This window comes from Hyperoodon ampullatus, assembly GCF_949752795.1.
Source record: "Hyperoodon ampullatus genome assembly, chromosome: 12".
NCBI lineage: Eukaryota > Metazoa > Chordata > Mammalia > Artiodactyla > Ziphiidae > Hyperoodon > Hyperoodon ampullatus.
The window spans coordinates 27,938,020-28,010,108 of NC_136925.1; the positions used below are offsets into that span (position 1 = coordinate 27,938,020).

Below are 72,089 nucleotides of genomic sequence, written 5' to 3' on the forward strand. Positions count from 1 at the left end.
ATATAACCCACATGCTTAGTGTATTTGGTTTGGTAGACATATGTAGAATTCAGTAACCACTAGCTGCAGAATACATATTCCTTTCTGGTGCATATGGGATACTTAACAAAATTGTTCATAGGTTGAGCCTTAAAGCGAGTCTCAACATATTTCAAAGGAGTGAGGGAAATAAAAAATTCCAGGTAAATGTGGGAATGGAATAAACCCCAACTGATCTCGGAAAAAAATTAAAGGCCATGTTAAAACTTCACAAAAACAACAGAAGAATGATTGCTAGAGTTGTGAAGCTAGAAAAATTATCATGATTGAACATTCATTTCAAACATTAAGGAAAATTTATTTCATGTAATATTTAGCAACAAAAAAAAAGAATTTCAGTCAAATTCCATGCAAAGTCATTATGGGCAAAAAAGTTAAACTTGTAAATACTTGAAGCATGCCAGAGAACCATGTTCATAAATATATAACAACTGTAACCTAATATTTAAATAGAAGTAAACAAAGTAATTATGTGAGATATGAATGAACAAGTAAATTACATTTATGAAAACTCAGAAATGAGAGAATATTAAGATAATTAAAATCGACAAAATTCATATTCCTATCTGAAGACTAGAAGACAAACATAACAGATAATGCCATATGAGAAATAGAGGGTAACAAGACACTTAAAAATCAAAATTAAATGAAGAAAGAGGTGAAAAAGAGAAGGTGCAGTTGTAAAAATTCAGCAAAGATTCAATAAAAGTAATAGCACTTCTTGAAGAAGGAAAGCAAAGCAGTGAAACAATACTAAAGTTAAAATTGGAAATATTTGCTGACATAAAACAGTAGATGTTACTACGTTAATTTCTTAATAGGAAGATAAAGGATTTCTTATGTGATTGATTCTGTTTTCTCTACAAAGTATAAGACATGACTATCTGAAGATAATAAAGGAAATTGGTGATATAGTAGCACGTTTGATGAAAAATGAGAAGGAGTGAAATAATTCTTTTGAGGTTAGAAAAGTGAAGGTACTGGGGTATAGTAATAGGCTTGTTAAGCCATCTTGAATATCCGAAATTTATGGTCATAAATTCAGAGTGAAAAGTCAGCATGGTGTGTGTTTTTCTCCAATATCATTATGTAATTCTGGATCAAGGTCAAGCCAGGCATCATTTATTTGAGGTTCTACCAGATAAGTATTAAGGAAGGAGAGAAGTAAAGGAAGTTAAGGGTACAGTTGTCCTTTAGTATCCGTGAGGGCTGGGATTGGTTCCAGGACCCACGTGTATACCAAAATCTGTGGATGCTCAAATTCCTTATGTAAAGTGGCATAGTACAGTTTGCCCTCTGTATCTGTGGCTTCCTCATCTGTGGATTCAAACAACCTGTGGATATGGAGGGCCTACTGTTTGGCAAATGAGGAATTTCAGTGCTGGACTATGGCCTAAAAACGGCTTCACTAGAGACAAAACGTGAAGAAAAAAAAGTGATACTGGGCTTCCCTGGTGGCGCAGTGGTTGAGAGTCCGCCTGCCGATGCAGGGGACACGGGTTCTTGCCCCGGTCCGGGCGGATCCCACATGCCGCGGAGTGGCTGGGCCCGTGAGCCATGGCCGCTGGGCCTGCGCGTCCGGAGCCTGTGCTCCGCAACGGGAGAGGCCACAGCAGTGAGAGGCTGGCGTACCACAAAAAAAAAAAAAAAAAGTGATAGTGAAAAAGTGGTAGAATCCGTGGATTAGACATCTCAAAAAGGTAAAGGAATTGACTGAGTGGGAGTACTAAAGTAGAGAGGCTCAAACATGGAAGGTTATGTGTGGAAAATGGAAAAAAATGAAATAACTATTTTGATTGAAAATGACAAGATCAAGATTATGAGTATGACACCTGAGTTGGTGAAATGCGGTGGAAGAACAGGTCATTAGAAGTGAGGTAGTCAAAGAATAAGTTTTTGAAATTCCATTTAATGACTAGGTCTTTAATATACTCATAAATATTTCCTTTTTAACTATGAACTTTTTTTGTTTGTTTGTTTTTGTTTTTGTTTTTGTTTTTGTTTTTTGCGGTACGCGGGCCTCCCACTGTTGTGGCCTCTCCCATTGCAGAGCACAGGCTCCAGACCCGCAGGCTCAGCGGCCATGGCTCACGGGCTCAGCCGCTCCGCGGCATGTGGGATCTTCCCGGACCGGGACACGAACCCGTGTCCCCTGCATCGGCAGGCGGACTCTCAACCACTGTGCCACCAGGGAAGCCCTGAACTTTTCATTTTATATTTATATTTAGAAAATTTTAGTCTCTCTATATAGAGTGTTTCCTTTCTATAGCCAGTATATGTAAAATCTGTCCAAATGATGAAGAATATATTCATTTTCTTAAATTCTTAAAATCTTTGTCTGACAAAAATGTAATTGTGATATTTCCAAAGACATACTGCTGTTCGGTCTAGCCATATGTAGATTCTTTTGTATATATTAATATTTGATTATATAGTTAATGTCATAATGCACTTTAAAATTTTGCAGTGTAACACTTTATGGATTTTAGTTTTCCTTTTGAATATATTGGAAAATATTGTTAATACCACTTATTAATTACCGGTTTTCAATAAATTACAGCTAAACATTTACCATTTTGGAATTTAAAGTATGACATCATGGCAAAGTTTCGAAGAAGGACTTGCATCACTTTGTCACTTTTTATTCTATTTATTTTCTCTCTGATGATGGGTTTAAAAATGCTGAGACCACATAAAGCTGCTTTTGGAGATCCTTTTGGACTTGACCTTCTTCCAGAAATTCGGCAACAAGCTCCTCATTTGGTAAAAACTTTTGATTCCCAAAAGAGTGACAAAATCGACAGTGAAACAAACGTCAAGAATTTAAAAAGTGTTGAAATCACTGTGAAAACTTCCAAAGCCTCTGAACCTTACCCGGAAGAACTGCCACCTCGGAATTATTATTTACATGTATTTTATTACAGCTGGTATGGAAATCCACAATTTGATGGTAAATATATACATTGGAACCATCCAATCCTCTCGCATTGGGACCTTAGAATAGCCAAGAAATATCCACAAGGGAAACACAACCCCCCAGATGACATTGGCTCCAGCTTTTACCCTGAGTTGGGAAGTTACAGCTCTCGGGATCCTTCTGTCATTGAAACTCACATGAAACAAATGTACTCAGCTTCAATTGGTAATTATTTTACATGTGTGTTTAGATATGTGTGTGTATGTATGTAAGTGTGTATGTATATGTATGAGAGTTTGTGTGTATAAATAATTTTTTGTAGAACATTAATTACTAATTAGTCTTCACATTGTTGTTAATTATAATTTTAACCTTACATACCGTAAATTAAACTGTTGTTAAGCATCTTTTAACACGTTAACACTAACATTTCTGGATATAATATTTTTATTCATTTCTAATTTAATACTCCTTCTGAATTTTATTAAATTATGATTGACATAAGCTGCAATGAATTCTCTCACTTTGATGTACATCTGTTTAACTATCACCCCAATCGTGAAGTAAAGTATTCTGTAGCTTCCCTTATTCAGCCCTCCCTACATTCCAGGAAACTATGTATCTTGTTTTTATCACTGTAGAGTAGTAGTTGTAAATGTTCTATTATTATATAAAAATAGAATCATCCAGGGCTTCCCTGGTGGCACAGTGGTTGAGAGTCTGCCTGCCGATGCAGGGGACACGGGTTCATGCCCCGGTCCAGGAGGATCCCACGTGTCGTGGAGCAGCTGGGCCCGTGAACCATGGCCACTGATCCTGCGCATCCGGAGCCTGTGCTCCGCAGTGGGAGAGGCCAGAACAGTGAGAGGCCCATGTACCGCAAAAAAAAAAATTCATGAAATCCAATTTCCATTTGACTCTTCTTAGAGATATCAGTTCTCTGCTAAAATTTTCCATCTTCTTTTTTAACTCCTTGAATTTTTTAATCCCATTTATTTAAAGTCCACCTCTAATAACCTGAATCCTAAGATTTTGTATTATTGTAGGTCTTTTCCTTTTCTTGTGTTTCCTGCCTAGAGAAGTTCCTTTAGCATTTGTTGTAAAGCTGGTTTGGTGGTGCTGAATTCTCTTAGCTTTTGCTTGTCTGTAAAGGTTTTAATATCTCTGTCAAATCTGAATGAGATCCTTGCTGGGTAGAGTAATCTTGGTTGTAGGTTTTTCCCTGTCATCACTTTAAATATGTCCTGCCACTCCCTTCTGGCTTGCAGAGTTTCTGCTGAAAGATCAGCTGTTAAGCTTATGGGGTTTCCCTTGTATGTTATTTGTTGTTTTTCCCTTGCTGCTTTTAATATTTTTTCTTTGTATTTAATTTTTGATAGTTTGATTAATATGTGTCTTGGCATGTTTCTCCTTGAATTTATCCTGTATGGGACCCTCTGTGCTTCCTGGACTTGATTGACTATTTCCTTTTCCATATTAGGGAAGTTTTCAACTATAATCTCTTCAAATATTTTCTCAATCCCTTTCTTTTTCTTTTCTTCTGGGACCCCTAAAATTCGAATGTTGGTGCATTTAATGTTGTCCCAGAGATCTCTAAGACTGCCTTCAATTCTTTTCATTCTTTTTTTCTTTATTCTGCTCTGCAGTAGTTATTTCCACTATTTTATCTTCCAGGTCACTTATCCGTTCTTCTGCCTTAGTTATTCTGCTATTGATTCCTTCTAGAGAATTTTTAATTTTATTTATTGTGTTGTTCATCATTGTTTGTTTGCTCTTTAGTTCTTTTAGGTCCTTGTTAAATGATTCTTGTATTTTCTCCATTCTATTTCCAAGGTTTTGGATCATCTTTACTATCATTATTCTGAATTCTTTTTCAGGTAGACTGCCTATTTCCTCTTCATTTGTTAGGTGTGGTGGGTTTTTATCTTGCTCCTTCATCTGCTGCATGTTTCTCTGTCTTCTCATTTTGCTTCACTTACAGTGTTTGGGGTGTCCTTTTCACAGGCTGCAGGTTCGTAGTTCCTGTTTTTTGTGTCTGCCCCCAGTGGCTAAGGCTGATTCCGTGGGTTGTGTAGGCTTCCTGGTGCAGGGGACTAGTGCCTGTGTTCTGGTGGATGAGGCTGGATTTTGTCTTTCTGGTGGGCAGGTCCACATCTGGTAGTGTGTTTTGGGGTGTCTGTGACCTTATTATGATTTTAGTCAGCCTCTCTGCTAATGGATGTGGTTGTGTTCCTGTCTTGCTAGTTGTTTGGCATAGGGTGTCCAGCACTGTAGTTTGCTGGTCGTTAAGTGGAGCTGGGTCTTATCGTTGAGATGGAGATCTCTGGGAGAGCTTTCACCTTTTGATTTTACGTGTAGGTGGGAGGTCTCCTGTGGACCAATGTCCTGAACTTGGCTCTCCCATCTCAGAGGCACAGGCCTGACACCCAGCTGGAGCACCAAGACCCTGTCAGCCACAATGCTGCTAGTGTTGGAGGGTCTCCTGCAGAGGTGGGGGATGGCTGTGGCTCACCGTGGGGACAGGGACATTGGCAGCAGAAGTTCTGGGAAGCACTCCTTGCCGTGAGCCCTCCCAGAGTCTCCTCACTGTGGTTTTGATTTGTATTTTCCAGGTGATTCGTAATTTTTTCATGTATCTGTTGGCCATTTGCATGTCTTCCTTGGAAAAATGCCTCTTCGGTTCCTCTGCCCATTTTAAAAATGGATTGTTTGCTTGTTTGTTTGGTTTTTGTTACTGAGTTATATGAATTTTTTGTAAATGATGGATATTAATCCCTTATTCATTACATGGTTTGCAAATAATTTCTCCCATTCTGTCAGTGCCTTTTAATTGTGCTATTGTTGCTTTTGCTTTGTAGAAGCTTTTAAGATTGATATAGTTCCACTTGCTGATTTTTTCTTTTGCTATTTGTGCTTTTGGTGTCTTATGTAAAATATCAGTGCCAAGACCAATATCAAAGATCTTCCATCCTATGTTTACATCAGGGTGTTTTATATCAGGTCTTATGTTTACTCTTTGATCCTTTTCAAGGTGATTTTTGTGAGTAGTGTAGGATAGGCCCAACTTTCTTTTCTACGTATGGCTATCTAGTTTTCCCGGCATCACTTGTTGAAGAGACTGTCCTTTCCCCATAGGCTGTTCTTGGTTCTCTTGTCATGTATTGATTCCTCAAGGTGTAAAGTTACATTGTTTCTTTGCAATTTTTCCCATTTCTTAGTGTCTGCATTTATCACTGTAAACTTTCCTCTCAGATCTGCTTTTGCAGCATCCCATAGGTTTACATATGATGTGTTTTTATTTTCATTTGTTTTAAGATAATCTTTGATTACCATTTTGATTTCTTCGTTCACCCATTGGTTGTTCATGAGTTTGTTGTTTAGTTTCCATACATTTGTAGATTTTCCAGCTATTTTGATTGCTATAAGTATAGCTGTCCCAGCTTCCTTTTGGTTTCCACTTGCATGGAATATCTTTTCATCCTTTCACTTTGAGTTTATGTGCATCCTTAAAGTTTTCTTGTTGGCACCATACAGTTGGGTCTTGTTTTTCATCCATCCAGCCGCTTACGTGCCTTTTGATTGGTGAATTCAATCCATTTACATTTAGAGTAATTATTAATATGTGAGGACTTATTAATGCCACTTTATTAATTGCATTTTGGTTTTGTATTTCCATTATTTTTCTCTTTCTGCCTGCATTTGTATATTGGTTATTTTCCATGGTGGTATGCTCTTTTTCCCCCTTTTTTGTCTTTTGTGGATCTCCTCCAGATTTTTGTTTTATTGTTACCAAGGGGGTTATGTGTAAAACATCTTACACATAAAAAAGTCCAATTCAGGCTGAAAGCAACTTATTTTTACTCCCTAATGTGTCTACCATTTTGCTCCTCCCTTTGTATTATTGATGTCACAATTAACCTCTTTTTTGTTGTATATTTATTAACAACTTATAGCAGCTATAGTTACTTTTCCTACTCTTTCATTTCGCCTTTATACTATAGTTGAATAGTTAACACACCATACTACTACAGAGTTATAGTTTTCTAAGTCTGACTGTATATTTCTCAGTTTGGTCAGTGTATTGTGTAATTTTGTATGTTTTCATTTGGCTGATTAGCCTGTTTTCATTTCAACTTGAAGAAATCCTTTAAGCATTTCTTGCAAGGCAGATGTAGTCGTGGTGAACTCCCTTAAATTTTGTTTGTCTGGGAAAGCCTTTACTTTACTTCTCCTTCATATGTGAAGGATAATTTTGCTAGATAAAGCATTCTTGGCTGACCATTTTTATCTTTCAGCTCTTCAAATATGTCATTCTGCTGTCCCCTGGCCTGAAGAGTTTCTGCAAAGAAATCTGCTGATAGCCTAATGGCAGTCCATTGTAGATTTAATTCTTTTTTTATTTTTTCCCTGCCTGCCTTTAAAGTCTCAGAGAATGTCTTTTTCCATTGAGATAATAGGATTGTCTATTAGCTTTGTAGACTTGTATATCCAAGTATTTCCTCAGATTTTGGAAGTTCTCAGTTATTATTTCTTTAAATTAACTCCCTCCCCTCCCCCTTCTCTGTCTGGAACCCTGATTATTCTGAGATTTGCCTTTTTGATGGATATTCATAGATCACGTAGGCTTTCTTTGCTCTTTTTTTAATCTAAATTCCCTCTTCTGTCATTTCAAAATTCCTATCCTCCAAGTTACATTTTTTTTTCTTCCGTATAGTCAGGCCTGCTGCAGATTTTCTGTATTGCATAATACTTCAGGTCATTTATTGAATTTTCAGTTTCAGAATTTTGTTTGGTTCTTTATAATAATTTTAATAATTTCCTTCTCTTTAATAAAGAAAAGGAAATAAAGAAGTCATTTTATTCCTGATTTCATTGAATTGTCTTTCTGAGTTTTCTTGTAACTTGTTGAGTTCCTTCAGAACAGCTAATTTGAATTCTTTATTAGTTAGATCGTATATTCTTCACCTTGTAGCTTGGTTGCTGGAAAATACTATTTTCTTTTTGTGATGCTGTATTTCCTTGGTTTTATTTATAGTTTTTGTGGATACGGTTTGATGCTGTCACATTTGAAGTAGTAGATACCTCCTTAACTCTGCTCGTGCCCTCTGCATATGACATACTATCTTTATAGTGTTGATATTTGAGTTTTTTCCCCTGTGAAGCTGTATCTTCTCCAGTATGCTTCTTATCCCCTGTGGGCAGACTTCTAAGCTTTTATGTCTACTTGGCTTTTAACATTTCACCAGGTTGGCTGTTGGAAACCTCTTTTGTTTCTCAGAATGTGGCCACTGTAGCTCAAATTTGTGGTTTCTCCCTTGCTGTGAGAAACCGCTGACTGTGGTAGCTTGTTTTCTTAGTGGGCTCCCTGTTTACCAGCACACACTTCCGGAGGTTCCCTCTGGAGTGAGCACAAGAAGCCGGCAGCAAAGTGGGAGGAGGTGTGGGTGACAGCACTGAGGTGTACTGAGAGTGCCCACAGACCTAGTTGAGCAATCTCAGTGGGTGGTGTTCCAACAGGCTCATGGCTGGAGTGCTGCCGCTTTAATACTGTTCGAAATTCTTTTCTCCTCTTTGCCATCCTCCTCCCTTCCCTCAGTTGTAAAGCTCCCACCTTAGTACTCCAGGTGCTGGTGAAGAGAAATGGGTTTCTCCAGCCATATCCTGCCCAGCTGGGGTAGCCTGTTACCCACTGCTTTCTTTTTCCCATGAACTTCACTGGATAAATCAGCCTTGTTCAGTGTTTCCTTGGGGGAGGGGCAGCACCAGTAAAGTTTCTCATAATTCCTTCTCTGTGACCAAATTCAAGTCCTTTTGTGAAGGCTGGACTTCTGCAAGTTTTCTTTCATGCATGAGTGCCTGCCAGGGATAGCACTCACTCAATTTTTGCCTGATAGCAGCCAGTGGGGGTCTAGGCAGATTTGCTGGCCCTGCTGGTTTGGCAGCCCTTAGAGAGGTTTGTCTGTTTCTTGCTACGCTGTTGGGGGAGATTCCTCACAGGTCCCTTGGAGTGAGGTGCTAGGTCCCAAAATACCCACAGAAGTGATTCATTTATGTAAGGATATCTAATTAAAAAGGGGGATATAAAGGAGGACCACCTTATGCCACCATGTTGCTGATGTCACTTCCTATTATACTTACCATTATTAGGCAAAGAATAATTTAACTATAAAAATAGTGAACACAAAACACTTTTTTGGTCCATGGAACTATCATGCTGACCCTGGCATTTTTTTAATTGAAGAAGACAGTCAATGAAGGCTATTTAAATTGCTATATGGTTGGATGTGCTTTGACTTCATTAACATTCATATTTTTTCTTTGATATAAATGGCCTCATTTTAATTTTTATTGAATTGCTCTGTGAGGTAATGATACTTTTGTATCTCACAGTACAAGCTGGTTAATTATTTGCTTTACAATTAAAGTGTTATGTGTATAAATATTAGCAGTTTAAACTTCTTTTTTCCTAGAAAAGAATGATGGAATTAAAATGAAGTATTAATGTTATATTTAAATTCCAACCATTATGTTATAATAATGTGTCAGTTAGCAGATAGAAGCCACTGATAGATATGTACCCTTTTTAAGTCTTTAAAGTATCACAGATGAGTACCTTTCTTTTTTTTTTTTATAAAATTTTCAAAAAACATAGTGGGGTATTCAGAATAATGGCCCCAAAGATGTACACATTCTAATGCCCAGAATCTCTGAATATATTGTCTTACAAAGCAAAAGGAATTAAGGATACAGATGCATAATTAAGGTTGCTAATCAGTTCACCTTGAGGTGGGACTAATCTAATCATTGGAGTCCCTAAAAGTAGAAGAGGGAAAAGAGAGAATCAGAGATAAGTGATCTTAAAAGGACTCAGCTTGCTCTGCCTGCTTTTGAAATGGGGTTAGAAAAGTCATGAGCCGAACAATGTGGTGTCTTCCACAAGCTCAGAACAGCAAGGAAACAGCTTCTTCCTTGGAGCCTCTAGAAAGGAATGTAGTTCAGTGCAACCCCTTGATATTAGCCTAGTGAGACCCATGTCAAATTCTGACCTATAAAACTGTAAGATGATAAATTTTCATTGTGTTAAGCCATTAAATTTGTGTTAATTCATTGTGGTAGTAATAGAAAACTAATACACTTAGCAAAGCATAATTCATTCTATGTCTTTAAAATTATCTTCCCTTTCCTTCAGTTTAGCACTAAATACTTACTGAGTTTCTACCATGTCCCAACCTTATGTTAGATTCTAGGGACAAGAAGAAGAATAAGTCATGGGCTTCCCTTTGTTTCCTTTATTGGTACTTCAAAAGCACTAGATGGAAACTAATATTAGAATATTTTCTGAAGGTGGAAATTATCAGTTTTTACAAGGCCACAATTATCTCTGTATCTCCTGCCTTTAAAATTTGTACATTAAAGTAGAAGAAATAGAACTTACAGTAAGATGAATTAGATATTTGATGTTTAAATTAACATCTAACACAAAGTCATAAATTTTCCTTTTAGAGTAATTGTATTAAGTTTAAAATGCATATTTATAAATGCAGATTGGTGATAGTTTCATATTGCTATAGATAACTGAGTTTAGTTCTACTGATTGCTTTATCTCTTGGGAGTGTGCTGGGTTTTTCTTGTTTTTACATATGCCTTGTAATTTTTTTCTTGAAAGCACGTTGTCTTTTGTAGTTCCATAGAGACTGTAGTATGTAGCTTTCATCTCTGGAAAATGGACATGCCTCTCTTTCTGCTAAGAATGTAATATGGGCATTTCTCACTTCATTTGTTAAGAAGACTGTACTATCGCCATTGACATGTTCTTCTACTTTTATCAAAAATCCAATGACTATGTATATTTGTTTGGGTTTATTTCAGGACTCTATTCTGATCTGTTGATTTAGTATGTCTATCCTTTCATCAGTACCACCCTGTCTTGATTGCTTTAGCTTCCTGAAGTCAGGTAGTATGATTCCTCTTTGTTCTCTTTCAAAATTGCATTGGCTATTTAATTCCTTTGCCTATCCATATCAACTAGTCCATATCTTTAAAATATCCTGGTGGAATTTAGAGTGGGATTGCCTTGAATGTATAGATCAATTTGAGGAAAGTTGACATTTTTAAAATAATAAGTTACCACTGTTGAACAATAACAAGTTAAATATTCCATTCCATAAATGTGATGTATGTTTCCATTTATACAGAACTTTAAATTTTTTTAACTTTCTTTAGATTTTTATAATTTTCAGTGTACAGATTCTGTACATATATTTTTACATTTATTTTAAGTATTTTTTGGAGGGTGCTATTATAAATGATACTGTTTCTTAAATTTTTATTTTTTTGCCCATCAAAAGTGTATAGAAATACTATATATCTATATCTATATCTTGTATCTTGTGATTTTGATAAACTCAGCTTATTAACTCTAGGAGCATTTTTGTGGATTCTTTGTGTTTATAGACAATAGAATGCAAATAAAGACATGTTTGTATCTTCCTTTCTAATCTGTATACCTTTGTTTCTTTTTCTTGCCTTATTGCACTGGTTTGGACTTCGGATGTTATGTGGATATAAGTGGTGAGAGAAGAGGATATACTTGATTTTGATCTTAGGGGAAAAGAAGTCTTTCTTCATGAAGTATTATATGAGTTCCAGGGTTCTTTTAAATGTCATTTATCAAGTCAAAGAAGTTCACTTCTATTACTAGTGCTGAGAGTTTTACCATGCTGAGTTTTATCAAATGCTTTCTTTCTGTACCCATTGATAAGATCTTAATTTTTTTTTTCAAATTCTTTTTATTCTGGTAAAATACACATAACATAAAATTTACCATTTTAACCATATTTAAGTGTACAGTTCAGTGATATTAAATACATACATAGCACTGTAATTCATCACCCCCATCCATCTTCATAACTCATGTTCATAACTGAAACTTTACCTATTAAATGATAACTCCTTATTTCCTTCACCCCACCTTTGGCAACAATCATTATACTTCCTGTCTCTATTATTTTGTATCTAAGCACCTCATATAAGTAGAATCATATAGTGTTTATCTTTGTGACTGTTTTAGTTCACTTAGCATCATATGGGTTCATCCATGTTGTAGCATATTGCAGAATTTCATTCTTTTTAAAGATTGAATAATATTCCATTGTATGTAGATAACACATTTTGCTTATATATTCATCTGTTGATGGACACTTGAGTTGCTCCCACATTTTAGGCATGTGAATAATGCTACTATGAACATGTGTACAAATATAAATGTCTCTTTAATAACCAGACTTCAACTTCAATTTTTTTAGTTATATACTTAGATAGGAATTACTAGATTATTTGGTAATCCTGTTTTTAATTTTTTGAGGAACTGCTCTACTGTGTTCCACAGCAACTGTACCTTTTTACATACTTAGCAGCAGTGCACAAGGATTTCAATCTTTCCATATCCTTGCCAACAATTGTTTTCTGTTTTTTTTGTTTTTTTTTAATAGGAGCGAGCCTTATGGGTTTGAGGTGGTATCTCATTATAATTTTGATTTGCATCTCCCTAATGATTAGTGATGTTGAACATCTTTTCATGTGCTCATTGGTCCTTGAATATTTTCTTTGGAGAAATTTCTATTTAAGTCCTTTGCTCATTTTTAGTCTGGTGGTTTATTTTTTTTATTGTTGAGTTTTAAGAGTTCTCTTATACTCTGGATGTATTAATCCTTTGTCAGATAAATGATTTGCAGATATTTTCTCCCATCCTTTAGGTTGCATTTTCACTCTGTTGATAGTGTCTTTTGATGCACAAAAATTTTAAATCTTCATTAAGTCCAGTTTATTTATTCTTTATTTGGTTACCTGTGCTTTTGGTGTCATATCCAAATAATCATTACCAAATCTGATGTCAGGAAGCTTTTCCCCTATGTTTTCTTCTAAGAGTCTTATAGTTTTAGGTCTTAGGTTACGATCTGTGGTCCATTTTGAGTTAATTTTTGTGTATGGTGTTAAATAAGGGTCCAACTTAATTCTTTTGCATCTGAACATCCAGTTTTCCCAGCACCGTTTGTTAAAAAGACTGTCCTTGCCCCATTGAGTGGTCTTGGCATCTCTGTTAAAAAAGATTTGAACATATATGCAAGGGTATATTTCTGGTCTTTATTCTATTCCATTAGTCTATATGTTTGTCTTTATACCAGTACCACACTATGTTGATTACTGTTGCTTTGTAATAAGTTTTGAAATCAAGAGGTATGAATCCTCCAATTTTGTCCTTTTTCAAGATTATTTTGGCTCTTCAGGATCACATGAAATTCCATATGAATTTCAGGATGGGTTTTTCTATTTATGCAAAAAATGTCATTGAGATTTTGATAGGGATCACATTGAATCTGTAGACCACTTTGAATAGTCGTGACATTTTAACAAAATTAATTCTTTCAATCCATGAACATGGGACATGCTTGCATTTTTCGTGTTGTCTTTAATTTCTTTTAGCAATGTTTTGTAGTTTTCATTGTACAAGTCTTTCGCCTCCCTAAGTTACTTCATAAGTATATTTTCCTTTTTGATGCTATTGTGTTTGAATTGTTTTTGAAATTTTCTTTTCAGATTGTTTGTTGTTATTGTATAGAAATGAAACTAATTTCTGTGTGTTAATTTTGTATTCTGCAATTATGATTAATTCACTTATTCTAATTATTCTGTGTATGTGGAGCCTTTAGAGTTTTCTACATATAAGATCATGTCATCTGCAAACAGAGAAAATTTTACTTCTTTCTTTCCAATTTGGATGCCTTTTATTTCTTTTTTTTTCCTAATTGCTGTCTAGAACTTCCAGTACTGTGTTAAATGGAAGTGGTGAAAGTAGACATCCTTGCCTTGTTCTTGATCTTAGAGGAAAAGCTTTTAGTCTTTCACTGTTGAGTATGCTGTTCACTGTAGCTGTTTCATCTAAAGCTTTTGTTATGTTGTGGTATTTTTTTTTTCTATTCCTAGTTCTTGGGTGCTTTTAGGAAAGAGTGTTGAATTTTGTCAGATGCTTTTTCTGCATCAATTGAGATGACCATTTATTTTTCCCTTCATTCTTTTAATGTGGTATATTACATTGATCAATTTCCATTTGTTGTATCATCCTAACATTCCAGGAATAAACCCTACCTAGTCATGATGTGTAACCCTTTTAGTATGCTGCTAAATTCAATTTGCTAATATTTTGTTGAGGAGTTTTGCATCAGTATTCATAAGGGATAGTAGTTTGTAGTTTTCTTGTGGCTTTGTCTGGCTTTGGTATTAAAGTAATGCTGACCTTATAGAATGAGTTGGGAAATATTCTCTCCTCTTTGGTTTTTGGAACAGTTTGAAAAGGATTGCTTCAGTTCTTCTTTAAATATTTGGTAGAATTCACCCATGAAGCCATCTGGTCTAGGGCTTTTTTTTTTTTTGTGGTACGTGGGCCTCTCACTGTTGTGGCCTCTCCCGTTGTGGAGCACAGGCTCTGGACGCACAGGCTCAGCGGCCATGGCTCACGGGCCTAGCCGCTCCGCGGCATGTGGGATCTTCCCGGATTAGGGCATGAACCCGTATCCCCTGCATCGGCAGGTGGACGCTCAACCACTGCGCCACCAGGGAAGCCCTAGGGCTTTTTTTATGATCAGGAGATGTTTATTGATTCAATTTCCTTAATAGTGATAAGTCTATTCAAATTGTTTATTTCTTCATAATTCAGTCTGGGTATGTTTTGGGCTTCTAGGAATTTGTCCATTTCATCTAGGCTATCAAGTTTGCTGGTAAAATTGTTCCTAGTACTCTTTAGTTATCATTTTGCTTCTGTAGAATCAGTAGTAATATCCTCACTTTCATCGTTGATTTTAGTAATTTGTATATTCTCTCTTTTCCTCTTAGTTCATCCAGCTAAAGGTTTGTTGATTTTGTGATCTCTTCCAAAAAACAAATTTTGGTTTCATTGATATTCTCTATTGTTTTTCTGTTTTGTGTTTCATTTATATCTGAGCTAATCTTTTATTATCTCCTTCCTCTGCTAGCTTTAGAATTAGTTTGTTCTTTTTCTAGTTCCTTAAGTTGTAAAGTTGTTTATTTGAGATTTTCCTTGTTTGTAGCATTTACAGCTGTTTGTTTACCCTTTAGCATCACTTTGGCCACATCCCATAAGTTTTGGTATGTCATGTTTTTGTTTTATTCATCTCTTAAGTGTTTTCCAATTTCCCTTGTGATTTTTTCTTTGATCCACTGACTGTTTAATCTTTAGTGTTTAATATAGTTACTTATATGGATTGATTTTCAAATGTTGCATCTCATTTTTTATTCCTAGAATAAACCCCATTTGGTGATGATTTATTATCCTGCTTCTATATTGCTAAATCCTGTTTGCTCATCTTTTTTAAAGGATTTTGTGTCCTTTTTCATATGAGATGTTTGTGGTTTTTCGTTTCTTGATGTCTTTGTCTTTTGTCATTAGAGTAGGTTATGACGTCATAAAATTAGTCAACAAGTCTTCCCTCTTTCATTTTCTGGAGGAGATTAAGTAGAGTTGGTATTTTTTTTTTCTTAACTATTTGATAGAATTCACCTGCGAAATCCTCTTGGGCTGGTGATTTCATTATTTTTATTTTAATTTTTTTGGGGGGGTACGCAGGCCTCTCACTGCTGTGGCCTCTCCCACTGCGGAGCACAGGCTCCGGACGTGCAGGCTCAGCAGCCATGGCTCACGGGCCCAGCTGCATCGTGGAATGTGGGATCCTCCCGGACATGGGCATGAACCCGTGTCCCCTGCATCGGCAGGTAGACTCTCAACCACTGCGCCACCAGGGAAGCCCTCATTATTTTTTTTTAACTACAATATTTCATTAATAGACGTAGGACTATTCATGTTATCTATTTATTCTAGAGTGACTTTGGGTACTTTTATGTTTGAAAGAACTGGTCCATTTCATCTAATTTGTTAGTTTTTTGGGCAAAGAGCTGTGTGTATTATTTTTCTTATGCTTTTAAAGTATATGGTATCTACATAGATGTTGCCAAAAGATTTCTGCTTCTTTTCTCCTTTTTTTCCTGTCAATATTTATAGAGTTTGATTATTATTGTTGACTCTTTCAGTGAACCAACTTTTGGTTTCATTGATTCTCTGGAAAAAGAATGTGTGTTCTGCTGCTGTTGAATGGGCTATCTTGTAAATGTCAGTTAGTTCAAGTTCTTGATAGTGTTGTTCAGATCTTCTTTATCCTTTCTGATTTTCTGCTTGTTTTATCAGTTACTGATAAAGCAGTTTTGAAGTCTCCAAGTAGAATTGTGGATTCATCTATTTCTCCTTTCAGGTTTGTCAGTTTTTGCTTCATATATTTTGAAGGTCTTTTTTTAAGTACATAAACATTTAGAACTATTATATCTTTGGGGATAACTGAGTCCTTTATTATGAAATAATCCCTCTTTATTGCTGGTAATATTCTTTGTTTTGAAGTCTGCCTTGTCTCACATTGCCATAACAACTCCAGCTCTCTTTGCCTCGTATATCCTTTTTCATTCTTTTACCTTTAACTTATTTTTGTCTTTATACTTAAAGTGGTTTTCTTGGACAAAACATATGGTTAGGTCTTGCTTTTTTAAAATCCAATCTGAAAATTCTGTCTTTAAATCAGTATGATTAGACTGTTTGCACCTAATATGATTTATTTATATACTTGGATTGATTGAAATCTACTATCTTTTCAGTCTCTTCCTATTTCTTTTTTTTTGATGAATGTTCATAATAATACAATTGACAAGGAAATTTAGTTATTTCTGAGATACACATTTTAAAATAATAACTAGAATTATGACTTATAACATTATACCAGAACATATAAGATTTTTAGGAATTTTGTACTTTTTATGATTACGTTTAATGTCTACTATTTGCTTAGTATTTAATTTTTTTTCTTAGTTGATAACCTAAGGTTTATAAAATATACCTTTATATGTAATGAGTCTACTTGCAAATAATACATGCTTCATATGTAGTATAAGGACCTCACCACAGTATATTCCCAGTTTTTCCTTCCCATACTTTTTGCTAATGTTGTCGTAATTCTTCTATTAGAAAAGGCACTATACACTACTCCTATTATAGACCAGAGCTTGGCAAACATTTCCAATGTTTCTCATTTCTTAGAGTAAATCCAAGTGGATGTTTGGTATCACATTCATTCTCCCTCAAAAATTTCCTTTACCATTTCTTGTTGTACTGGTCTGCTTGCAATGAAGTTTTTTACATTTTGTTTGTATCTTTTATCTGAGTGATACTTCATCTGCTACAGAATTCTCAATGGACAGATTTGGGGGTATTTTATTTGTTTTCTTTTGGAACTTTAAAAATATTATGTGATTGTCTTCTTTCATGGCTTCTGATGAGAAGTATGCTGTAATTTTTAAACATCTTTTTATATCTTAATTTTCCTGTATGTATCTGTCTTTTTTCTCTGACTTTTTAATGCAATGTTTTTTCTTGGTTTTTGATTTTTAGCAGTTTTAATATATCTTTAGTTGTTTTTTGGTATTTAGCCTTTTCCATGTTCTCTGAGCTTCTTGAATTTCTTGCTTTGTGTCATTAACTTTGCAAAATTCTTAGCTGTTATTTCTCTCTATATACCTTTTACTTCTGAGCTTTCAATTACATGTATGTTAGAACTTTGATATTTATCCCAGAGGTATTGGATGCATTGTTTATTCTTTTTTGCCCCCAATCATTTTTTCTAATTACATTTCTGTTATGATAATTTCTTGTGACATGCTTAATTCCCTGACTCTTTCCTCAGCTCTGCTGTGTCTGTTCATGAGTCTGTTGAAGGCATTCTTCATCTCTTTTAATGTTTTTTTCATTTCCAGCATTTCTATTCGATTCTTTTAGTTTTCATCTCTCTGCTAATATTTTCCACCTGACCTTACATGTTGACTATCTTTCCCATTAGATCTTTTAACATTTAATCATAATAGTAATTTTAAATTCCTTGTTTAGTGATTTTAACATCTATTTCAGATCTGAGTCTGGCTCTATTGATTGCTTTGAATGTGCATTATTTTTCTTTCTTTTTTATGTCTTATAATTTTTTTTGAAATTGTCATCCTGCGTAATTGTGTTTATGCCTGGAAATGGGCTTTCTTTCTTTCTATTAAATCTTTAGTTTGAAAGAATGTTTGAGATGTTTGAAAGAAGCACTAAGTTCCCTATATGTAAAAGAAGCTATCACAATCTCTCTTGAGGTAACAAATTTACATACTGTTTTACTGTCTTCTTGTTATTAAATGTTTTTTTTTAATCACTCTTTGGGGGAGGTCTTACTCTTCATAGTTCATTCTCTCATGTATACTTTTTAAAACAGCCTTTTAGGTTATGAACTGAATTTATTCCCATTTTACAAATGTGAAAACTTAAGTAGACCAACTTACCTAAAGTTAAACATCTATCAAATGGCAGAATTGGGACTGGATTCTCCAGGTCTGTCTGATTTCCTACCTGTGTTTTTAACTATTACCCTGTTTAGAAGCATTTAGCTTAACAAAAATATTGTTGGGTATCAGTTATATTGAGGATCCTGTGGTAAGTGCTGTGGAGGGAGGATGTGATCATTATGAAGTGGTCTGCATTTAATATGCTAATATTCTAAGAATGGACTTTAAAGAGTATCCCTTTTCCCTTAGCAATTGGAGTGGTAGAAATACACAGTAAAATATTTTATTTATAAATGATACTTGGTTGACATATTTTAGAGAAACCTTTTGGGTTACCGTGAAGGATTCATTAACATTTAAATGGGCCAGTTCTCCTCAGGAGTAGGACCATCATTGGCTTGGTTCCCAGGCCATTACTTATTCAAAGCTCATGAGTGACACAGCCCAGAAGACACTGTACAAAGATAAATTGGATTGTAGAGCACAATATGGGGGTATAATTCAACATGTGGAAGTGATAATTGACTGAAACACAATAAGAGAATAAGGAAGAACAAGGAACATTCTCCCCAAGCCTTACAGAGTACACCTTCAGCAAGGATAGGGAGGAAGAAAAAATCATTGGATAAGAACCAGTTGATAAGGTGTTTAGAAAATCAGAATACTGGCAATGCTGTACAATAGAACTTTCTGTGATAATGAAAATATTCTATATCTGTGCTTGTAAATATAGAAAATATTCTATATCTGTGCTGTACAGTAGAAAATATTACCCACCTTAAATTCCCTTTCAAGCTAGAGGACTTCCCAAGTATTGTCCACCTGGGATTTAATCCACTGATTTTGAGGGCTGGTTTACTTCTCCTAATTATGCTTAGGGCAGACTGACTTCCTTTCTCAGTTACTTCTCTGACTTCACATTTTCACTTTATTTTAGACAGGTAATTCTTTACTCTCTTCAGCTCTTTGGCTTTTGGAAGTTTTTTGTTACCATATCTTATTTAATAATTTGTTTTTGTTGGGAATGTTGGTCTAAGTAACCTAAACTACTATTAGAAACAGGAATCTTGTTTTTAATTTCATCGAAGCATGCCATGTTCATAATTTTCCTGAGCTCTATGGCATAATCTTTCTTTTGTATGTTTCTCCTTTATAATGTTTTCCCATGTTCTTTTTCACCATTTTTTTTGCAGGATTTTTTCATAGGTCCCATGTTGAGAAAATCTTTATTGTCACTTTTCATTGGTGATGTTCTTCTTATAAGCTGGAGAAGTAGGCAGCTTGATCAGTTGTCTTCAGACACTTTTCTCATCAACATTGTTTTTCCATATGACTGCTTTCTTAGGTAGCCAAAATCTCCCCTGAAGCCCCATATATTATAGATTCTTTTTTCTATCTCTTTGTGTTCTTGTTGCTTTTTTTATTTTCAGATTGTATAGGGGACAGATATTTGTTCTTTTTTTCTTCCGGTAACTTAACATAGAAGTTCTGTTTTGTCTTTAGATGGACTGCTGTTTGTACATGACATAGTTAACACAAATTTAAGTCTTAAAATATAATTCTCTGCCAGTTTCTAACCTTGCCTTTTCTGTATTTCTACATGCTTGTCTTTTGATAACAGTGCATTTTCCTCCTTGTCTGAAAGAGTCTGTTAAATGATTTAGAAATTAGTACCATACTTTTAATGGCCTCTTGCTTCTTTATATATGTAATGAGGCTTTGGATTAGTTGATTTCAAAGATTTCCCTCTCCAGTTTGTAATTTCTTTTCAGGCTTACTGTTTCTAAAACTTTCTTTGTGTAGTTTATCAGTTCAAAAGTAAGTAGGTACTACAGGGATACACTGTAATTTAAACAATTTCTTGAATCTTCTGTTAAGTGATATTGATCCACACAAATATCTGCACATAAATGTTTATAGCAGCTTTATTTATTATTGCCAAAAATTGTAAGAAACCACGATGTCTTCAGTAGGTAAGTGGACAAACTGTTGCACACTGATACAATGGAACATTATTCAGCAATAAAAAGAATGAGTTGTCAAGTCTTAAAAAGACATGAAACTTAAATGCATATTTCAGAGTATAAGAAATGTCTGAAAATGTTACTTTATGATTCCACCTACATAACATTCTGGAAAAGGCAAAGTATATAGAGATAGTAAAAGGATCAGTTATTTTATGGGGGATTCAGGAAGGAGATGGAAGAGGGATTAATAAGTGGAGTACAAAGGGTTTTGAGGGCTATAAAACTATCCTGTGTGTTACTGTAATAGTTGGTTCATGACACTATACATTTGTCAAAAGCCATAGAACTGTACAATACAAAGAGGGAACCCTAATGTAAACTCTGGACTTTAGTTAATGATATACCTACATTGGTTCATCAGTTGTAACAAATTTACCACACTAATGTAAGATGTTAATACTAACAGAAACTGTGTGGCATGGGGGGATGGTGAGTAGGAGAGGAGAAGATAGAAACTCTACTTTCTGTACAATTTTTCTGTAAATCTAAAACTTATTCTAGAAAGTAAAATCTACTAATTAATTAAAAGATATCAATGCCTGATAAAAAGTTTAAAGTATTGAGCATACAAAGTAATCAAATAAACATAAGTGGTATCTAAGTAAAGTAACAGAACAACATTATTTGAGAATATGTTTCTTTTGTTAACAATTTGGTCGTTATTCTGCCATTTTTTTTTTAACAATACCTGTATTTTTTACCAATACCTCTATTTTTTTAACAATACCTCATTTCTGTTCCTGTGTTTATTTTTCTTTTCTTTTTGGTTGTTTCTACTAGGTGTACTAGCCCTATCTTGGTACCCACCTGACTCAAATGATGAGAATGGAGAACCTACTGATAACTTGGTACCAACTATTTTGGATAAAGCTCATAAATATAATCTGAAGGTATTTAATTTAATTTATTTTATTGAGATGTAATTGACATATAATATTAGATTAGTTTGTGTTCAACATAATGATTTGATATATGTATATATTGTGAAATGATTATCACAGTCTAGTTAACTTCCATCACCACACGTAGTTACAATTTTTTTTCCTATGATGAGAATTTTTAAGTTCTATTCTTTTAGCATCTTTTAAATATACGATACAGTATTATTAACTGTAGTTATCAAGCTGTACTTTACATCCTGGAGGCTTACTTATTTTATAACTGGAAGTTTCTGCCTTTTAACTATCTTCACCCACTTCACCCACCCCCTGTCTCAGGCAACTACAGATCTGTTCTCTGTATCTATGAATTGGTTGTTTTATGTTTTCTTTTTGTGGGGTTTTTTGGTGTTGCTTTGTTTTGTTTTTCATTCCATATATAAGTGAGATCATACAGTATTTGTCTTTCTCTGACAGACTTATTTCACTTAGCATAATGCCTTCAAGGTCTGTTCATGTTGTCACGAGTAGCAACATTTCCTGTTTTGTTTTGTTTTTCGTTTGTTGGCTGAGTAATATTCTTGTGTGTGTGTGTGTGTATCCACCATTTTTTATTCATTCATCGTTATGGATACTTATGTTGTTTCCATTTCCTGGGTATCGTAAATAATGATGCAGTGAACATCAGTCATCTTTTCAAGTTAGTGTTTTTGCTTCCTTTGGATAAGTACCCAGAGGGGGAATTGCAGGAAAATATAATTCTAAGAAACTCCATACTATTTTCATAATGGCTGCATCAATTTATATTTCCAGCAAAAGTGCACAAGGGTTTCCTTTTCTCCACATGCTAACACTTCTTATTTCTTGTCTTTCTGTTAATAGCCATTCAAACAGGTATGAGGTAATATCTCATTGTGGATTTGATTGGCATTTCCCTGATGATTAGTGATGTTGAGCACCTTTTCAAGTACCTGTTGGCCATCTGTATGTGTTCCTAGGAAAAATGTCTATTCAGAATTTATGCCCATCTTTCAATCAGATTGGTTTTTTGCTAATATGTTGTAGGAGTCCTTTATATACTTTGCATATTAATCCCTTGTCAGATACATGATTTGCAGATATTTTCTCCCATCTATTACGTTACCTTTTCATTTGTTAGTGGTTTCCTTTGCTGTACAGAAGCTTTTTTGATGTAGTGCCACTTGTTTATTTTTGCTTTTGTTGTTTTAGTTTTGGTGTCAAATCCAAAACATCATTACCAACACTAATTTCAAGGAGCTTACTACCTTTATTTTCTTCTAAGAGTTTTATGGTTTCAGGTCTTATGCTTAAGAATTTAATCCATTTTTAGGTAATTTTTGTGTATGGTGTAAGATGGTGGTTTAGTTTCATTCTTTTGCATGTGGCTGCTCAGTTTTTCCAACACCATTTATTAAAAAGACTGTCCTTTCCCCATTGTATATTCTTAGCTCCTTTGTTATTAATTGACCATAGGTGCCTGGGCTTATTTCTGGGCTTTCTATTCTGTTCCAGTGATCTGTGTCTGTTTTTATGTTCTGATTACTATAGCTTTGTAATATAGTTTGAAATCAGGGAGTGTGATGCCTCCAACATTGTTCTTTTTTCTCAGTATTGCTTTGGCTTTAGGGTCTTTTGTGGTTCCATACTAATCTTAGGATTGTTTGTTTTATTTCTGTGAAAAATGACTTTGAGATTGCATTGAATCTATAGATTGCTTTTGGTAGTATGGACATTTTAACAAAATTAATTCTTCCAATCCATGAGTGTGGGCTATCTTAACATTTATTTCTGTTTCTTTAATGTCATTTATTAACATCTTATAATTTTCAGTGTACAGATCTTTCATGTTCTTGGTTAAGCTTATTTCTAGGTATCTTATTCTTTTTGATGCAGTTGTACAATAAATAGGATTGTTCCTTAATTTATCTTTCTGAGTTCATTATTAGTGAATAGAAATGCAAGTGATTTGTGTATATTGATTTTGTATCCTGAAAGCTTATTGAATTTGTTTATTTTAACAGTTTTTTGATAAAATCTTTAGAGTTTTCTGTATGTCACACAATGTCATCTGCAAATAGAGACGGTTCTACTCCTCCTTTTCTGAATTGGATGCCTTTCATTTGTTATTGTTGTTGTTGCATTATTGCTCTGGCTGGGAGTTCCAATACTTTATTGAATAAAAGTGGTGAGAGTGGGTATCCTTGAGTTGTTGCTGATCATGGAGGAAAAATAGTCGACTCTTCTCCCTTGAGTATGATTTTAGCTGGAGGCTTGTGATATATGGCCATTATTTTGTTGAAGTACTTTTTCTCTATACTCACTTTGTTGAGAGTTTGTATCATGAATGGGTGTTAAATTTTGTTGAATGCTTTTTTCTGCTTTTTTGAGATGATCACATGACTTTTATCCTTTATTTTGTGAATGTTGTGTATCACATTGATTGATTTGAGGGAGTTAAACCATCCTTGCACCCCTGGAATAAATTCCACTTGATCAGAGTGTATGATACTTTTGTTGTATTGTTGAATTCAGCTTATTAATATTTTGTTGAGGAGTTTTGCATTTCTGTTCATCAGGGATATTGGCCTGTAATTTTCTTTACTGTGGTGTCTTGACTGGTTTTGGTGTCAGGGTAATGCTTGTCCCATAAAATGAGATTGGACGTGTTCCCTTCTCTTCTAATTTTTGGAAGAATTTGAAAAGATTGGTATTAATTCTTCTTTGAATATTTGGTAGAATTCAACAGTGAAGCTGTCTGATTCTGGATTTTGTTTGTTGGAGGTTTTTGATTACTGATTATCTCCTTTCTAGTAATCAGTCTGTTCAGATTTTGTTTCTTCATGATTCAACCTTGGAAGGTTGTATGTTTCTAAGAATATATTCATTTGTGATGTCAGTGGAGTATTAAAGTCCCTTATTGTTATTGTATGTCTGTTTTACCCTTTAGGTCTGTTAATATTTGGATGCTCCTATGTTGGGTGCATAAGTATTTACAAATGTCATATCCTCTTATTGTATTGATCCCTTTATCATTATGTAATGACCTACTTTGTTCTTTGTCTCTTATTACAGTCTTTGTTTTATGTTCTTCTTTGTCTTATGTAAATATTGCCACCCCAGCTTTCTTTTGGTTTCCAAGAGCATGGGATATATTTTTCCATCCCTTCGTTTTCAGACTGTGTGTGTTTGTACATCTAAGTGAGACTCTTGTGGGTAAGATATAGATGACTTTTTAAAAATCTGTTTAGCTACTCTCTGGGTTTTTTGCTTGCTTGTTTGTTTGTTTTCCCAGAATTTGTCCATGTACACTCAATTATTGATAGGTATGGAGTTATTGCCATTTTGTTTACTGTTTTATAGCCGTTTTGTAATTTCTTTTTTCCTCTCTGCTTCTCTTGATCTCCTACTTTGTGATTTGATGATTTTCTGTAGTGGCAGTCTTAGATTCCATTCTCTTTATCTTTTGTGTACTTAATCTAGGTTTTTGCTCAGTAGTTACCATAATGCTTTCATAAAACAATTTATAATAGTCTGTTTTAAGTCAATAACAAATTTGGTAACAGTCTAAAGCTCTATATTTTTACTTACCCCCATTTTATATTTTTGAAGTCACCATTTACATCATCTTATCTTGCATATTCACTATCAAATTATTGCAGTTATAGTTATTTTTTACTGTTTGTCTTTTAACCTTCATACTAGTGCTTTGTATAAGTGATTAATCTATCATGTTTACAACATTAGGTTTTTCTAAATTTTACTGTATGTTAATTTTTACCAGTGAGATTTATATATTTGTATTTTTTTCCTGTTACTGATGAGCACCCTTTTGTTTCAGCTTAAAAAGTCTCTTTAATATTTCTTATAGGACTGGGCTATTGGTCTTTACTCTATGTTTTATTTTTCTGGAAAACTCTTTATATCTCCTTCAATTCTGAAGGATAACTTTGCCATGTAGAGTATTCTTGGTTGGCACTTTAATTTTTTCAGAGCTTTAAATATATCATGCCACACCCTTCTACAATTTTTCTGCTGGAAAATATGCTAGTAGTCTTTTGGGGATTCCCTTGTATATAAGAAGTTGTTTTTCTCTTGCTTCTTCATACAGTCTGTCCTTGCCTTTAACTTTTGACGATTTATTTATATTATATATATATAAATAAATCTGGATGCTGTTTCCTTCCCCTGATTAGGGAAGTGTTCAGCCATTATTTCTTCACATAAATTTTCTGCCCTTTTTCTCTCCTCATTCCAGGAACCTGATGCGAATAATGGTCTTCTTGATGTTTTCCAATAAATTCCTTAAACTATCTTCGCTCTTTTTTATTCCTTTTTCTTTTTGCTGCTCTAGTTGGCGGAGTTAAACTGCCCTGTCTTTGAGTTCACTGATCTTTTGTTTTGCTCTTAGTCTGCTTTTGAATCCTCATATTTGTCAGTACAGTTGTTGTATTCTTCAGCTTCATCATTTCTGTAGGGTACTTTCCTTTATTTTCTGTTTGTTGAAATTCTCACTTCTTTCATGTTTTGTTCTGACGTTGGTGAGCATATTTATTATTTATTTTGAATTTTTTGTCATGTAAATCATTTATCTCTTTTTCATTAAGTATTTTCCTGAAGTTTTTATCTTGTCCTTTTATTCGGAACATATTCCTTTGTTTCTTCAGTTTCCCTGACATTTTGTGTTGGTTTCTATGTATTAGATGAAACAACCTCTTCTCCCAGTCTTGAAGGCATTGCCTCATGTAGGAGATGAACCTTAATGTTTAACCCTGTCCTATTTCTTGGCTGTCTCTCGTATCCTTGTGATTGTCCAAACAACCTACTTGGTTCTTAGTGGCTCCCAACCATTGAGGGTTTCCCAAGACCTGACGGTGTCCTAAAAGGGAGGATCTCAGTCAGCACCTAAATTCAGGCTGATTGGAAGCCAGACTTTGGGCAGCAGCTTTTAAGTTATACATATATACCTCTTTCCATGGAAGCCTGGGAGATGGATATTTCATTCTGCTTCCTCTGTACTAAGCCCTGCATGATAGTTAAGAACCATTTCTTCCTTTGTGCCATCCCATTAGACCCATGAACACAATACCCACTAGCCACCAGAGCCAGGCTATCAAGGGTTATTTCTTGTGGGCAGCAACCACAAAAGCTGGTGCACCAAATGTGGGCTCCTTTCTCAAAGATTCACACTACCTGGGGCTGGGCGGAGGGTGTTTGCGAAGTAGGTGCCCACTTCTTTCCCTGGTCTCTGCACAAGATTGCAGTTGGCCCCTAGATGTATGTTTAGTTTGATGTCTTCCCCTCAGGCCAAAGCTATGAAAATAGGATATTAGTCCTCTTTCACAGAAAGATTGGTTGCCTGTCTGTTGCCTCTCTGCTTTGTCCTGTGGGTTGTTGCTGGTTACGAACTCTTTATTTGTTTCAGTCCAATGGGACTCATAAATGTCCACCACTCTGGCCACCAGAGCCAGGTGATCGAGATAGTGCCCCCTTACTTAGCAGCAGCCACAAAAATCAGGCCATCAGATGTATATACAAGCTTCTTTCTGGAAGATAAGGTGACCTGGAGTTAGATGGGGGAGGCTCCTTGGTCTTTGGAGAGTATTCAGTAAGCTTCTAGGTATGCCTTAAATTAGGTGCCTGCCACTTAAGCCGAAGCTTTAAGGTAAGCATATAAGTCTCTTTTACAGAAAGACTAGGCATTTTAATTGGCTGCCTTTGAGCTGGGCCCTGGAGTGTAGGCATAGTGAATCCTCATGAGCCTTTTAAGTATGTTTCTCAGTTCACTATAGCCTTGTGTGTCTCATGGACAACAGCCCTGTTAACTTTCAAAGGTAAATGTTTTGGGTGCTTGTCTCTCAGGTGCAGGTCTTAAAAGTTGGGGTGTCAGATGTAGATTTCAAATCCTGTGCTCCTCAGGAAGAAGCTCAGAGTTGTGGGTTCCCTCCTGATTATGGGTCTCCATGCCAGGAGTGGAGTTTGTGGTTAGATTGTGTCTCAGCCTCTCCTACCCATTTCAACATCAGTCTTTTTTTGTTTACCCAGTATGTAGGAGTTTATTTCAGAGAAAATTGTTCCTTATATAGTTGTAGATTTGGTGTGTCCCTGGGAGGAGGTAAGTTAAGGCTCCCCCTACATTGCCATCTTGAATTAGAACCTCTAAAGGTATTTTATTTTACTATCTATTATTGATAATAAAATAAAGTACTGGTGAACTATTCTTTTGGACATGAGGATAGTAATTACAATTTTTGGAGTAGTCGTTTTAATTAAAACTTGAGTGAAAATGACTTAGAATCTTTTTTAATAATACATTTTTTCATAAAAATATTTCTGAGTTCCAAACCTCATCTAGATCATAGCTTATTAAAGTTTCCTTATTATTATTCTCTATATGTTTTATATTGATATACTTACTGTTTATTTTAGCAGAAAAGAAAGAAAATTGCAGTATTTTTATGAAGATAATACAGTAATTAGTGAGATTAACATGTCTAGGTATCTTGGATGTCAAAGATTTACTAAAAACAAGTTTTGTTAACCATATGAATTTAAATATTTCTAAAGTAGTTAGAAAACAAACTGCTGCTTAAAAATTTGTTAAAATCTGTATTTTATTTAAACCTTGTATAACACATACACACACAAACACATACACGCCCAGGTACATAAAAATTGCAGGTGAAAGTCTGAAGACAATTGTAAGACCAAGTATATTCTACCCAGATAGTAAGGCGTGTTACAAATGTGGGAAAATTTCTCACAGTATAAAATTTATTTATTTCTTTCAGAAATTAATGAATCATGGAAACAAATAGAAGTAATGATGAAAAGGATTTTGAATAGCACCACAAAGGAAATTTTATAATGAATAGCAAGAGAATAAAAATTGTTTTTAAAATCCAAGGATACTTTTCAAAAATTGGTTACGTGGTAGTTAGCAACATTAATATTAATAAATTCACAAAAAATATAACCATATGGTCTGTATTCTCTGACCATATTCAGTATAACTGAACATTAAAAATAAGGCCAAAATAAACATTTAAAAAGTAAAAAATTGTCTAAAATTTTAATTATAATTTTATAACTAAAAATAACACTTCTTTTAAGATCAAAAGTGAAAATTTAGGATGATTAAAAATAAATAGCACTGAGATTATCAATACCAGTAGGACATGGATAATGAAATGAACTAAAATTAGAAGGAGGGATTAATAAGGATGAAGTAAGCAATTAATTAAATAAAATACAAAACCTTCAAAATCAGTAGCCTGGATAAATTATTTTTCCACTGTGAGGAAGAAAAAAATAGACAAACCACTGGCAAGATTAAAAAAGAAAAACATAGAGAAGACATAATATCAAAAACTGAAAGGGAATAGATCTATAGGGATAGAAGAACATTTAAGGTTTTATATCACCATATTTAAAATATATAAAACATAGGCAGCATTCTTGGAAAATACAAAAAAGTTTTATTTTTTGTGCAGAGAGAAGTTTAAAAAATCTAAATTGACTTATATCCTAGAAAAAAATTCTGAAGTTTTATTGAGTGTATGTCTTTCTCAAAGCACCAGATCTTACCTGTCAGTTCTGTTCAACCTTTGAGAACTGGTTGATTTTTGTGATAGTGAAATACAGTGGAAAGTTTACTCATTATCTATTGCTGTATAACATATTACCCCAAAACTTGGCAGTTTAACACAACAAACATTTTATATCTCATGCAAGTTCTAAAGGTCAGGAATCTGGAAGTGGTTTAGCCTGGTGAGTCTGGTTCAAGATTTCTCAGAAGGTTATAATCAAGTTGTTGGCCAGTACTGTAGTCATTGGAAGCCTAGAGGATCCACTTCTAAGCATTCTTATGTGGTGGTTGACAGACCTCAGTTTCTTTTAGCTGTTGGAATGGGACTTAGTACTTCTTTTTTTAAAATTTAAGTATGGTTGATTTACAGTTTCAGATATACAGGACTTAGTTTGTGGGCAGCCTCTCCACAGGACTGTCTCCTTAATACATGGCAGCTGGCTTCCCCATAATGAATGATTTGAGAAAGAGAGAGTTCAGTATAGAAGGTGCAGTGTTTTGACCTAATTTAGGAAGTGACTGTCACTTATGCCCTATTTTATTGGTTTATCTGCTGGTAAACCAACCCTGGTACAATGTGGGAGGCAACTGCACAGGTTATGAATATCAGGAGATGGGGAGCATTCGTGGCCATCTTGGAGACTGGCTACCAGAGAAGACTTGCAACTTTATTCTATAATGATAACACAGTTCTGATTCAAACACTAAAGAAGGATAGCACAAAAAAGAGATTCTTATAGTGATCTCATTAATGAAAATATATGCAAAATTCCTAAAGAAAACATATGAGAAGTGTTTATTAGCAAGAATCTAAGAGGGGGTTCAAGAGTATGAAATCTGAATCCAAATCTCCCACATTCAGTCCTGGCTCAAGCACTTAGTAGCTGTGTATTTAACTCTTATGCCTCAGTTTCCTCATCTCTCAATGGAAAAAGTAACAAAATCTACCTTACAGAATGGTTATAAAGATTACATGAGGTAATATATGTAAAGCCTTTAGAGTCTGGCACATGGTAAACACTATGTAAGTGTTAAGTAAATAAAACTTGATTATTTAAAGGAGATAAAACATCATCTTGATACTAAACTTCTGAGGAAATAAAAACTCATTACTAATAAAACTCTTAATAAAAAATATTCTTTAACTTGATAAAGGGTTTCTTTTATTTTGTTTATTTTTCTATTAATTTTTATTGGAGTATAGTTGCTTTACAATGTTGAGTTAGTTTCTGCTGTACAGTAAAGTGAATCAGTTATACAAATACATATATCCACTCTGTTTTAGATTTCCTTCCCATTTAGATCACCACAGAGCATTGAGTAGAATTCACTGTGCTATACAGTAGGTTCTTGTTACTTATCTATTTTATATACAGTAGTGTATATATTTCAATCCCAATCTCCCAATTTATCCCACCCCCCACCTTCCCCTTGGTAACCATAAGTTTGTTTTCTACATCTGTGACTTTATTTCTGCTTTGCAAATAAGTTCATCTATACCATTTTTCTAGATTCCACATATAAGGGCTATTATACGATATTTGTCTTTCTCTTTCTGACTTACTTCACTCTGCATGACAATCTCTAGGTCCATCCATGTCTCTGCAAATGGCATTATTTCATTCCTTTTTATGGCTGAGCAATATTCCATTGTATATATGTACCACATCTTCTTTATCCATTCCTCTGTTGATGGACATTTGGATTGCTTACATTTCCTGGCTATTGTAAATAATGCTGCAGTGAACATCGAGATGCATGCATCCTCTCTAATTACAGTTTTCTCCGGGTATATGCCCAGTAGTGGGATTGCTGGGTCATATGGTAGCTCTATTTTTAGTTTTTTAAAGAATCTCCATACTGTTCTCCATAGTGGCTGTACCAATTTACATTCCCACCAACAGTGCAGGAGGGTTCCCTTTTCTCCACACCCTACCCAGCATTTATTGTTTGTAGATTTCTGATGATGGCCATTCTGACCAGTGTGAGGTGATACCGCATTGTAGTTTTGATTTACATTTCTCTAATAATTAGTGATGTTGAGCATCTTTTCATGTGTTTTTTGTTCATCTGTATGTCTTCTTTAGAGAAATATCTATTTAGATCTTCTGCCCATTTTTTCATTGGGTTGTTTGGTTTTTTGTTATTGAGCTGCATGAGCTGTTTGTATGTTTTGGGGATTAATCCCTTGTCAGTTGCTTCATTTGCAAATGTTTTTTCCCATCCTGAGGGCTGTCTTTTCGTTTTGTTTATAGTTTCCTTTGCTGTGCAAAAGCTTTGAAGTTTCATTAGGTCCCATTTGTTTATTTTTGTTTTTATTTTCATTACTCTAGGAGGTGGATCAAAAAAGATATTGCTGAGATGTATGTCAGAGTGTTCTGCCTGTGTTTTCCTCTAAGTGTTTTGTAGTGTCCAGTCTTACATTTAGGTCTTTAATCCATTTTGAGTATATTTTTGTGTATGGTGTTATGGAGTGTTGTAATTTCATTCTTTTACATGTACCTGTCCAGTTTTCCTAACATCACTTATTGAAGAGACTGTCTTTTCTTCATTGTATATTCTTGCCTCCTTTGTCATAGATTAGGTGGCCATAGGTGTGTGGGTTTATCTCTGGACTTTGTATCGTAATCTGTTGATTTGTATTTCTGTTTTTGTGCCAGTACCATACTGTTTTGGTTACTGTAGCTTTGTACTTAGTCTGAAGTCAGGGAGCCTCATCCTCCAGCTCTGCTCTTGTTTCTCAAGATTGCTTGTGCTCTTTGGGGTCTTTTGTGTTCCCATACAAACTGTAAAATTTTTTGGTTCTAATTCTATGAAAAATGCCCTTGGTAATTTGATAGGGATTGCATTGAATATGTAGATTGCTTTGAGTAGTGTAGTCATTTTCACAATATTGGTTCTCCGATCCAAGAACATGGTATATCTCTCCATCTGTTTGTGTCATCTTTGATTTCTTTTATCAGCATCTTACAGTTTTCTGAGTTCAGGTCTTTTGCCTCCTTAGGTAGGTTTATTCCTAGGTATTTCATTCTTTTTGATGCAATGGTAAATGGGATTGTTTCCTTAATATCTCTTTCTGATCTTTCTTTGTTAGCATATAGGAATGCAGGAGATTTCCATGTATTGATTCTGTATCCTTCAACTTTCCCAATTTCCTTGATGAGCTCTAGTGGTTTTCTGGTAGCATCTTTAGGAATCTCAGTGTATAGTATCATGTCATCTGCAAACATTGACAGTTTTACTTCTTCTTTTCCAATTTGGATTCCTTTTATTTATTTTTTCTTCTCTGACACCCATGACTAGGACTTCCAATAGTATGTTGAATAAAAGTGGTGAGAGTAGACATCCTTGTCTTGTACCTGATCTTAGAGGAAATGTTTCAGATCTTCACCATTGAGTATGATGTTTGCTGTAGGTTTGTCAGATAGGCCTTTATTATGTTGAGGTAGATTCTCTCTATGCCCACTTTCTGGAGAGTTTTTATCATAAATGTGTTGAACTTTGTCAGAAGCTTTTTCTGCATCTATTGAGATGATCATCTGGTTTGTAGTCTTCAATTTGTTAATGTGCTGTATCACATTGATTGATTTGCATATACTGTATTGAAGAATCCTTGCCTCCCTGGGATAAATCCCACTTGATCAGGATGTATGATCCTTTTAATGTGTTGTTGGATTCGGTTTGCTAGTATTTTGTTGAGAACTTTTGTTTCTATGTTCATCAGTGATGTTGGCCTGTAATTTCCTTTTTTTGTGCTATCTTTGTCTGGTTTCGGTATCAGGGTGATGTTGGCCTCATAGAATGAGCTTGGAAGTGTTCCTTCCTCTGCAATTTTTTGGAAGAGTTTCATAAGGGTAGGTGTCAGTTCTTCTCTAAATGTTTGATAGAATTCACCAGTGAAGCCATCTGGTCCTGGACTTCTGTTTTTGGGGAGTTTTTTAATCCACTTTCAATTTCAGTACTTGTGATTGGTCTGTTCATATTTTCTATTTCTTCCTGGTTCAGTCTTGGAAGGTTGTACCTTTCTAGGAATTTGTCCATTTCTTCAAGGTTTTACATTTTATTGGCATATAGTTGACTGTAGGAGTCTCTTATGATCCTTTGTATACCCGTTTTGTCCATTGTAACTTCTCCTTTTTTGTTTCTAATTTTATTGATTCAAGTCCTCTCCCTTTATTTCTTGATGAGTCTGCCTAAAGGTTTATCAATTTTGTTTATCCTCCCAAAGAACCAGCTTTTAGTTTCATTGATCTTTACTATTTTCTTTGTTTCTATTTCATTTATTTCTGCTGTTTTTTCTTTCCTTCTACTAAGTCTGGGTTTTCTTCTTCTTTCTCTAGTTGTTTTAGGTATAACTTTAGGTTATTTGAGATTTTTCTTGTTTCTTGAGGTAAGATTGCATTGCTGTAAACTTTCCTCTTAGAACTGCTTTTGCTGCATCCCATAGTTTTTGGATCAGCGTGTTTTTTTTTCTCATTTGTCTCTAGGTATTTTTGATTTCCTCTTTGATTTCTTCAGTGACCTTTTGGTTGTTTAATAACATTGTTTAGCCTCCATGTGTATTTTACAGTTTTTTCCTGTAATTGATTTCTAATCTCATAGCATTGTGGTCAGAAAAGATGCTTGATATGATTTCAATTTTCTTAAATTTGTTGAGGCTTGATTTGTGACCCAAGATGTGATCTATCCTGGAGAATGTTCCATGTGCACTTGAGAAGAAAGTGTATTCTGCTGCTTTCCAATGGAATTCCCTATAAATATCAATTAAGTCTATTTTGACTAATGTGTCCTTTAAAGCTCGTGTTGCCTTATTAATTTTCTGTCTGGTTTATCAGTCCATTGTTGTAAGTGGGGTGTTAAAGTCCCCCACTATTATTTCCCCTTTTATGGCTCTCAGCATTTGCTTTATATATTGAGGTGCTCCGATGTTGGCTGCATATATATTTACAATTGTTATATCTTCTTCATATACTGATCCCTTGATCATTATGTAGTGATCTTCCTTGTTTCTTGTAACAGTCTTTATTTTAAAGTCTATTTTGTCTGATTGAGTATTACCACTCCAGCTTTCTTTTGATTTCCATTTGCATGGAATATTATTTTCCATCCCCTCACTTTCAGTTTGTATGTGTCCCTAGGTCTGAAGTGGTTCTCTTATAGACAGCATATATATGGGTCTTGTTTTTGAATCCATTCAGCCAGTCTCTGTCTTTTGGTTGGAGCATTTAATCCATTTACATTTAAGGTAATTATTGATATGTATGTTCCTATTGTCATTTTATGAATTATTTTGGGTTTGTTTTTGTAGGTCTTTTTTCTTCCCTTCCTCTTGTTTTCTCTTCTCTTGTGTTTCCTGCCTAGAGAAGTTCCTTTAGCATTTGTCATAAAGCTGGTTTGGTGGTGCTAAATCCTCTTAGCTTTTACTTGTCTGTAAAGCTTTTGATTTCTCCGTCAAGTCTAAATGAGAGACTTGCTAGGTAGAGTATTCTTTGTTGTAGGTTTTTCCCTTTTATTACTTTAAGTATATCATGCCCCTCCCTTCTTGCCTGCAAAGTTTCTGCTAAAAAATCAGCTGATAACCTGTGGATTCCCTTGTATGTTTTTTGTTGTTTTTCCCTTGTTGCTTTTAATATTTTTTCTTTGTATTTAATTTTTGTTAGTTTGATTAACATGTGTCTAGGTGTGTTCCTCCTTGTGTTTATCCTGTATGGGACTCTCTGCACTTCCTGGGCTAGGTGACTGTTTCCTTTACCATGTTAGGGAAGTTTGAGACTGTTATCTCATCAAATATTTTCTCAGGCCCTTTCTCTCTCCTTTCTTCTTCTGGGACCCTTATAATTCGAATGTTGGTATGTTTAATGTTGTCCCAGAAGTCTCTGAGACAGTCTTCATTTATTTTCATTCTTTTTTCTTTATTCTGTTCCACGGCAGTGATTTCCACCATTCTGTCTTCCAGCTCATTTATCCATTCTTCTGCCTCAGTTATTCTGTTACTGATTCCTTCTAGAGTATTTTTCATTTCAGTTATTGTATTGTTCATCTCTGTTTGTTCTTTAGTTCTTCTATGTCTTTGTTAATCATCTCTTGCACCTTCTCAATCCATGCCTCCATTCTTTTTCTGACATCTCGGACCATTTTACTATCATTATTCTGATTCTTTTTCATTATTTATTCATTTAGTTGTTCTTGTAGGTTTTTATCTTGCTCCTTCGTCTGCAGCAGATTCCTCTGTCATCTCATTCTGGCTAACTTACTGTGTTTGTGGTCTCCTTTATGCATGCTGCAGGATCATAGCTCCTCTTGCTTCTGATGTCTGCCCCCTGGTATGTGAGGTGGATATTGAGTGGGGCCTCCCCTTTGCTCTGTGGTTGTCACTGCCCTGTCAGGGGCATCATATGCTCCTTAGTTGTTGAAGTAGAGGCCCGAAGATCTGTTTCTTAGCTGTGTTTCTGATCTGCAGTGAGAGGTAGGCGGGATTGAAGCACTTCCACTGGGAGAGAAGCCTCTGAGTATTCCTCCTCTGGAGATGTTCACCTGTGAGTGTGCTCTGTTATGTCACCTTTTGCCTGTTGTGCGGGCTCACAAAGTACACTATTGTTGGCACTGCTCTCAGTCCCATCATAACCGTGGGTATGCCAGCAAATGGCCCTGGTGACTCTCAGGTGTAGTTTTCACCAGACCACTGGTGCAAACACTAGAGCAAACACTGTAGCACTTTTGACTGTCATTGTGTAGGCTGGTTTTGTAGAGAGTATAAATATCAGAGCTGGATATTTACCACTATATCATTAATAACACAGCAGAGAAATAATTTTTTGTGTGAGACATGATAGATATGTTTTGATAGATTATATCATTTTTAGCAAATATTCCTGTTTTCCTTCCCCTCTACGGAAAGAGCAAGTATACCTCATGCCCCATTGTTGTCGGGCTTGGCCTCACGGCTTGCTTTGACTAATGAGATGTAAGAAAATGTCATGTATGAAGACTGTAAGAAAACCATGTCTAAGCAGAAGTATTATATGTGCTTCAATGGTTGTGTTCCTCTTCCATGAGAACAGCATGCCCCAGGTGCGCCTTCTGTCTAGGACCCAGATTGACAGACATGTGGAGCAGAATTGAACTTGATCCACTGTTGAGCAGAGCCAGCAGAGCCAGTCCATAGACCTGTGTGCAATAAACAGGTGTTTGTCTTTGAAAGCCACTCAGATTGTGGATTACTGTAAAACATCATCACATCAAACCTGACTGAATTAAACCATCCATCTAGGTTAAAGAAAATCAGGATTTTAAGGGAAAGAACTAACTCAGTCACTGGTGGTATTCTTGCATTTTAATCAGTTTTGTATCATTTTAAAAGAACAAGTTTTTTCTATTTTATATATAAATCACATTTCTCGTAGTATTGATTTCACCATCCATTATTTATTTGGCCTATTGCTCTAGAGTCATCCTAATATCTGCTTCTCAGGCTTCTGTAGATTTTCGACTGTGTGAAATTTGCATGTAGTATGTCTGTGGTTCTTTTCTAAATGATTTTTCAGCTCCATTTGAAAAAATGTTTTACTGCCTATGAGCTCTTTTTTTTCCTTTTTGTCTTATTGTTCTTAAATTAATAATATGAATTTTTGGTGAATATTACCTAAATAGGGTATATAAATGGCAGACCTAGAGTTTAATTTGACTATTACATATTGCATGGAAATCATTCATTCACTCCTGCATGCATTCATGCATTCAGGGTCTGCTATGTGGCAGGTACTGTTGGAGATGCTGGTAGTACTAAGAAGGATAAGATATTTTCTATGCACTTGAGACCTTGCAATCTACTGGAGGTCAGAGACAAACACAAGTATTTGCAGGAGGAGTATGATGGCACCACATAGGAAGATGGTAGGTAGGAAGATCTACCTCAGTATAATTGTAGTGGGGAATGGAGGGTGTGCAGTAGTGAAGGAGTGAGTGGAGGACTTTGAGAAGGAGAAAAGCATCATGAGATTTTTGCTTAAGTTTTCATTTTATTGAAGTATAATTGACATAAAATTATGTAAGTTTAAGGTATATAGCATATTGATTGGATACATTTATATTGCAATATTACTGTCATTGATAGCTTACATCTATCATGATACATAATTACCATTTCTTCTAGTGATGGGTACAGTTAAGATACAGTTGATTAGCAAGTTTAATGTAATACAGTTTTGTTGTTTATAATCACTGTTAGATTAGCTCTAGATCTCCATAACTTAATTATTTACTAGTTGCAAGTATATATTCTTAAACAACATCTCTTTCATTTCCAGACCTCCTAGCCTTTGGTAACCACCATTCCTTTCTGTTTCTTCAAATTCATTTTATTTTGGATTCCACTATAAGAGATATCATACAATATTTATCTTTTTGTTTTCTGATCCATCTCACTTGGCATAATGACCTCAAGGTCCATCCATGTTGTAAAGAAATGGCAGCATTTCCTTTTTTCTCATGACTGAATAGCTTTTCATTGTGTGTGTCTGTGTGTATGCGCCACATTTTCTTTATCCATTTATCCATAGAAGACTCTTAACATTGTTTTCATGTATTGGCTATTGTAAATAATGCTGCAATGAACATGGGGGTGCAGGTGATTTCATTTCTTTGAAGGAACTACCCAAGGCAAGAAAAGGGGTTCCCTTTTCTCCATATCCTTGCCCAACACTTATTTCTTATCTTTTTGATGATAGCACCTCACATCTGTTATTATGACTTATGTCATTTTAGTTTTGATTTGCATTTTAGTTTTGATTTGCATTTCCCTTATGATTAGTGATGTTGAGCCCCTTTTCATGTAACTGTTGGCCATTTTGTTGTCTTCTTTGGAAAACAATGTCTCTACAGGTCCTTTGCCCATTTTTTAATCAGATTTTTAAAAAGTGAGTTGTATGAGTTCTTTATAAATTTTGGACATTAACCCCTATCCAACACATGGTTTGCAAATATTTTCTACCATTCTGTAGTTGCCTTTTCATTTTGTTAGTTGTTTCATTAGCATTGCAGAAGCTTTGGAGTTTGATCTAGTTCCACTTTTTTAAAATTTTGTTGTTTGTGCTTTGGGTGTCATATGCAAAATATCATTAATAAGAGCAATGTCATGGAGCTGTTTTCTTCTAAGAGTTTTGCAGTTTCAGGTCTTATGTTTAAATCTTTAATCTATTTCAAGGCAATTTTTGTGAGTGGGGTAAGGGTAGGGGTCCAGTTTTCTTTTTCTCCATGTGGTTATCCAGTTTTCCCAACAACATTTATTGAAGAGACTGTCCTTTACTCATATATTGTTTGTTCCTGTGTCATAGAGTAATTGACCATCTGTGTTGGTTTATTTCTGGGCTCTCTACTTCATTTCATTGATCTCTGTGTCTGTTTTTATGTCAATACCACACAGTTTTGATTACAATAGATTTGTAATATAGTTTGAAAATGGAGTGTGATGCCTCCAGCTGTGTTCTTTTGTCTCAAGATTACTTTGGCTATTCAAGGTCTTTTGTGGTTCCATACAAGTCTGAGGATTGTTTTTTCTATTTCTGTGAAAAATGCCATTGGATTTTGATAGAGATTGTGTTGAATCTATAATTGGCTTTGGGCAGTTAATTTTAACAATATTAACTCTTCCAATTCATGAATATGGCATGTCTTTCCATTATATTGTGTCGTCTTTGATTTCTTCAAAGTCTTGTAGCTTTCATTGTACAGGTCTTTCACTTCCTTGGTTAAATCTGTTACTAGGTATTTTATTGTTTTTGAAGCTACTGTGAATGCGATTTTTTTTTTTAATTTTTCAGATGTTTCAGTTTTAGTGTAATAGAAATGCAGCTGATTTCTGTGTACTGATTTTATGTCCTGCAATGTTGAGTCTTTGGGATTTTCAATATATTGGATCATATCATATGACAATAGTGACTTCCTTTACTATTTGGATGCCTTTTATTTCTTTGGCCTGATTGTTCTAGATAGGATACTTAAGTACTAGGTTGAATAAGAGTAGTAAAAGTGAGCACCTTGTTCCTGATCTTAGAGGAAAAACTTTCACTTTTTCTTCACTGAGTACAATATTAGCTGTGGGTTTAGTGTATATTGCTTTCAATATAATTAGGTGTGTTTCCTCTATACACAATCTGTTAAGAGTTTTTAATCAAGAAAAAATGCTCTGTTTTGTCAGATGCTGTTTCTGCATTTATTGAGATGATCATATGACTTTAATCTTTCATTCTGTTAATGTGCTGTATCATTTATTGATTTGCATATGTTGAACCATCTTTGAATCCCAGTAATAAATCCAACTTGGTCATGGTACATAATCCTTTTAATGAATTCTTGAATTTGCTAGTATTTTGTTGAGAATTTTTACATCTATGTTTTATAGGGATATTGGTCTATAGTTTTCTATTCTTGTAGGGTTCTTTTCTGGCTTTGGTATCAGGGTAATACTGGCATATAGAATGAGTTCAGAAGTATTCCCTCCTCTCCAGTTTTTTAGAAAAGTGAAAAAAGATTGGCATTAATTCTTCTTGAAATATTTGGTAGAATTCACCAGTGAAGCCATCTGGTCTTGGGGTTTTCAGGGTTGGGATGCTTTTGATTACTGATTCAATCTCCTTAAATGTTATTGGTCTGTTCATACTTTCCATTTCCTGGTTCAGTCTTGGATGGTTAAATGATTCTAGGAAAATATCCATTTCTTCTAGGTTATCTAATTTTTTGGCTTATAATTGTTCATAGTAGTCTCTTATCATAACATATTTCTGTAGTGTCAGTTGTAATTTCCTCTCTTTCATGTCTGACTTTATTTCAGTCTTCCCTTGTTTTCTTAGTTATGCTTGAGGCTTTTCCTTTTTTTTTTTTTTTCTGAGAAACCACCTCTTGATCTTTTATTTTTCTGGTCTCTATTTCATTTATTTCTGCTAGGATCTTTATTATTCCCTTCCTTCTGCTAACTTTGGGCCTAGTTTACTACTTTTCTAGCTCCTTGAGGTGCAAAGTTAGGTTGTTTATTTGTGATCTTTTTCATTTCTTAATATATGCATTTTTCACTCTCAGAACTGCTTTTGCAACACTATAGGATTGTGTGTTATGTTTCCATTTTCATTTGAGATGATATTCTTTAATTTTTTTTACTTTAAAAATTAAAATATAATTGACATGTAACATTATATTAGTTTCAGGTGTACAAGGTAAAGATATGACATTTAAGTATACTGTGAAATGGTTAACCACAATGAGTCTAGTTCACATCCATCACCATATATGGTTCCAAAATTTTTTTTCTTGTGATGAGAACTTTTAAGATCTACTCTCTCAAGGACTTTCAAATATGCAATACAGTATTATGAATTATAGCCATTATTCAGTACATTACATCCCCATGCTATATTTATCTTTTAACTGGAAATTTGTATGTTTTGCCCACATTCCACCTCCATGCTCTGGCAACCACCAATCTGTTCTCTGTATCTATGAGCTTGGTTTTTTTGTTGTTTTGTCTTTTCCACATATAATTGAGATCGTATGGTATTTGTATTTCTCTGTCTGACTTACTTCAGTTAGCATAATGCCCTCAAGGTTAATTCATGTTGTTGCAAACGGCAAAATTTCATTCTTTTTTATGGTGGGATATGTGTTATATACATACATATCATTTTTTTAATCCGTTCATACGTTGATGGACATTGGGTTGTTTCCTTTCTTAGCTTGGCTATGTAAATAATGCTGCAGTTACCATGAGGGTGCATGTGTCTTTTCGATGTAGTGTTTTTGTCTTCCTCAAACAAATACCCAGTAATGGAATTGCCTGACCATATGATAGTTCGATTTTTAACTTTTTAAGTAACTCCCTACTGTTTTCCATAGTGGCTGTACCAATTTACATTCCCAAAACTAGTGCACAAGGGTCTCCTTTTCTCTACATGCATGCCAACACTTTTTATTTCTTTTTGATAATAGTCATTCTGATATGCATGCAGTGGTATCTTATTGTGGTTTTAGTTTGCATTTCCCTGATGAGTAGTGATTTTGAGTGTCTTTTTGTGTGTTTGTTGGCCCTCTGTATGTCTTCTTTGGAAAAATATCCTTTCAGAACCTTTGCCCATTTTTTAATAGGTTTTTTTTGTTTTTTTTTTTTTTTGCTTTCTGCTACTGAGTTGGAGGACTTTATATATTTTGGATAATAACCCTGTATCAGATACATGATATGCAAATATTTTCTTCCGTTGCTTCTATTTGTTGATATTTTCCTTTGCTGTACAGAAACTTTTTAGTTTGATGTAGTCCCACTTGTTTATTTTTGCTTTTGTTGCCTTTGGTTTTGTTGTCAAATCCAAAAAATTGCAGCCAAGACCTACGTCAGTGAGCTTACTGCCTATATTTTCTTATAGTTTTATGGTTTCCAGTCTTACATTCAAGTTAATCCACTTTTGGTTATTTCTTCTATATGATGTAAGGTAGTGATCCAGTTTTCCTAACACCATTTATTGAAGAGGCTGTCCTTTACCCATTGTATATTTTGGCTCCTTTATCATAGATTACTTGACTATATATGTGTGGGTTCTTATGTTTAATTTTGACATTTTAAGTATAATATGTCTAGGTGTGGTTCTCTTTGGGTTCATTTTATTTGGTAGTCTGGGCTTCCTTGATCTGGATGTGTTTTCTTCCTCAGGTTGGGGAATTTTTTAGTCACTACTTCTCCCAATAAGTTTACTACCCCTTTCTCTCTCTCTACTCCTTATAGGACAACATCTAGCAAACTAACTTTCACGCAAGTGTCCCAGAAGTCCCTTAATTTATCTTTACTGCTTTTCATTCTTTTTGCTGCTCGGATTAGGTGAGTGCTTCTTGCCCTGTCTTCTTCTAGTCTGCTGTTGAACCTCTCTAGTGTATTTTTCAGCTCTGTGACCTCTTTGTTACATTTTCTCTTTGTTGACGTTTTCACTGTGTTCAACCATTCTCTCCTTGAATTTGGTTAGCATTTTTATTACCATTACTTTTCAACTCTTATCAGGTTACTTACTTATCTCTGTTTCTTTAAGGGCTCTTCCCTCTGAGGTTTTATCTTGTTCTTTCATTTGGAATATACTCCTCTATTTCTTCATTTTGCTTGACTCTCTGTGTTGGTTTCTATGCATTTGATGATACATTCACCTCTCTCTGTCTTAAAGCATTGGCCTTGCATATGAGATGAACTTTATCATTCAGCTCTTCCCTAGCTCTTGGTTGTCTCAAACCTTTGTAGTTGTCTAAGCAGCCTATTTTATTTTTAATAGCTTCTAGTAGTTGAAGATGTGCTGAGACCAGTCACTGTCCTTAAGGAGAGGATTTCAGGTAGCATCTAGATTAAGGCTGATTAGAATTTAGACCCTCAGCCAGCAGATTTTACCAAGTGCAAATATATTCAGTCCTGTAGGACCACAGTGTAAGCCCAGTTGGCCACCAAAGCCAGGTGATCTGGGGGTGTTTGCTGGGTGGCAGTCATAAAACTTGGGGCTCCAGTTAAGTATCTTTTCTTTTCTGGGAGATACCAGTGAGCTATAGCGAGATAGAGGGAGAGCAAAAAGATGGCATTCTCTGACCTCCATACCCTGAGCACCTCTGTAGACTCTGGAACTGTGCCAAACCTGGAGCTCCCCCTGACCACCAGAGCCAAGTGATATAGAGGCATCCCCTGGCAAGCTACAAAAATCAGGGCACCAGTCAAGGATATAAGAATATAACTCCTTTTCCAAAGATAACAGTGATCTGGAGCAAGGCAGAGAGAGAATGCAAAGATTGTGCCCACTGTCTCCATTCCCTGAGAGTACCTCTATAGTCTCCTATAAGTGTGCAAAACCAGAAGCCTGCCCCACAGGCCAAAGCTGCTATAGAAGGAAATAGGCCTGTTTCTCAGAAAGACTGTGGGTATGTTTCAGTTGGATATCTGTGCAATGCTGTAGGAGTGGTACTCTACCAAAAACTGTCTGTTGTTCAGTCCCATGGGACCCAGGACACAAGCTCCCCTGGCCTCCAAGTCCATGTGATCAACAGGTGTCCCTTTGTGACAGCTGCAAAATCTAGGTCACCAGACATGTAGAAGCTCCCCTCTGGGAAATACTGGTGCTCTGGAGCATGACAGAGGGAGAGCTCAACGGTGACACCCACTACATGGAGTGGGGCAGATGGGGAGTACAGGGACAGTACCTGCTGAAAGAAGAAAAAGATAAAAAGGAAAAGAAAGTAAAAAAAAATGGCACCTGCTGGCTTTAGCAATCAGAGGGTGAACAGGAAGATAGAACTCGCCAGCCTCTTTCCCCATAGAATATCCCAGTAGACTCTTGCCTCTCAGACCAATGCTTTTAAAATTAGCAAATGAGTTTCTTTTACGTAAAATTTGGGTGCTTTTTGAAGGGCTCCTTCTGCACTGGTCCCTGGGATGGATGAGTCTGCATGCAAGCTCTTTAAGAGCTACATCCCTTTGGCTATTCAAAGCCAGATATTTTGGGGACTCATCTTTCAGGGGTTGGTCTTAGAAACTGGTATGTCAGATGTGGGATACAAACTATTTGTTCTTCAGGGAGAGTCTGGGTTTTGAGTTCTCTCCTGGTTGTATGTCACTGCTGGGATGGGGTTTATGGTGAGATCGTATCTCAGCCTTTCCTACCTGCTTTGATGTGGTTTCCCTCTCGTTTGCCAGATGTGATGGGGTCACTCCACCAGGTTCTTTTTGGAGGAGATTGTTCCATATTTAGCTGTAGATTTGGTGTGTCTATGGGAGGAGGTAAGTTCAGGATCTTCCTACATCACCCTCATCACCAGAACCATTTATTTTTCCTACTAGAACAGAGATATATTTACGTCAATAAAATTATAAAGTATAAGTACAAAGAAACAAAAATATTTGACAATCACTGAGACACAATTTTGCAAAGAAAATTAATAGTAATCATCTTAAGTGCAGTGAATTGTAAAGATCTGTTGATATGGAGGAAAATAACCAGAAGAAACACAAAAATAATTGTCACAGCATATGGAAACATTTCCATAAAAAGTTAGCTTCTACTTGGTCATTTAATTTTTCAGCCCTGTTTAAATTTACATTCTGAAATTTATGTTCCACTGCAGTTTCTACCTGCATGTAATATCTTTTCTGCCCCTTCACTTTGAGTCTGTGTGCATCCTTAAAGCTTAATGGGATCTCTTAAGAACACCATACAGTTTGGTCTTGTTTCTTTATCCATCCAGTCACTATGTGCCTTTTCATTGGTGAATTCAATCCATTTACATTCAGAGCAATTATTAATATGTAATCTTATCAACTGCAGTTTGGTTTTGTATTTCCATTATTTCTTTTTCTCTCTTTCTGCCTACATTTGTAAATTGGTTATTTTTCATGGTGGTATGCTCTTTTCCCCCCTCTTTTGTGCATCTGCTCTAGATTTGTGCTTTGTGGTTATCAAGGGGGGGTTCCATAAAACATCTCTTAGATAAAACAGTCCATTTTAGGTTTATAGAAACTTAGCTTTAACCCCCTCAGGTATCCATTTTTTAGCTCCTCCCTTTTGCATATTGATGCCACAGTTTACCTCTTTTTTATTGTATATTTATTAACTTATAGTAGGTATAGTTATTTTTCCTACTTTCATTTAACCTTTATACTATAGTTGCGTACTTAACACACCATCCTCCTACAGAATTATAGTTTTCTAAGTCTGGCTGTATATTTCTCATCTTTACCAGAGTATTTTGTATGTTTTCATTTCAGCTTGAAGAACTCCTTTCAGCATTTCTTGCAAGGTAGATCTAACAGTGGTGAACTCCCTCAGATTTTATTTGGGAGAGGCTTTACTTCTTCATATCTAAAGGATAACTTTGCTAGATAAAGTAGTCTTGGCTGGCCATTTTTATCTTTCAACTCTTCAAGTATGTCATTCCACTGTCCTCTGGCCTATTGAATTCCTACAGAGAAATCTGCTGATAGCCTATTGGCAGTCCTTTGTAAGTTCTCTTCTTTTTTTTTCCTTGCCTGCCTTTAATGTCTTGGAGAATATCTTTTTGCATTGAGATACTAGGCTGATCTACTAGCTTTGTGGACTTGTATGTCCAAGTCTTTTCTCAGATTTTGGAAGTTCTCAGCTATTATTCTTTAAGTTAACTTCCTGCCCCTGCCTTCTCTGCCTGGAATTCTGATTATCCTGACATTTGTCAGGATATATGGATGGATATATGGATATCCATAGATCATGTAGGCTTTCTTTGCTCTTTTTCTAAGTTCCCTCTTCTCTTTTGTGTTATTTCATCTTCATATGCTCTGCCTTGCTACATATTCTCTGCATTGCATGCTATCCAGCTCCAGAATTTTTGTTTGGTTCTTTTTTAAAATTTCTTTCTCTTTAATAAAGGGCCATTTTGTTCACATGTTTTATTCCTGATTTTATTGAATTGTCTTTCTGAGTTTTCTTGTAACCTGTTGAGTTTCTTTATAACATCTATTTTCAACTCTTTATCAGATAGGTTGCAATATTCTGTGCCTTTGAATTTGATTGATTGCTAGAAATAGATAATTTTTATGTGATGCCATGTTTCCTTGATGTTTCATAATCCCTTTAGATTTGCATTGTTGTTTTTGCATATGAAGTAGTAGATATCTTCTTAACTCTTTTCTTGTTGCCTTCAGATGGTATGTTATATTCTGTAGTGTTGATATTATCTGAGTTTTTACTGTTTTTGTGAATTTATACCTGCTCCAGTCCTCTTGTTCCCTCTTTTGGGTGAGTTTTTAAACATTTATGCCCTCTCTGTTTCTTACAGTTCACCAGGCTGACTATGGGAAACCTCTCTTGTTTTCCAAAAGGTTGCTATAGCTCAAGTTCATGGTTTCTGAGCATGCTCTCAGTCTACTGGAGCTTTCTCTTGCAGTGGCACTTGGGAGCCCACACAAGGAGCAAACATAGAGTGGGGGGAAAGTGTGGGTTTAGCACTGGGTACATTGGGGGCACCTGCAGATCCAGTAGGGTGATCCCAGTGGCTCCTAGGTGGACTTCTGCTAAGAACAATCCCTTTCCCACCAGCTGAAGTTTTAATTTGCATTTTTCCTACTATTCTCCCTACCCCTGGTTATAAAGCTCCCATCTTAGTACTTCAGTTGCTGGTGGAGAAATGATTTTTCCAGCCACTTCCAGTCTAGCTGGGATAGCTGGGCACTCACTCACTGCTTTCCTTTTCCCCTTTCAGTATTTCTTTGGGCAGAGGCATGGTGCCAGGAAAGCTTCTCTACTGCCTTCTGTTGCCACCAAACTAGCTTTTTTTTTTTTGTCTCCAGTTGTGTGCTGAGGTCTCCCATTGGGAGGACTAGACTTCTGCAAGTTCTCTGTCTTGTATGTGAGTGCCTGCCTGGGTCTTTACTGACACAATTTTTGCCTGGCAAGAACAAAAGGGATCTAGGAAGTTTGTCTGGCTCCTCTGGTTCCCCAGCTCAAACAGACGTTTGTCTCTTACCATCTTTGTGGTGAGTGAGACAACTCCTGTGTTCCTTGCAATAAGACACTAGGTCCCAGAACACCACAAAGGCACTTTTGCTCATGTATGAATGTCCAATTTGTTGATTTTAAAAGGACTAAATAGTAGGAACATTTTATGTCATCATGTTGCTAATATCACTCTCCAGGATCATCAGATTTTCACTTTAGGAAGTTCACTTTGGGTGCATGGTCAAAATTAGAAGCATGAAATGAGGGAACATTTATAGGACTCTTACTTCCCGATCTAAAGATAATGCAAACATTTGATTTTGTATATAGCATTCTATCATTTTTAAAGTCATTGTAGTATATTGGTCTAATAGATTTTTCCAAATGGAACAGTGGTATGGTGATACATCAAATTATTTATTCACTAAGCCTACAAGGTAATATTATTGCAATTAATATTTTTGCCTCATATTTCTAACTTATTAAGTATTGTATAAAATAGTGGCTTTTTCAATTACTATAAATGTATTGATCTGCACTTTACAAAAAAGGAAGCCATGTAGAGTTTGCAACTTTAAAAGCAAATTCATGATAATATAGGATATTTGCTTAAATTTGGTGTCCTTTATGTATAAAATGGAAACTTACTTAGGAAATGTTACAGCTAAAGGGAGATTACCCAAGGTTACATTATATAAGAGTATGAAAATACCTATACCCTTGCCACTTTTCTTTCAATTGAAGTTAAAAAGCACATACATACCAGAGCTACTGCAAAAATCTAACTGCCCTAGCCATACTTACAATATACTGCACAAACGAAATTGACCTTACTAATAAAAACTTTCTTTATATAATATTACTGAAATCTTATTAAAAGTAGAGAATTATAGTTTCACTAAATGCTGTCTGACTTTATAATTAATTATGTGAAAACTAGTAGCACTGATGAATGTAAAATATATTTCACTTTAATTAGGTGGTTGAAAACAAAGGCATTGTATATTGCAGTAGCATAGAAGTCTCTAATTCCATACATGCTTCATAGAAACCGAACTCTTATTGACAATATTTTAGTTTATTATATTGCCATAAAGTATTTTAATGGTAAGTCAGTAAAATTAGTAATAAAAGTGAAAATTCTCATAGTTGTTTTTGCAGATCTTAAGTAGACAGTACACATGATATTTCCCTTAATCTACTCCACTAGTTATAAATGACATACAAAATGGTTTTGGCAGACATAATTAGTTTTTCTTGATTTATATATAACTAACTTTTTTTGGTTACTGTTTTCTGCTATCATGGTAGAAATATATAAACCACATCAATAACAAGCATTCTGAAAAACCATTGTCCATTATAGTACTAGTTTTTGATTTTTTAAAGTAATTTTGTTATAAATTATTTGAATAAGAGTACATACTAAATGTAGATTAAGAGTATATATTAAATGTAGATTATTTTGTAAAATGCTATTTTAATGGTATAGGAGAATCTGTCATTTTTGCACAGCAAAGGAAACCATAAACAAAATGAAAAGACAGGACTTCCCTGGTTGCACAGTGGTTAGGAATCCACCTGCCAAGGCAGGGGACACGGGTTCAAACCCTGGTCCAGGAAGATCCCACATGATGCGGAGCAACTAAGCCTATGCACCACTACTGAGTCTGTGCTCTAGAGCCTGCAAGCCACAACTACTGAAGTCCATGCTCCGCAACAAGAGAAGTCACCACAAGGAGAAGCCCGCGCACCACAATGAAGAGTAGCCCCTGCTTGCTGCAACTAGAGAAAGCCCGCACACAACAACAAAGACCCAATGCAGCCATAAATAAATAAATTTATAAAAAAAATAAAGACAACCTAAAGAATGGGAGATCATATTTGCAAACAATGCAACCGACAAGTGCTTAATTTCCAAAATACACAGCTCATACAACTCAACAACAACAAAAAAACAACCCAATCCAAAAATGGGCAGAAGACCTAAATAGACATTTCTCCAAAGAAGATAATACAGATGGCCAGTAGGCACATGAAAAGATGCTCAGCATCGCTAATTATTAGAGAAATGCAAATCAAAACTACAATGAGGTACCACTTCACACCTGTCAGAATGCCCATCATTGAAAAGGCTACAAATAACAAATGCTGGAGAGGGTGTGGAGAAAAGGGAACCCTCCTACACTGTTGGTGGGAATGTAAGTTGGTGCGGCCACTGTTGAAAACACTATGGAGTTTCCTCAGAAAACTAAAAATAGAATTACCATATGATCCAGCAGTCCCATTCCTGGGCATATATGCAAACAAAACTGTAATTCAAAAAGATACATGCACCCCAATGTTCATAGCAGCACTATTCACAATAGTCACGACATGGAAGCAACCTAAATGTCTATCAACAGACGAATGGATAAAGATGTGGTACATATATACAATGGAATACTACTCAGCCATTAAAAAAATGAATGAAATAATGCCAGTTGCAGCAACATGGATGCAACTAGAGATTATCATACTAAATGAAGTCAGAAAGAGAAAGACAAATATCATATGATATCACTTACATGTGGAATCTAAAATACGACACAAATGAACCTCTCTATGAAACAGAATCACGGACATAGAGTACAGACTGGTAGTTGCCAGGAGAGGGGGTTGGTAGATGTAAGCTTTTATATACAGAATGGATAAACAACAAAGAATTACTGTATAGCACAGGGAACTATATTCAATATCCTATGATAAACCATAATGGAAAAGAATATGAATATAAAAAAAGAATGTGTATATATGTATAACTGAATCACTTCACTGTACAGTAGTAATACAACATTGTAAATCAACTATACTTTAATAAAAAAGCATTCATCTTAAGGTTATTAAGTCAGTTTATTAAAAATATGGGATATGATTTCCTTTTTATTTTTACATCATAATTTTTTCTCTAATATTTTTTGTTTTAGGTCACTTTTCATATTGAACCATATAAGAATCGAGATGATAAAAACATGTACCAAAATGTCAGATACATTATAGACAAGTGAGTTTATTCAGTCCTATAATTACTGTTATATGATCCAATGATAATTACTGTTATAAGAAAAGTATGTTTATATTTGAGAGATTTGAATGACTTACAGTATGGCATATTAAAATTAGTTTAAACTAATTTTGTAATGAATACTGCAATCATTTTAAAGAACATTTCTGAATTTCCTTATAATTCACTTTCTGTATGAATAGTTACAGGTTCCTGTTTTTACTGTTTTATGTGTATATTAGACTATGATTTCTGTCATCTGACATTTAAATTAGTATTCTGCAAATCTTATGAATATAGAGTTGTCTTTTTAAAAGAAAGTTCAGAGTATGGAATGTGAATTGCTTTTGCAATTTTGAATTGCTATTAGATATGGTAGATCCACATCTAATATTTTCATTTAGTGTGATTACAAGGAAAGAATTTATTAATACAGTTTCATTTTGTTTAAGGGTTTACTGATAATAGTCTGTGACAGATGCCATACTCATAAAAAACATGTCAGCAACAGTGGGACATTTATCACTTATACCAAAAAACCCCCACAGTATTTTCATGTAGAAAATGGGCTTTTTATTGTGTTAGTCATCATTTCTAAACCTCAGTATTTCTTGTTTGTTAATGTCTTAATGTATCCAGTATCTCATTTTTCAATGCGTAAAATTAAAAATGCATTTTTAATGTTTACACTTATATAGCTAATTCCCCAAAGGTGAACAATGTGCTTAAACTGTACTGATTACCTTCATTTTCAATACATAAACAATTATTGTCTATTGCAAATGAGTTATGAATATTCATTTTGCTTTCTGCTTTCATATATGTTTGTATTCTAGATATGGAAATCATCCTGCCTTTTACAGGTACAAGACTAAGAACGGCAGTGCTCTTCCACTGTTTTATGTCTATGATTCCTATATCACAACAGCTGAAAAATGGGCCAATCTGTTAACCAGTTCAGGGTCTCAGAGCATTCGCAACTCTCCTTATGATGCATTGTTTATTGCACTTCTAGTAGAAAAAAAACATAGATATGAAATTCTTCGAGGTGGTTTTGATGGAATTTATACGTATTTTGCCACAAATGGCTTTACTTATGGCTCATCCTATGAGAACTGGGCTAAGCTAAAACTTTTTTGTGATCAGTTCGACCTAATGTTCATCCCAAGTGTGGGCCCAGGATACATAGATACCAGCATCCGTCCGTGGAACACTCAAAACACTCGCAACCGAGTCAATGGGAAATATTATGAGGATGCTCTGAGTGCTGCACTCCAAGCCCACCCCAGTATAATTTCCATCACCTCTTTTAATGAGTGGCATGAAGGAACTCAGATTGAAAAAGCTGTTCCCAAAAGAACCAGTAATACCGTGTACCTGGATTACCGGCCTCATAAACCAAGTCTTTATCTAGATCTAACTCGTAAGTGGTCTGAAAAGTACAGTAAGGAAAGAGCAACTTATGCATTCAATCACCAGCTACCTGTTTCTTAATGCATTGATTAAAGTTTAATAATTATAGAAATCACCAAATTTCAATACATTCCTTTTGTTTTGAGTTTTGGAAAGAAAACTGTCAAAGTCAGTATGTACTATTATCTCTAATAAAAATAATTTGTACATTTTTAAAGGTAGTAATATTATCATTGCCACCTTTCACGATGGCAATGTTGCACTGAGAAAAGTTGTGCAAATAACATTCCTTGTGGCATAATTTGGTGAATTTCTGACTGGAATTGAAATCCTGCTTTATAGCTATTTTTGTGTTTCACAATAGGTAATTGCTTGTTATATAGAGTAGTTAGCACACAATTAAATCCTACTTGTATTCTGAGCCCAAAGAAAAAGGACTGTGTATATATTTGATATGTCTATTGAAGAACAAAGACCTAAAAGATAATGTACATGGTTCCTTTTTCATTTTTTTAATGATCCAGTCAACTTCATCATATTAGCATTCAGACTCTGGATAACTCTCCAATAACAATTCTTCAGAAAAAAATCATATGCCTTAAGCCTTACTGTGAACCATATTGTGTTAGGAAGGTCTGCTTTCTGTAGCACAATATGTATCATCATTTGCAGATTTTTGGTTTCCTAGAGCTTGCTAGGTGTTTTGCATGTCTAATGTTTCTGCATTATAATGCTGAATTTCAGGCTTCAGAAGGAAAATCTTTTCATAAAGGTTAAGGATTGCTTCTCAGTTATTAAAAAAAAAAAAGCTTCTCTACAATTATGAAAATACAGTGCCTCAAATGTTATTTTAGGATACCTTGTCAATCTTTAACTTATTTTATTATTCATATTTTTAATTTAATGTTAATCAGAGACCAACTGTTAGATAAGAAAAAGTTAATACTATCATTGGATTGACTTCAAGATTTTAAGCTGTTCCTACTAAAACTAATAGAGAAAATTTACTTACCATTTCAGATTTTAAGGATATGGAAATGAAAGTTCATTACTAAGTTTGACTTTTTATTGGGTATAACACTTAATGATGGAAATATTTAAGACTTTATTGTCTATAATATAACATCCCCATCTAAAAACATTATACTTTTATGTTACCTAACAGGTTAAAGAGTTGTGATCAATTGTCATATTGTGACAAATTAATCATCTGTAAAAATGAATCTCTTTACTTTAAAAACTAGAGAATAAAATACACTCTATTATAGTTAATATTTGTAACTAGAACTATAGTAAAAAATCTAATATGTATGCTATTACATATTTTTTTAGATATTTAATTTATTAAATGTAAGCAATAGGGAAATACTAAACAATACATATAAATATTCTGAATATATGGACATTCATTCAGAAACAAATTAGCAGTGGAATTTATCATAAAATAACTCATTAGACAATGAAATTTAATTTTAAGCAGTGCTTTTGAAGTTAACTATCATGTCTTTGAAAAGAAGCATGATTAATGTTAAACTTATTTATAACTGAGAATTTGCCATTTCTCAGAATGTTCAGACCATGGGAAGCCAGTATAATAGTAATTAGTAATTCACCTTGTAGAGGAAATTATAAGAATAAATCACTATAATGTTACAACTGAGTATCTTCATAGGAACACTCATACAGATGTAACCTGTGGATTTTCTTTTTCTTACATCCAGTTAGCCACTATATGTTATCTTAGCGATAAACTCTAAATATGGTATACTTAATATTTATAACATACCATATTTTATTAAAGTTTAGTTAGATCTCTAACACACAGCAATTTTTGTCATTGCTTATGTTGTATGTTTGAACCCATAATGACAGACAATTTTATGAAATAGTTCTGAGATTAAGAGAAGAAGTGTATAAAAACAAGGTCAGCAAATCCTCAACACGGACACCACCATTTCTCTCCTGCTCCCATTGCAGACATATAGATAGATCATCTAGGACTGCAGAATTTCCCTCTGAGCTTTGTTCTAATGCACTACCCCAACCAGCCACTGACAGTCGGTTTCAAAGTAAGATAAAATAGATTCTGTCTTCATTGCAGAAAGTTAATTAATTCTCAAGGGAAGAATGTTTGGAATCAGCTCTAATGATAGTTTACTGATGTATAACTATTTGAATATCATGTTTCTTTTCTCCTGTTCTTAAAAAAAGTTATTAGAAGGAATTATCTCTAATAATTTTGCTATTCTTAGGGAAGAATGCTTTCAAAATCTTCCTCAGGTATTCATTACAGCTGCCTTTACCATTTGACTTATAACAAGTTTAGATTGCATAATCACAAGAAATCAATTCTTTGCTTTTATTTAATTCAATAAACTAAAGTAACTGTTAAAGAAAAAACAGTGTAATATATGCAATGCATGAATCAAAATGAATTATTTTATGGTTTAATCAGTCTAATTGTTTTGACTGTATAGAAACCAAATCTTTCTCTTACTACTCTCTTTAAGGACTGATGTTGTCAAAAACTGCTGTAATGTTGATCTCAGCTGTATATTAACATTTTTGTTTTAAGAGTAATTTAAAAATGACTATTTTGTTACATGAAGTAGTTAACTTTCACCTAATAAAAGCATACAGGGAATAAATTGTATCTTAGGTATAAAAATCTGTTTTTTTAATGAAATGTTTTATTTAATTTCTGATTAACAATTCAAAAGTAGTATTCAGTTGCCACTCTGTATATCTTCTCTATTTGAAATATACAGCATTTAAAAAGTAGATACCTTTTAACTGTACTTTTAACATCTGTGAATTTGTTTTATACACACAAAAATATGAATTTTAAATTTGGAAGATGGTTTCTTATTTTTTTTATTCTTTGGGCATAATCATATATGAGCTCCAACATCCTTTAGAAAATTGATCTTACCCTAAAACAGCAGAAGTAACAAGCCACTAGAGAACCTACCAGGCTCATAACCAAGCCCTTTTTGAAACTGATCACAGTTATTCAATTTAAACACAGTGACTGCTCCTAACCTCTATAGTGCCCACAGAAGCAGTCCTTAAAAGTCTTTATCTAAATTTTGAATTAAGGTCGAACACTCTCATGTCCCATAGTGTAGAAGCAATACTTTATTTACGACCAGCAAATTAAGTTATTTTTATAAATATTTACAATTTCAAAAGGAAAAATTGAGCCAAAAAGTTTTTTGGCTCAGCTATTCCTTTTTTTTAAAAAAAGTACTGTAAATTTAAATGTACTTTAAATTTAAATTATATACTGACAGTTATATATCCACATAAAGGCTAAATGTTGTAGTATTCTTAATACAGGATTATTATCCTTCAGAATGCAGGTACTACTTTGGCTTACTTACAGAGTCATCCTTAGTCAAGTCAAAGAACTTAGCAGTAGTGCTATTATATTCCAACTGTCAATGAAGGGGGGAACATTTTTCAATGTTATTAGATTTTGTTGTTATAATTACCATTTATTATATCAAAAGACAAAATAATTTAAGACCTAATAAGCAAAGAATCATAGATCTAAAATTTACTGAAGTCAAAACATAGTGGCACTTTTTATATTGTATGTTCTAAACTTCATTTAAAGCATCTTATATTTTTAAAGTTCAAATTTCTCATTTATATAACCTTAAATGTAACCATAAAGTTAAAAAGCCTTTTAGAGTCTATCTCATTGAAATAATTATTTCATGAAACAAAATAATGATGTACCATGGTAGTGATAATTCTGTATACAATTCAACTTATAGTATATGATTGTATTGTCATACTTTTGTGGTTTTACTTTAGATTTTTTTTATTAATTTTTATTGGAGTATGGTTGCTTTACACTGTTGTGTTAGCCTCCACTGCACAACAGAATGAATCAGCCATACATATACAGATATCTCCTACTTTAGATTTTTAACCTATTCTTTTAGAAAGTCAAAACAACAATCATTATAAACAACACAAAGTGGCAGTCTTCTGCTACTCAGTAGCATTTAAAATACATTAATTATGTCCATGCATAAAAGTATTTTTCAGTCCGTTTTATAAAAGCCATTTTCAAAGCACTATATATCACCATGTTAATTTGATTATAGTATCTAACAATGTGACTTTTATACAGATCTTGAAAATATCATATGCAAAAGAGAAAAATACTTAGAAGAAATTCAGTTGTAATACATGCAGTACCTTTTAGAAATGTATACGTTTGAACACAGTCACCTAAGAATAGCAGCCACACTTTTTTTAGTTTATACACACTAAATTTATATTTGAGTACTGCCATTCTATATATCATTAATTACCCAAACATATTATCCATATGGCAGACTATTAAGCCATTACATTAAAATTGTGCAGTCCAATCTGGCTTCATGTAAAAAGTCAACTTCAAATCTGATAGCTAAATTCTTACTTGAAAATTTGCTGCATTGTTATATTTAAAGTACATTCTTGAAAATTATGCTCTTGGCTTTTTAGGTATCTTGTAATTGTAAGAACAATGTTTAGTGACAGTCATTATATGAACAGTAGTTGAGCTGAAATTCTGTTTTATTTTTCCTCATGAGTGTTTGTAGCTAAAGGCTTAATTTAATCCTCAAATAAAATATTCCATTAATGCACATTATTTTCTCATTTCATTTTTTTACTTGAGTCATTCTTAAATAAAATTTAGGTAGTGTTTTCTCCTATAAGAATATGTGCATGCTGATTCTTTGCAAAAAGGATTTGACATATTTTTCATAAGAAACTGTTACAAAATTAATATATATAAACAAATGACAATTTCAAAAAGGAACATACATATATACTAGCATATATGGTTGACTACACATTTGGTATTGAGAGCTTCTGAGTAGTTAATGCAAGATGTTATATGGCTCTTGTTGCCAGAAAAGAAGCACCTCCTTTCCTATTCAAGGCAAACTTTGCCATGTCAATACACTTTAAAATACATTTCTCAAATAGGCGTTATACCTAGGGTCAAAAATGCAGAAACCTATAGGAGACTGTCAGGCAATATAAGTAAATGCATCAGGTTTAAACCCTATAGAGTCATAGTGACTGTGGACAACTGTCATCTAATAAGAGTAGTTGCTAACAGCTCCTGTCAGTGTTGCCCCTTCTGTAGCTGTGGGTCCCTAAAACGAGGAAGTATGTATGCCTGCGTGTTTGTAAATTTTTCTAATTATAACATTCTGGCAGATACTGCAAAAGATTTTTAAAATATTCGCTGGTTGGCTCTAGTTCATTGGTCATTAGTTTGTGACTGCTGATGTAAAGAATGTAAAACTGGATTATGAAAAATGTCCTGAATGATTTATAACACTCAAGGGAATTTCATATGACTAGTTATTGTGATGATTATTGGATATATTCCAAGTATAAAACAATAAAACACAAGTCAGTGAAACTGAATCCATGTGGCTCTGATGATGTGATAGCTTTCCCCAGGTCTTATCTTATCAGAAATTAAAGCACCAAAAAAGTGAGTTAGGTGCATATCTCTCAGCCAGTCTTCTCTATTATTCCTCCTAATTTGACTTTTGAATAGCTGATGTGAATTAATACTCACTGAGAGGGACTTGGAATGCTTTTTATTCTGTGGCTTTTTAGATATGGATCCATTTTTGAAGCCTGGCAAGTAGGTAGAAAAAAAAAAACTGTAGGTAATTGTGTTTAATTCTGGTCTCCACTCCTGCAACCTACTTTCTGTCCTTTTGCTGCCTGCCTGCCTGCCTCTGCCTACCTGCCCACTATTCAGCCTTCCTTTCTTTCTTAGTCTCAACTCACCTGCCTTTCTTATCTGCTTTGTTTCAAAAAGGATGTTAGTGATTTGTTAGAATACATAACATGTAACAATATAGTCTTAAAAGGAGAGCAAGAATAAAAATACACTTATTGAGCCCAGCATTAAATAAAAACTGAATAATGTGGTAAATACACTGCTATACTGGTGGTCACAAATTTAAATCCAAGCTTTGAGTAGCCAGTATGAAAAACAACATCTCATCATGTACACATTGTGCATTGTCCATAGTATAAGATAGAAATTAATTTCTCAAGAAAAGTATAGCTGCTTTGCTATTAAGAGAGGAATTTCTTCTGAGGAGTCTCATAAAGAAGATACTAATAATATAATACAATAAAGATATTAATCTTTTTATGGCTGAGTAATATTCCATTGTATATATCTTAATAATGAGTGTAGTGGTGAAGGGGATATACACTTAAATCAGGTGCTAGCTTCTTTCAAGATACTTACATTTTTTAACTTATAAAGCATTATGTTTTAGATGATGCAGTTTACATTTTGGGATTCCTTATGTCTAATCAGCTATATCCATGACAGAGCTTTTCTCATAAATAATCAAAATGAAAGGCAACTGAGTCAAATATAGATTAGTTCCAGAAAGAAAAATGAAATTAACTATATAGCTCAGAATTTTATATGGAAAAAGATTTACATTTGCTGAATTGGTAGTATATTAACCATAGCTCACCATTCATTAACAAAAAATAAACCAAAACGTTTACTATAAACTGACCTGTCCAGTTTCCGTATCTTTAAAAGGAGGGGATTGGATTGGATGATGGCTCAGATTGCTAATCAGCACTAAAATTATTTTTATATTAATGTTATTAACAGCATCAAAAGAAAAAGAAAAAAGTCTGCATTTCTATAATTAAGACAAAAATCTGCCAGGGGTGGGGGGGAAGAATTCTATAAGATTATACCAACCTTAAAATTAACATTTGTCATCCACGCTATATTTTATTACTCTAATCTTTTCCTTTCAGATCACATTGTTGTGAATATTAAATATGTTAATACAAATAAAGTGCCTAAAACAGCCCTGAAACATGGTTAATGTTCAACAAATGTTGGCCATTACTGTCATTTTTATACTCAGAAGAGGAACAGCCCAAATGTCCTTCAGTGGGTAAAAGGATAAATTAACCTGGTACATTCATACAGTATTGCTTGGCAATAATTAGTAACAAAACACTGATACAAACAACCACATGGATGAATCTCAAATGCATTATGTTAAGTAAAAGATGTCAGCCTCCAAGGATTATGTACTTTATGATTCTATTTATATGACATTCTGGAAAAGACAGAACTACAGACAGATTAGTAGCCACTAAGGTTTAGGAGTGAGGGAACTATTCTGTATCCTGACTGAGGTAGTGATTACCTGAGTCTGTACATCTGCCAAAATTCAAAGCTATACAACTCCCCCACCAGCATACCCAAAACAACAAATGAATTTTCTGTATATTAATATTTTTAAAAACCCACAATGTATTACTACACACTGATACAAATGGCTAAAATTAAAAGGACTGACAATGCTAAAGCTCTCATACTTTTCTGGTGTTAGTATAAAACATTTCACCTACTTTAAAAAACCATTTGGCATTTTCTTGTTAAGTTAATCATTATCTTTACCATATGACCAACAATTCCTCTTCCACTAGTAGTAGACTTTTTCATCTTCCCTCCTTATTCTCTCCATTCATGACACTGCCATTCATGCCACACAACCAGAAACCTAAGGTCATTCTTTGCCTTATCACACTTTCTCATGCTCTAAATCCCATCAACCATTAAGTACTACTTCCTTTTTTCCCTAGCTATTACCTAAATATTTATGCAATTCTCTATGTGTACTGTTCCTGATCATATCCAGGACATCATCATTTTTCACTTGGCCTATTATATCTTCTCAATGAGTTTATATACCTACAGTATTGTCTAACTCAAATCAACCTCTAGACTCAAAGTCTAGCCCATTCTCTTGCTTCAAATTATGTGACTCTCAATTGCCTGCCTACAAAAGAAAGCACAAACTTCTTCACAAGGTATACAAGACGTCCCATTACTGTCCTATACCTACAATGACAGTCTTCTCTTTTTTTTTTTCCTCAGAATTTCTGCTACAGTAATATTATCCCTCGGATTATACTTCAGAGGGATAAGCAAAACTTATAACCTCATGAAGACTTGGGTTCTTGTGGGTTGTTTTTTTTTTCAAGTGATGTCTTTCCCATTGTTCCTCACTTAGTTTACTCCTACTGGAAAGAGGATGAGAATGGGACAGAAAATTAAAGGAAAAAAGGAAATATAAATATTTCTAACAAGAATCTAATGTGTATCAAACACTGTGTTAAGTGCTGTCCATGTTATTTCATGGAATACTCATCCAACATTCTGAGGTAGCTTTTGTTTATTTTATAGTTAAGAAAACTATATGTACCGAAATTGCCAGTGTCCCACAGTTGAGTAGACATAGAGCTGAGAAAACTATGCCATTCTACTATAGTGTCAACTTATGTGGTAATATTTCCCTACACCCAAGGTTTTTCCTACACTCATACAGATTAGGCAAAGTACACTTCTATTCTAGCACCTGCTACTTTGTTTTGAGATAAGTTTCATACATGAGTGTCTTTCTTTCTACTATAAGCACATTGAGGGTAGGAAATATCTTTGTTTTAATTTCTTTTAAGAATATAAAATACACATAGAAAAGAGAACATAATACAGAAATTTCTTTAAAAAAAAAATACAGCCATAGATCCAACACTAAATTTACTGAAATGCAGCATTCCCTGGAACTTTGAAGCCTGGCCCTAATTAGTGAGTGTGTCTTCTCCACCTTTATATTCCCAGTGCCCGGCACACAGCAGGTGTGAATTAAACATTTGTTGAACTGAAGATAGATTCATATGAAGCTCTGCATATACAAAACAATGTGCTACACAAGATTTCTGTTCATGAACATTTCTTATTGTTATTCTATTCCCCATTGGGCTACTTGCAAGAAAACTGTAGATGTCTTCCATGATTTCATGGTTGTAGCCAAATAATATTGGCATATATAATTTCATTTTATCTGCATTAACTAACATTAAAAATGCAGCTGTAGGAGACCTTCAAGATGGTGGAGGAGTAAGACGTGGAGATCACCTTCCTCCCAACAAACACATCAGAAATACATCTACATGCAGAATAACTCCTACAGAACACCTTCTGAATGCTGGCAGAAGACCTCAGACTTCCCAAAAGGCAAGAAACTCCCCATGTACCTGGCCGTGTGGCTGACAGGGTCTTGGTGCCCCATCCAGGTGTCAGGCCTGACCCTCTGAGGTGAGAGAGTGAGTTCAGGACATTGGTCCACAAAAGACCACCCGGCTCCCCATAATATCAAATGGCGAAAGATCTCCCAGAGATTTCCATCTCAATGATAAGACCCAGCTCCACTCAATGACCAGCAAGCTACAGTGCTGGACACCCTATGCAAAACAACTAGCAAGACAGGAACACAACCACATCCATTAGCAGAGAGTCTACCTAAAATCATACTAAGTTCACAGACACCCCAAAACACACCATCAGATGCGGTCCTACCCAACAGAAAGACAAAATCCAGCCTCATCCACCAGAACACAGGCACCAGTCCCCTCCAATAGGAAGCCTACACAGGCCACTGAACCAACCTCAACCACTGGGGGAAGACAACAAAAACAACGGGAACTACGAACTTGCACCCTGTGAAAAGGAGACCCCAAACAGAGTAAGTTAAGCAAAATGAGAAGACAGAGAAATAACAGATGAAGGAGCAAGATAAAAACCCACCAGACCAAAAAAATGAAGAAGAAATAGGCAGTCTACCTGAAAAAGAATTCAGAATAATGGTAGTAAAGATGATCCAAAATCTTGGAAATAGAATGGAGAAAATACAAGAAACTGTTAACAAGGACATAGAAGAACTAAAGAGCAAACAAACAATGATGAATAACACAATAAATGAAATTAAAAATTCTCTAGAAGGAATCAATAGCAGAATATCTGAGGCAGAAGAATGGATAAGTGACCTGGAAGATAAAATAGTGGAAATAACTACTACTGCAGAGCAGAATAAAGAAAAAAGAATGAAAGCACTTGAAGACAGTCTTAGAGACCTCTGGGACAACATTAAACACACCAATGTTCAAATTATAGGGGTCACAGAAGAAGAAGCGAAAAAGAAATGGACTGAGAAAATATTTGAAGAGATTATAGTTGAAATCTTCTATAATATGGGAAAGGAAATAATCAAGTCCAGAAAGTGCACAGAGTCCCATACAGGATAAATCCAAGGAGAAAAACACCAAGACACATGCTAATCAAGCTATCAAAAATTAAATACAAAGAAAAAAATTTAAAAGCAGCAAGGGAAAAGCAGCAAATAATATACAAGGGAATCCACATAAGGTTACCAGCTGATCTTTCATCAGAAGCTCTGCAAGCCACAAGGGAGTGGCAGGACATATTTAAACTGATGAAAGGGAAAAACCTACAACCAAGATTACTCTAGCCAGCAAGGATCTCATTCAGATTTGATGCAGAAATTAAAACCTGTACAGACAAGCAAAAGCTATGAGAATTCAGCAATGCCAAACCAGCTTTACAACAAATGCTAAAAGCACTTTAGGCAGAAAACGTAAGAGAAGGAAAAAACCTACAATAACAAATCCCTCAAAATTAAGAAAACTGTAATAGGAACATACATATCAATAATTACCTTAAATGTAAATGGATTAATTGCTCCAACCAAAAGACATAGACGGGCTGAATGTATACAAAAATAAGACCCATATATATGCTGCCTACAAGAGACCCACTTCAGACCTAGGCACACATACAGACTGAAAGTGAGGGAATGGAAAAAGATATTCCTTGCAAATGGAAATCAAATGAAAGCTGGAGTAGCGATTCTCATATCAGACAAAATAGACTTCAAAATAAAGACTATTACAAGAGACAAAGAAGAACACTACACAATGATCAAGGGATCAATCCAAGAAGAAGATATAACAATTGTAAATATATTTGCACCCAACATGGGAGCACCTCAATACATAAGGCAAATGCTAACTGCCATAAAAGGGGAAATTGACAGTAACACAATCATAGTCGGGGACATAAACACCCCACTTTCACCAAAGGACAGATTATCCAAAATGAAAATAAATAAGGAAACACAAGCTTTAAATGACATATTAAACAAGACGGACTTAATTGATATTTATAGGACATTCCATCCAAAAACAACAGAATACACTTTCTTCTTAAGTGCTCATGGAACATTCTCCAGATAGATCATATCTTGGGTCACAAATCAAGTCTTGGTAAATTTAAGAAAACTGAAATCATATCAAGTATCTTTCCTGACCACGATGCTATGAGACTAGATATCAATTATAGGAAAACAAATACTGTAAAAAATACAAACACATGGAGGCTAAACAATACACTACTTAATAACCAAGAGATCACTGAAGAAATCAAAGAGGAGATAAAAAAAATACCTAGAAACAAATGACAATGAAAGCACGATTACCCAAAACCTATGGGATGCAGCAAAAGCAGTTCTAAGAGGGAAGTTTACAGCAACACAATCCTACCTAAAGAAACAAGAAAAATCTCAAATAAACAACCAAACCTTACACCTAAAGCAATTAGAGAAAGAAGAAGAAGAAAAAAAAAAACCCAAAGTTAGCAGAAGGAAAGAAATCATAAAGAACAGATCAGAAATAAATGGAAAAGAAATGAAAGAAACAATAGAAAAGATCAATTAAACTAAAATCTGCTTCTTTGAGAAGATAAAATTGACAAACCATTAGCCAGACTCATCAAGAAAAAAAAGAAGACTCAAATCAATAGAATTAGAAATGGAAAAGGAGAAGTAACAACTGACACTGCAGAAATACAAAGGATCATGAGAGATTACTACAAGCAACTATATGCCAATAAAATGGACAACCTGGAAGAAATTGACAAATTCTTAGAAAAACACAACCTTCTGAGACTGAACCAGGAAGAAATAGAAATATAAACAGACCAATCACAAGCACAGAAATTGAGACTGTGATTAAAAATCTTCCAACAAACAAAAGCCCAGGTCCAGATGGCTTCACAGGCTATTCTATCAAACATTTAGAGAAGACGAACATTTAGAGAAGAGATAACACCTATCCATCTCAAACTCTTCCAAGATATAGCAGAGGGAGGAACACTCCCAAACTCATTCTACAAGGCCACCATCACCATGATACCAAAACCAGACAAAGATGTCACAAAGAAAGAAAACTACAGGCCAATATCACTGATGAACATAGATGCAAAACTCCTCAAAAAAATACTAGCAAACAGAATCTAACAGCACATTAAAAGGATCATACTCCATGTTCATGTGGGGTTTACCCCAGGAATGCAAGGATTAGACAGTATATGCAAAGCAATCAATATGATACGCCATATTAACAAACTGAAGGAGAAAAACATATGATCATTTCAATACATGCAGAAAATCTTTTGAAAAAATTGAACACCCACTTCTGATAAAAACCTTCCAGAAAGGAGGCATAGAGGGAACTTACCTCAACATAATAAAGGCCATACAGGACAAACCCACAGCCAACATTGTTCTCAATGATGAAAAATGGAAACCATTTCCTCTAAGATCAAGAACAACACAATGATGTCCTCTCTCACCAGTATTATTCAACATAGTTGCGGGAGTTTTAGCCTCAGCAATCAGAGAAGAAAAAGAAAGGGAATCCAAATCGGGAAAGAAGAAGTAAAGCTGTCACTGTTTTCAGATGACATCATACTATACACAGAGGATCCTAAAGATGCTACCAGAAAATGACTAGAACTAATCAATTAATTTGGTAAAGTAGCAGGATAAAAAATTAATTCACAGAAATCTCTTGCATTCCTATACACAAATGCTGAAAAATCTTAAAGGGAAATTAAGGAAACACTCCCATTTACCATTGCAACAAAAAGAATAAAATACCTAGGAATAAACCTACCTAAGGAGACAAAAGACCTTTTAGCAGAAAACTATAAGACACTGATGAAAGAAATTAAAGGTGATACAAACAGATGGAGAGATATACCATGTTCTTGGATTGGAAGAATCAACATTGTGAAAATGACTATACTACCCAAAGCAACCTACAGATTCAATGCAATCCCTATCAAACTACCACTGGCATTTCTCACAGAACTAGTACAAAACATTTCACAATTTGTATGGAAACACAAAAGACCCCGAATAGCCAAAGCAATCTTGACAAAGAAAAATGGAGGTGGAGGAATCAGGCTCCCAGACTTCAGACTATACCTCAAAGCTACAGTAATCAAGACAGTATGGTACTGGCACAAAAACAGAATATAGATCAATGGAACAGGATAGAAAGCCCAGAGATAAACCCACACACATATGGTCACCTTATTTTTGATAAAGGAGGCAAGAATATACAATGGAGAAATGACAGCCTCTTCAATAAGTGGTGCTGGGAAAACTGGACAGCTACATGTAAAAGAATGAAATTAGAACACTCCTTAATACCATACACAAAAATAAACTCAACATGGATTAAAGACCTAAATGTAAGGCCAGACACTATCAAACTCTTAGAGGAAAACATAGGCAGAATACTCTATGACATAAATCACAGCAAGATCCTTATAGACTCACGTCTTAGAGAAATGGAAATAAAAACAAAAATAAACAAATGGGACCTAATGAAGTTTAAAAGCTTTTTCACAGAAAGGAAACCATAAACAAGATGAAAAGGCAACCCTCAGATTGGGAAAAAATTGCAAATGAAGCAACTGACAAAGGATTACTCTCCAAAATTTACAAGCAGCTCATGCAGCTCAATATCAAAAAAACAAACAACCGAATCCAAAAATGGGCAGAAGACCTAAATAGACATTTCTCCAAAGAAGATATACAGATTGCCAACAAACACATGAAAGGATGCTCAACATCACTAATCATTAGAGAAATTCAAATCAAAACTACAATGAGGTATCAACTCACATCCGTTGGTCAGAATGGCCATCATCAAACAGTCTACAAACAATAAATGCTGGAGAGGGTGTTGAGAAAAGGGAACCCTCTTGCACTGTTGGTGGGAATGTAAATTGATACAGCCACTATAGAGAACAGTATGGAGCTTCCTTCAAAATCTAAAAATAGAACTACCATATGATCCAGCAATCCCACTACTGGGCATATACCCTGAGAAAATCATAATTTGAAAAGAGTCATGTACCACAATGTTCATTGCAGCTCTACTTACAAAAGCCAGGACACGGAAGCAACCTAAGTGTCCACCGACAGATGAATGGATAAAGAAGATGTGGCACATATATACAATGGAAAATTACTCAGCCATAACAAGAAACGAAATTGAGTTATTTGTAGTGAGGTGTATGGACCTAGAGACTGTCATACAGTGTGAAGTAAATCAGAAAGAGAAAAATATCATATGCTAACACATATATATGGAATTAAAAAAGAAAAAAGGTTCTGAAAAACCTAGAGGCAGGATAGGAATAAAGATGCAGATGTAGAGAATGGACTTGAGGGCATGGGGAGGGTGAAGGGTAAGCTGGGACAAAGTGAGAGAGTGACATGGACTTATATATAACTAACAAATATAAAATAGATAGCTAGTGGGAAGCAACCACATAGCACATGGAGATCAGCTCAGTGCTCCCACCCTCCCTATCCCACCTAGAGGTGTGGGATAGGGAGGGTGGGAGGCAGACGGAAGAGGGAGGCAATATGGGGATATATGTATAGCTGATTCACTTTGTTATAAAGCAGAAAGTAACACACCATTGTAAAGCAATTATACTCTAATAAAGATGTTTAAGAAAATAAGAATAAAATGAAAAAAAAAAGACTCTCCATTAAGACAAAAAAAAAAAGAATGGGTTAAAAAGTAAAATAGGTAGCTATTGGGAAGCAGGGAGATCACCTCAGTGGTTTGTGTCCACCTAGATTGGTGGGAGGGAAACGCAAGAGGGAGGAGATATGGGGATGTATGTATCTGTATAGCTGATTCACTTTGTTATACAGCAGAAATTAACATACCATTGTAAAGCAATTATACTGCAATAAAGATGTTAAAAAAAGAAAAAATACAGCTGTAGCTCTATTTCATAAGTTATTATTTTTAATGAGCCTTTTATACAAAGTCAATTTTAGGGAAGTTCTGTAAAGCAAACAAAAACACTAAACAAACAAACAAACAAAAACCCCATTGCTTACGTAATAGACTCTTGTGTTGATTTAACATATTAGTGGCAGAAATTCTAGACGTGTCCCAGTTTAACAGACTTTTAATCAGGCATTTATTCTCACAGTATAATGCTTGAGTCATAACTTCTAAGTTATTTGCATAATCCCTGTGCTTTTTCCACTAAATATTTTGCTAAATTTAACACAGCTATTAAAACAGAGCATGAACCACAAATTTTTAAAAAGTAAATATCGACATGCTTTTCAATCAATATTCAGATTTAGAGGATCATGAGTTGACTATTAACCTCATTTCTTCATTAATCATAATTTCTCATAGATCAATAAATCTTAAGAAGGACAGCAGAATTAATTCTTACTATTTGTGACAAAGCCCCACAAATATCTTTTGGAATATCTAATAATTGTCTACAGTGTGAGAATTGGGTTGAGCAGTTATCCTAGGAGACCACATGCTGGAGAAACCCTACAAATCTTGAAGAGATGTTCAGAGTCAAAACGTACACTCATTCTTAGATACATTTCATCCTTTCCCATATCCTCAAACTTCCACTACCTTCTCTTCTGTCCAAACAATTTGTGATTTTGCTTCCTACTTAACTAAGAAAGTAGGAGCCATTGAAGATGATGCCCAGTGAGCCATGCCCTTAGAGAATCCCTTTCCCTTGTGTATGGGCAAGATCTATAATGTACCTCTAACAGAATAAGGCAAAGTTAATGGGCTCTCATTCCTGCAATTATTAAATGGCAAAGGTGAAGGGATTTTGAGGATGTAATTGAGAATCCTAATCAGTTGACTTTAAGTTAATGGAAAGGTAGCAATACTCAGTGGACTAACCTATTCAGGTGAGCCCTTTAAGAGAGGTCAAGAGGTTAGAGATAGAAGACAGAGATATTTTCTTGCTGGCCTGAAGCAGCAAACCACTGTAAGTCTAACGCTTCTAGGAAATGAAATTCCCAACAACCAAGTGAGCTGAGAAGAGGACTGTGAACTTTATGTGTCTTCAGCACCAGCTGACACCTCGATTATAGCCCTGTGAGACCCTGAGCAGAGAAGCAGGTTAAGCCATGCCAGGTATCCTAACTCATGAAAACTGTGAGATAATAAAATATATGTTGTCTTAAGTTGCTAAATTTGTGATCATCTGTTACACAACAGTAGCAAACTAATACACAATCAAAAGAAAACATACCCAGTCTTCTAACACTGCACTCTCTTGCATGTATCATCTGTGCTCATAAGCTCTGTCAGCCCTTCTTTTAACTATGTGTAAACTGTCCTTGTTTTCATCTAAGGCTAATCTCTCCCTCTGGGTTCTAAACCCTATTTCCTCTTGTTTGCTCAAAGACATTCCTCTGACAATGGTCCTCTTTCATTCCTACATCATTAAATCTACCCCTTTCTAGTGAATCATTCCTACGAGCAAACAGTATCTTTTCTTCCGACTTCCAAAAGCATGCTCCCTCTGTGGTATTCTTTCCAACTATATAACCCCAGTCTAGTCATGAGAAAACACATCAGATGCACTCTAATTGAGGGGCATTCTGAAAAATACCTAACCAAAACTCCACAAAACTCTCAAGGACATGAAACAAGGGAAGACAGAAACTGTCATAGACCAGGGGAGACTAAGACAACATAGAAACGAAATGCAAATGGTATCTGGGACTGGATCCTGGAATGGTAAAAGGACATCAAGGGAACAACTGCTGAAATCTGAATGAAGTCAGAAGTAATCCATGTTACTTCTTAGCTTTGATACATATATCATGGTGGCTCCTCACCTTCTTGAGGTCTTTACTCAAATATCATCTTCCCAGTGAGGCCTTCTTTGACTACTCTATTTTATTTTAGATTACACCCCCTATTTCCATTTAACAGACACATATAGTATGCTTACTTTTAGATAATGAGGAAATTATTTAAATGCAATATATCCATGTACAAGGAGTTCACAGATTAAAAGCAAAAGAATAATTTCTTCACAAGATATTGGTTGTTTCTGATTGCCCAGTGTCCCTTAACGCTCACTGATAAAAATTCCATGTTTTATATTTAAAGATCCACCCCGTATGCCCCTCATGGCATTATTAATCTCTGTATTTTGGGGTTGGACATATGGTATCAACCAGCAAATGACTTTCCTCCCTTTGCTCCAGGGCTAGGCATGTGAACCAAGCTCAGCTGAGCTCTAATAATATAGACTTGGAACACTTCATAGATATATTTTGTCTAACATGGAAAGCTTCTGTCTGACAAAAAAAAAAAAAAAAAAAAGGCAACACATGGAAGGAAACAGCAAGAGGTTAAGAAACAGAGCCTTCATGGTATATTTTGAAACTTCAAACCATGAAGTCTGAACCATGCCAGTCTTTTGCCTCCACTCCATTAGCCAGTAAACCTTTTCAATAAAGTTAATTTTAGTTGGATTTATTTCATGGAGCTGAGAGAGTCTTGCTTAATACAACTGCATATAGTGTTATAAGTTTCAAAATTGAGGTAGATATGAAGAAGGCATTAGGAAGAAAAAGTTAATCGTCTCTGAAGGGTTACAGAGGAGTCACTCTTAAGGTTTAAAGTCTAAGGTCTCAACATACGGGCAAACAAGGGAAACACCTCACTGAATATCTGAGTTCTCACTGTGTGCCAAGCATTATCTTAATTACATACATTATGAAATAGATTCTAGTATTGTCACCAGTTTCCTAATTGAGGAAGAAATCAATACCTTGCCCAAGTTTACATCTGATAATTGAATCATCAGCTGAATTCCACACTATGCCTTTTTTTTTTTTTTTTAGGAAAACAAGTTTTATTATATGTAGGTTTTGAAATGTTTGCCATGTGTTCTGAGAACTCAACTAATACACAATTTATTTATTGTGGATTGGATTTCCTTACAAAGGGGTATAATTTGAGGCCTGAAATCATCTAACTTTGGTTTAATTAACAATATACTATAGACCAATGGGTAAAACAGAAATGTGGCTTAAGAAGATAAAAATAACTCTGAGTTTATTTTTATAAAATCTTATTTTATAAGACTGTAAGTCTACTACCTGTGGGCTGCTAACTCCTGAGTGGAGCAGTGATTGCTGAGTACATACAGTTATGTACAATTTCTTCTGGGAATCAAGTATTTCCCCTACTGTGGCTGAAACATTGAATCAGATAGTATTGGTGACAACTTCTTGGATGGGTTAGTAGATGGCCTCTCCATGAATACAATTTAGGCAAAAAAAAATTTTTTTTGAGACACATTAATGTGATGCTATTCGAATGCTTTATTTCTGAGTAGAAGTAGGGTATTTTTACAAAAAATATATATTAATTTCTATGGAGAATAGTAAATATTTTTGAGGATGGATGAATAGTCCTATAAGAGCTGACAGTTTTAAGAGAACTTCAGATTTGCTCACGAAATCTAGTAACATCTGACACCAATTGATATAGATTTTTTCTATATGCTACAGCTTCTTAAACTTTTCCTCTCATAAATATCCCTTATAAAATATTCATTTTATTCAAATAATATCTGCTTTTCTGCAGATGTGATTATAGTGCCATATAGATGGATCTCAACATACAGGCAAACAAGGGAAACACCTCACTGAATCACTGAAGTCATCTCTTTATCATTAATGAAACACCCAAAATTTTTCTTTAATTATGATATCTCTCACTAATTGACACCGTTCTTTTGTTGCTTAGCATTTTGGCATCATACCTTATTAAGATAGCTGAGAAAATACTGATTTTCTTTAATGATACCCTGTAACATTTCAGTCTTTTTGAATTTTTAACTTCTGTAGGCATAAATCCAAGCATTTATAAGCTGAAATATTTCTTCTTTATTGTGCACAGATTTCCAAGAACTTTAGAAAATATGTTTTTATTCACTATTTAGAAGCATCATGCCTTTTAAGGGTAATTACTGTGCTTTAGGAAATAAGTTATTATCTACTATGAATATGAAAAACCTATTTTACCTAACTAGTTTCAAGTGAGCTAACAATTCTTTAGTGGCACTTTCACTAAAAAAATTGATAAGTACTTTGGAAATAAGCTTAAATGCATTTTCAAACTCTAAAAACTTTCTCTTTTTATCTTTTACTTTCTTTCTCTTCATTCTTTCCTTGCTTTATGCTTTTTCCCCTTCTTTCCTCTTCTTCCCTCCCTAGTTTCCTTCCTTCCTTTATTAAGGGGAAAAAAAAAAAAACCTTAGTGTTACAAATGACATTTCTCCAGATCAGATTTCTTATGGACAGAACTATCAGGATCCAAAGTAGGAGGTCATCAGAACTACAGTGAGGTACCACCTCACACGGGTTAGAATGGCCATCCTTAAAAAGTCTACAAATAACAAATGCTGCAGAGGTTGTGGAGAAAAGGGAACCCTCATATACTGTTGGTGGGAATTTAAGTTGGTGCAGCTACTATGGAAAACAGTATAGAGGTTCCTTAAAAAACTAAAAATAGAGTTGCCATATGATCTAGCAGTACCACTCCCAGGCATATATCTGGACAAAACTATAATTCAAAAATATACCTGCACCCCTATGTTCATAGCAGCACTATTCACAATAGCCAAGATGTGGAAGCAACCTAAATGTCCACTGACAGATGAATGGTTAAAGAAGATGTTGTACATAGACAATGGAATACTACTCAGCCATAAAAAAGAATGTAATAATGCCATTTACAGCAACATGCATAGACCTAGAGATTATCATACAGAGTGAAGTTAAGTCAGCAAGAGGAAGACAAATATCATATGATATCACTTATATGTGGAATCTAAAAAAAAATTACAAATGAGATTATCTACAAAATAGAAACAGACTCACAGACAGAACAGAGTTGTGGTTGCCATGGGGGAGGGGGAGGAGGGGAGGGATGGATTGGGAGTTTGGGGTTAGCCAATGCAAACTATTATATATAGAATGGATAAACAACAAGGTCCCACTGTAGAGCACAGGGAACTATATTCAATATCCTGTGATAAACCATAATGGAAAAGAATATAAAAAATAATGTATATATGTGTATAACTAAATCACTTTGCTGCACAGCAGAAATTAACACAACATTGTAAATCAACTATGCTTCAATAAAAAAGTAGGATGATATATCTTTTAAAATTTTCTTTTCAATTCTTAAATTGTAAGCACCAAAATAATTTTTACATTTTATAATCTGCCTTGAACTTTATGGGCTATGAATCGTCTATTACATATTTTCATGAATTACAAACTCTAAATAAGATAATAGTTGAAATTGCATCACTCCCTACATATATTTTGATTACAGCATGTCAATTTATCATAGATAAGGATGGCATTTCTGGCTAAAATTTTCTGAGTATCTATGGTTGTACTTCAACTTTGTTGTCTCATTAACCTTCAGAACATCCTGTGGGGTAAGGGAGCTATCTTTAGCTCCATTTTTAGTTTCCTCATCCATAAAATGCAAATAATAGTAGCACATACCTCCTGGAGTTGTATGCTATTAGTTGAAATAAGTGATACACAGTAACCTACTTAGGGTTGCAAAGATAACTAGGGATAGGACAAGGACTTAAACCCAGACCTGTATAACTTTAGACCTTGTGTATTTAATTGTGTTATAATGCCATACTGAAAGCTAACTGCTGCTGGAAAGAACACCTTCCCATAGCTCCTGTACCGCTCCCTCTCAACTGAACTGTGAGGAGGATGACAGAGCTTGGCTTACTTTCACTATGACTATGACTTCCCATGCTCCAATCACCCCACTTTATGTTAAACCAAATCCAAGAAGGGTCTACATTTCAACTTAATCATCCATCTCTCCATAAGATAACATCATTACCACTAACACTGTGTCCTATATTCCTGTTTATGTTAGTCCCCCTGATGAGAAGTCCAAACCCCATATCCTTTCTCAATTTAGCTCCATATGGCACTGAACTTTTCTTATTCAAGCTCCCATTCTTTCCTGTAGTTGACAGACTCTAAGATAACCCTAGTTTTCCCAGCCTCCTGGTACTCAAGTTCTTATGTAATCTGTTCCCCTTGAATGTGGGTGGGGCCTGTGACTTGATTCTTACCAATAGAATACTACAAAAACAACTAGACCTAGAC

At 34.8% G+C, this 72,089-nt stretch overlaps 1 protein-coding gene across 2 annotated transcripts; it reads left to right on the forward strand.

The window, feature by feature from the left end:
* Window positions 1–2,634: 2,634 nt before the first annotated feature.
* On the forward strand, window positions 2,635–50,904 carry MANEA (mannosidase endo-alpha; the record flags this gene model as incomplete). Of its 2 annotated transcripts, none has more annotated exons than XM_079716093.1 (4): window positions 2,635–3,181; window positions 21,193–21,302; window positions 49,334–49,410; window positions 50,247–50,904. In XM_079716093.1, 4 exons carry the CDS (start codon window positions 2,638–2,640, stop codon window positions 50,902–50,904), a joined length of 1,389 nt encoding a protein of 462 aa, XP_079572219.1. The 2 variants fall into 2 exon arrangements, with proteins under 2 accessions (XP_079572219.1, XP_079572218.1); XM_079716092.1 differs by having other exon boundaries at window positions 2,638–3,220.
* Window positions 50,905–72,089: the final 21,185 nt, after the last annotated feature.